Here is a 71761-nt window from a genome sequence, read left to right on the forward strand (position 1 = left end):
TAAAAAAAAATAAAAGCAAATCAACCTAACAGTTTTTGTGTTTTTTTTTTAATTACAAGTGTTGATGTGGCTTTTGAGTATTAAGATTTCTTTTCTTTTTGTATTTTGGAGTTAGTTATAGAAATGTTAGTATTGCAGATAGGGAAATAGTTTAATGAAGCAGGACTTAACAAATAAATTGTTATTGAATTGTTTCAGACGCACAAATGATAACCATACTGCTGATCGGTTCATGTATAGCATTCTCTAATGGTTTTCGTGGTCCCCATCATCCACAAAGCACTGGTTCCGGTTCCCATCATCATTATTCTCCCCAGAAAAACATCAAAATAACGCAAGACACTGGACTACTGCAAGATGCTACGTTAGTTAACTAGCAACTTGTTACTTCACAAACAACATTTTTTTTAGGAATATATTCGATGTGTTGGATAGTTTGGTTTATTATTAAAACCAGTAAGAAAAAAAACGTTCATATTGACAACGTTAAAGATGAATTAAAAGAAATTTGATAGAATTAAAAATTAGTACCCATATTACACATGGATTTTGTGCCCTAAGAAATGAGAAATGTAAACATATAATTTCAGGCATTTGAAAGAAGACATGGGATCTATAGGAGAGCAACTAGACTTTTCTAATATGACTGAAGAGGAAATAGAATTCCACTACTTTAAGTACGTTCATACAGTCAATGAAATACTGTGTTTTTAATGCTACGTAATATTTTTGGTGCTACGGATCCGTGCAATAATTCACGTTTCACGCTGATTCTATGTATGTGAAACTTCAGCAACTTCGTTGTACAGTATTTAAATTTGCTACCCTAAACACTAATATGTTATCTAATGTTATATTATATGACCATGCTATTTAACAGAGATCTGTAATTTACTGTACTAATTATAGAGTTCACGACGTCGATAATAATGACAAATTGGATGGATTAGAAATACTTAATGCTATCCAGCATACGTTTCACAAAAACGAACACCACGACCCGGAACCCATGAGTATAGCTGAAAAAACGAAACACGTGACCTATGAAGATGACCTTCCTTGGATTGTTGGTACGTAAATTCATTATTTATAGTGAAAGCACTGTATGTATTTATGGTGAATAATAAAATTTGCATTGTAGTTTCTCCATAGCTAGTTTATAACAATGATTTACTTTTTAGTCATTTTTATTAATAACGTGTAGAGAGTGTTCCAGCATTAAACGAACAAACTAGACCAGCATATTCTCTGAATTGAAATGGAAAGAGAAACGTTGATCAACTAAGATGCAAAATTGTTTTCTGATAAAGATATAAGAGAAATATTTAACACTTTGTGTGGCGCAAGGTTTTGTACAAAGCGTAGAAAGTGAACTCATTGCCTGGTTTATTTTCAAAGTAAACATTCCGGAAACTCCGAACAATACTTTCATCAACGCTTTCCAGAAAATATTGACGTGGAAACACGTGGAAGCTGTGCATAGTTTGTCGATTTTAAAAATCGTTTTTTTTTTATAAATTTGTAAAATTCGAAAACCGGGTTTTTAAATTTGAAAAACCGGTTCTTTTATACTAGAATTAATATCAAGAAATGAATTAATTATTTAATTAAAAATGTTAACATTTTGACTTCAAGTCGCCTCGGACACGAGCATATTGTAGAAGATAACAGTTTACTGGAAAACTAATCTTCATGAAGTCCTAATTTCTGAAGAAAAATACTACATGGAATAAAGATTTATAATTTATATTTTGTACGGGTTTTAGTTATTTTAGTTTTTTTTCATTTGATTTTATTTTGAGTCGATTTTATTGTTATGTTTTTGTAATTCTATAAATATTAAGGAAACTGAAATTTTTAAAATAAGTACGGATATTTATTTTCTATTTTAATTATATTTTTTGTTAAAATTCGAAAACCGGTCTAACCGGTTTTTTGTGAAAATTCGAAAACTGGTCTAACCGGTTTTTTGTGAAAATTCGAAAACCGGTCTAACCGGTTTTTTGGGAATAGTGGAAGTCGAAAACTGGTCTAACCGGTTTTTTGTGAAAATTCGAGAACCGGTCTAACCGGTTTTTTGGGAATAGTGGAAGTCGAGAACCGGTCTAACCGGTTTTTTGGGAATAGTGGAAGTCGAAAACCGGTCTAACCGGATTTTGGGAATAGTGGAAGTCGAAAACCGGTTTTTTCAAAAGTCGAATTTTGTACAGACCCTGTGCACAATTCCCCTGGCGTGAAAACACGCCGACGCCACACAAAGTGTTAATATAAAGGGACCAACCGGAATTGGAAATACGTTTCAGTTTTAAAAGAGATGTCACAGTATGTTTGAACTGTGTTTATTCTTTATCTTCCATTATGAACAACTTCATAAGGAGAATTATATTACAGCATTGCCAGCATGTCACGAATACGGTTGGGACTATTTGTCGAATGTTTCTCTACTCGAATATTCTAGCAGTCCGAGTATTCAAACATCCCTTGAATAAAATTCGAATATTATATTTGAATTAGGTATGTACTCGGGTATTTGAATACTCGATTCATCGAATATGATCTGTATCTTCAAATATTCAAATATTACATTCTAGTAATTGTGTATTATAAGGAAATACTTTGAAAATGAATTTTCTTATTCCGGCTGCTATAAATTTAAAGAGCGTTAAAAAATATTAGAACCGTATTTCCTGTTTTTGTTAGTAAACAGTTTGAAGGGGTGGAAACTCCCTACGAACACCAGTAGTCGAAATAACCTTCCCCTAATTACCCCCAAATTATTTATTTAATCCAAAAGTGGTTTATACACAAATTACTCAGTTTTAAATGTAGAATTATATCAAAAGATAAAAATCTCAATATTCGGATATCCGAATACATCCTCAATTCGAATCTAGTATTCGAATGCTATAATATTCGAGGAATAATTATTATAATAAATATCCCTCGAATATTATTAAAACATGTCTGTTTTATCTGGATACGCGGGAACATTCCATAGGCAGTTGAAGGTACAAACAACTTTTAGAGATAGACGTTCCGTAGTGCAAATAGTTTTTTGTGGGTGGAGGTGTAGAGATTTCAAGGTGTTATACTTTTTTATTCACAATATGATAGCGTTAGTTTGAGACGCCTTCCAACTTCGTTAGACGGACGATATGCACCTCTATCGCGCATAGAATGTGTTACAAAATGTTTTCATCACCTTCGAGGCTATGCTTAACAAACAATACACTTGTCGTACTAGAGACACATTAGTTTAGAAGAATGTGTTGTAATTACAGACGACGATTGTCTTCCAATTTACTACCTTCTCCTATAACATGATACTTGTTCATAAAATAAATTCTATATAATTATATCGCAATAGTTGACAGGGCATATTAATTCATAAACCCTATTCTAATACGCTGTTACTACATTTTTACAGAATAGAATTTTTCCTATGTTAATATATCCTATCAATAAATCATTAGTTAAAAATTTCAAGTTGCACTGATGCCGATACAAATAAGAATGTGTTAGCCATGAACATTTGAACTTTCTATCGCAAAAGATTAATAAATATATATATAATATTTCTTCAATAAGGATATATGATTGTTTATACATATGAAGGACTAATGCCTACTATTTGTTGTTCTCAAGAATTAATAGACAAAACGTTGAAGGAGGACGATCTTGACAACGACGGATACCTCGTATATGCCGAATACGTACTTGGAAGGCAAAGGGATCACATTGCTCAAGCGAAAAGGAGTCAAGCAAGAGCAAACAAAGAACAGAGTGTCGGAGAATAAAATTCAATGCGAAAGGGCACACAAATGTAACGATTTATCGTATAATAATATACAACTACGTTTGATACTCTGCGAAGGACAGTTCTCAAGGGTATGAGGTTGCTATACTAAACTAATCATCATACATCGTAACCCTGCTGGAGCTGCCAGTTAGAACCGCATTAAAAAATTTTAAATCCGGATTGATGCGGTTTTCTTCCCGTAAATTCCAGATTGAACCCGATGAAATTTTTTCTATCGGTTTCAAACCGGATATGCGTGTAAAAATCTTGACGGTACGCATCCCGTGAATTATTTGCTCTGCCAATCCGGATCGCCACGGACTCGAAAGAGCTTGTGGCATTTCCAGATTGAATCCGTAAGATTTTTGATCCGCAATTTCAGATACGAAACTTCCGGGTTTATGCAAATGGCAATTCCTGATAGAAATTTATAAATTTCGCACATGCAAATCCTGTTTCATCCATCGATCTGGATATCCGCATTGAACCGGATTCGTTTTTGAACTGGCACAAATCACTGCTTGAAAATCCAGGTAGTACCGCATGGAACCAGATAGATCCAGTTCAAAATTCAACGCGGTTCTAACTGGCTGTTCCAGCAGGGAAGAGACGGTAGTATGACGATATAAAACAATATTATACAATTGCGCATTGCATATGCATCGTTGCACTTGTGAAAGAAATGTTGCGTAGGAAGGTAGTCCCCTTTAAACCGTTCAACTTTCCCCTCCAACATTTTTTTCTAATTCAACCGAAAAGGACATATGACTTGGATCATTTACGCGGACTAACCTGTATACATACGTGCTGTATGCAGGATGTCCCAAAATTGCGGGACTTCATGGAACATGCGATATCCTGATACATAAAGACAACGAAAAGTCCTTTACCGTTTTGGGATCCGAGGCTTCGTTCTCGAGATATTAACGGTTGAATATCAGCGGTCCAAGTTCCGGGGCGCCCTGTTTAAAGCCGAAACAGCTGAGCGGCGAGCAGTGACCGCTCGCGCGCACGCGCAGAGGGCTCGCGCAGATACAGATTGGGACACCCTGTGTACGTAGTACCATAGCGACATACTCTTTCTGCTTACAATGCGTTGGCCTATTTTTCGATACTCTTTGACGCCAGATTGTCTCGTGTCTCTGCAAATTGTATAATTCATCGTGCGATAAATCGGTGCGTTTGTGGACTTTAACTTTTTGATATATACAATGTGTTAAGAAAAGCCAAGGCTATAAGCAACTTTATACCTGTAATACGTAAGCAACAAGAATATTTTCTCTTTTGAATGGATTTGTTTGTAACAACGTTCTCTCTTTTACTGAAATATACAGAAAATGTAATTTTTAATGCAAGTGTTAACTAATTTTTGTAATCAAGAAAAGATCAACAGTCTGTAACTGTCTTATAAGAAGTCCTGCGGGGAAATTTCATGAAAATTTGTTCAGTAGATCATCCCATATACAATCTCGCGGAATTTCAACGCATTAACTCGAGTTTATGTAAACGACCCCATAGAAGCCCATAAGTGGTTAAAGTGCGTTCAAACTTCGTGAGCTTATAGAGTACCAAATTCTACACAACTTTCCCTGGTAATATTTCCCCGTACGACGCTTTATAACAAAATTACAGCCTTTTGAAGTTTTCGAAGGACCTGTAGGGTTACTGGATTGCCTACGTACAGGCGCGGGCCGCTAATAATCTTCAAACACTCAAATCTCCATTGTCCAACGTCGTACGAAAAAATGTTATAGGGAATCGTTGTGTAGAATTTGGAGCGCTACAAGCTCACGAATTTTGAGCTTTACAGTTTTATGGGATTTTTTGAAAGATTCAATTATTTTTTTTTTAATTTATTATTGCAGGGAATGTTCCAAATGAAATATGAAAGAGTTTCTCTATGCGGATTTAAATGCCTACTACAATTATGATTTTAATTCCTACCGCTTATTAGCACTATTGTGCTGCACTTTTATTTCAGACTTAATTGATAACGTCGAGCGTAACACGGAAATGATAATAAGGCTTACGAGTTACTAGGTTTACTTCTCGGCTTCGCCTCAAGTTTATATTCTAATTTCATACACAAATTGTTTTTATTTTTTTTTGTAAAAATAGTCACATTCATCTGGATTAGCTACGCATAATGAGCTGGGATACATTTCGTGATCCCGGAGTTTACCGTTCGAAAGTTTTTAGGGCGACAAAGACACAAACCTTTTCTGCTTTCGTTTCTCCCATTGCTTGCAATGAGAGACGCGATGAAATGATTGAAATGGAGGGTGGATGGGACTGGTGTTTTCTTCGGGCGGGCACTTTCGTAGGTACCTCCTCGTTGGTGTGCCCGGATACTTGGTATCGTTTCCCAAGCATTGCGACTTGCAAAACGAAATCATGCCAAAGCCTGCGATCTAGATTAAGGTGTCTAAATCGAATCATAGTTATCTTAAGTAACTTTGGTCTGGTTTAGACGTTTAATATTGGGTTGGTGCACATGAAATCGACGATGGTGGAAATAAATGAAATTGTTAAAAAGCAAGAAGTATTTTCATTGAAACTCCTCTACTCGAATTCCTCATTGGTGAAAGGAATTCGTAGATTCACATATTATAAGAATGAATACACGGTGAAGGTATTTGCGTTGGTTAATTTGGGTACGAGTTGTACCAAGGGAGCACCTTCCAGGGATACAGAACAAAATCTAGAAGAATAACAGAATAACTACTTCATTATCTGTTATTGCTGCTTGAAATGTGCCTGATCTTGAAAATGGTACACCGAGGTAAATAGGTATGTGTTTCCACATCTTCTATTATTATCAATCCTTCAACACTCGATAACTTGGAGACCCAACGTGATCACCAGCCATAAGCACCATAATTCGTCGCCAGGACAGTTTACTTCTCGTAGTGATCTTCTAGGGAGTGATCGGAACAACGTGTATCGTCGCTGATTGGTTGCCGCGATTTGGAGCAAAAGCGGAAGTAGACAGAGAAAGAAACTGTAAAAAAGAAAGAGACAGAAATACTGACAGAAAGAGAGAGAGAAATACTGATAGAAAGAGATAGATATGTTTATTTCCGATTTTGCTCCAAGATGGCTGCGGTTATACCGATCACTCCCTAGAGCAGGCCTGCCCTTTACGGTGCAAATACCTCCTGAAGTTCTGGGACCCGGGCAACAGCCGGGTGCGTAACTGTTCCAATGCTACCCGTTGCGAGAACTGTGAGAGAACTGCATGAGTGTGCGTCCATGTACGAGCCTGCATGGACGGCCGCAAACTCATGCAGTTCTCCCACAGTCCATGCTGTGGTTAGCAACGTAACAGTCCCGCGCTCGGCTGTTGCCCGGGTTCCAGAACTTCAGGAGGTATTTGCACCGTAAAGGGCAGGCCTGCCCTAGAGCAGGGTTGACTAACTGGTGACTCGCGAGCCACCGGGGGCTCCTCCGCCTCGCTGCTACGCTGAACGGCCCCACTCCATACCTACCACACTCTGACGATCGCAGTGGATTCCTGCGTCTTTCCTTCTCGTTTCGACTGCGATCGTCAGAGTCTGATAGGTATGGAGGGGGCCGTTCAGCGTGGCAGCAAGACGGAGGTGCCCCCGGTGGCCCGTGAGCCACCAGTTAGTCAACCCTGCCCTAGAGGATCACTAACTTCTCGCGATTCTGAGCGCCGCGGGTCAGAATCGCCAAGAAGTCCAAGCTGTCCGAGTGGCTCTTTGTGCACCTCTGCTCTATCAGGACCGCACACAAGCTAACTTCCCGCCATAATATCCTTGAAGGCAGGGCAGCGTGGGGCCGTCCACTCCCGACCCGACGCTAACATATAATAGTTACATAGATATGGCAATGTGCTATTAAATGCACGTAAATAATATGAGAAACTATAAGAGACCTCAGGTTACATGATTTATTTTTTCATTGACTTTGCTTACACGTTATGTAAAAATATACAATCACTCCAATGTGCATAATGGATCGTCGGTCACAACAAGGCATTTTTCCCAAAGATCTTTAACTATTTGTATCTGTTAAACAAAAATATTTAATATTATACAGCTACTATAAAATGACTGTTAATGTAATATATTTATTTAGAATACCTTATTATCCTCGCCAACGACTGGTAAATCATCTACACGTATAAACTCGGGATATCGCAGTATCATTTCTCGAATTGCAGGTACAAATTCTTCACTAACATCTAAATATTGTGGTTCATACTCATGATATTCTTTAGAGTTTTCACTTGAATAATGTATTCTATAGGTGTCAGCCTCTTTTATTAATCTGCGGGTGAAAAGTTAAACGAAAATGATAAAATGAAACAATTTTCTTCCAATTTCATATAATAGTTTATAATCTTAATTAATATATCACGCTAAGTTCAGTAAAATATATTTCTGTACGTTCTAAAGGTTTAACCAGGATTGCCAGGTCTTCGGCATTCAGCCGGAGTCTCAGGTTTTGAACCGTTGTCTCCGGCCTCAGGCAGGCACAATACAAATCGACAGAATAGAGAATATTAGCGAATTTTTAGGCACGCACTGGCACTGCATTGGTGTAGCATGCCATACAAAAATAAAAAAAACTATTAAAATCTGTAACAAATTCTAATAAATATTCATATAATACTTTTATAATCTCTCCCCCCCCCCCCCCCACCTTCCCCGCCCGCCCGACTGCAATTGTCAATGATCCTCAACGAAATTCAAATCTCCGGCAAAGGATCAAGCCTGATCTGGCCACCCTGGGTTAAACGGAAGCTTGTAAAAATAAACATTTCTTTAGAATTGCTACCTTACCTTCACCAATAAATAATTCACATAACAATTTTGAAATTTTAAGGTTATAAACGGTACATGAAACTATATTTTTAGAAGATACTCGTTGAATATCATTTAACAAAATACAATTCATTGAATTTGTATTGTCATTTTAAAATTAAACGCGGAAAGTGAATACAATATTCGCAACAATCTAATTTCATTAAATTTATCAATGTAAAAAATTTATAAATACATTTAAAAATAACACAAAAATTATTAAGTCATACCTTATGCAATGAGATCTTAATAATCGTATTTTCGTGTCAGGTTCTATTTCTACCCGATTTTCAACAATTCCATTCGCAGTCATCTGTTCACCATCTTGAGCAACGGAACAGTCTTGTTCATTTACCGAAAGAGCAGGTGGTAAGAAATCATGGATATGATTTTTGGCCATCAAATCCGCTGCTTTGTCTATGTCAATGTAGTCTACTAATTTGTGACACAAATCTTTAACTGTCTTCTTGAATTCCTCTTTAGCGTCACTCTGATTCTCAGAATGTATAAAACCACAGTATCTTAGATAATCGAGGGGCAACCCTTTTCGAAATGCAGTATCATTCTCTATGGCAATTTCTAAAGCGCACGGAAGCAACTTCTCTATGAAATCACCCCAACTATTTTTCTGATACACGCTCAGGGTAATGTGGAGACTATGCGTGTCGTCGAGAGTTTCGCCCTGATGAATTGTACCACGTGGAAAGTATAACAAATCTCCTGCGTTTACAACTGTATCTAATATAGGTTCGCCAATTTCAGAGTCGGAAAAATTCCTCGAAGAATACCTTGGCAAGTATTCGTTCTCATTTTGTGGTTTGTACAATCTCCACCTTTTTTTACCTTCGATTTGTAATATAAAGGCTTCGATATCATCATAGTGAGGAGCAAAACCTTGACTATTAGGAGGTGTCAGGTATGAATTTGCACCGACAAAACAACCAAAAAATTCTTGCAGGGTAGCTAAGAACAATAAATAGTTTTCATAATTTTTAATGATAAAAGGCATATTAAATGCATGTTTCGAAGAAATTAATTTTGTTTATTGTTCTTGTATCAAAAGTGATGTGAACTGTTCCTCTGGGAAACCTTTTTGTGCGGTCGAAACTTATGTTTATGGAAAGTACTTGTTGTATAGAGTTTTAACGATACCAATTTTGAGTTTAAAAGTATTTTCATTGAAAAATTATGAGGCGAAAATGTTTATGTTTTTAAAAATTAATAAAAGTGTTTCGTAAGAAAAACCTTTTCTTATATTTCGGAGAAAATTGGCTTTTTATATGTTATATATTTAAATACTGTGTTACTTTTCCAATGTGTAAACACCGCAATAACGGTGTCTTTAATTTGGGCCCCATCGCCCTTTAAAGGGGTGAAAACTAACCTCAAAGTCAAATTGGGACTTCCTCTCTTTCGCGTATAACTCTCAAAGTACAACAGACAGAAAAAAATGTTTCAAACAAAAGTTTAATGGTGCAATAAGCGCTACAAACTTCCGTTAACAAAATTTTGAAAAGAGTTAAAAAAAAATATATAACTGACGAAAAAAACTCTTTTCAAAATTTTGTTAACGCACGTTTGTAGCGCTTATTGTACCATTAAACTTTTGTTTGAAACATATTTTTCTGTCTGTTGTACTTTGAGAGTTATACGCAAAAAAGTGGAAGTGCCAATTGACTTTGAGGTTAGTTTTGCACCCCCATAAAGAGCGATAGGGCCCAAATGAAACACACCGTTGTTCTTGTTTTGAGTCACTCTAAAAACCCACAAAGTTGCGTTCCAATCGGTGACTCCGAGTTCGCGGTGTTCCCTTGTTAGAAAGAGAGATGAGGTTATGTCTGTGTCAGATATTCCTGCGGCCATCTTGCGTTAATTAAAAATTTCAAAATATCTCTGACATGAGCTCAAATCACATTAAAGATGATACAGTATATACGTATGATAGTTGAAGTTACTATTAAGGGTTCGAAAATACGTAAAAATCTCAGTCTTTTTTACTCAATAACTTTTCAACCTCATTCCGAAACACAAAATTGATATTTCTGCATGTTGTTTGATGCGTGGTTTCGATCAATACAAATTTACGGTGAAAAAAAACTTTCTTTCTTTCCCACTAGAAAAGTTTACCCCAAAACTGATATCCAGCTTTCTCGTATGACTACCCACCATTTAACGAGTGTAATTTTGGAATGTAAGTTTGCGGATTTAACATTCTAACGGAACATCCATTCATATAATAATCCCATACAACGCTTGGAACTGCACGACCGGCAGGATTATGTGTGTCTTTTAAACCATTCTCATATGATGTTATATCAATATTTTTTGAGAACAAAATATGAGATTCTCTTAATATTTTGTCCAACATAGGTGTACTCATAAGTAATTTGTAATAATTGGGACAGTTCCTTTTTATGTACACTGGTGTTTTTTCCCAATTTTTCCTGAAAAAGATTACACGTTGCGCATTAAAATATACAAATACAGTTTATCAAAATACAGCCATCCCGTGCTTACTCGAAAAAGTCTTCCACTTTCATGGGATGTATTAGCCATTCGAACATTGAGCGACTCGTGTTCAAAGGATTTTCATGATGTTCTTCCACCGTTTCGGAATTAGCGCACGCAGACTGTTCATCCGCCATTTTTAATAATACTTTCTTTTTATTTGGCTTCCGTCGGTTTTGTTTAATCTGCTTCATTTTTGCGACACCTGTATTTAATGTTAAAATGGAACTCTTTAATTTGGTCTTTGACTCCAGTCCTTTGGAATCGCAAATTAATGTTACTTTCTTATCTTTTGCTTTATGTATCGGTTTCTGAATTGATTTGTTCTTCTTGGCAGTGGTGGAAGAGTTAGCTTTCTTAGATATTAATTTACTCTTTTGGTTCACACCTTGACCTTTATTTATAGGAATCTTTTTCGTTTCGCTGGCAATTTTCATCGTAGACGACTGCCTCGTTCTACTTTGCGTTTCACCTTTCGTGTCGTTTCTCAAAGCTACTCTCTTTTCTGGAGAGCTATGCTTCTTCTTTAATTTCTTTGAGTTCGAGGATAATTCTGCATTTTTACGTTTCATAGCATACATGGCGAATGCTGATACTGTTTCACGGTATTGGAGCATCTACAAAGAGATTATAGTATAATCATGATTTCAAACAATATAACAAAACTTTGCTTAATGAACATGAAGTACATGTTACTATAATATCAATGCACTGTAACATTAGAAAACTTCGGCATCACGTCGCACGCGTAAATAACAATGCGAATGTAAGAAATGTACATAATCAGCAGTGACTATAAATACTATTTAAATGATACGTTATAATTCGTAGAATGACTTGTAATATGATAATGAGTGACAATTTTAAATAAACAATATGACCGGCGTAATTTAAGGTTATATTTCGCTATTTATTTTCAAGCATATCGTAATAAAATAACATTTTCTCGAATTACCGTGGAGGATGTTTAAATGGGTAAAAGCTTTAATTACAGCCCGATTAAATTTAGTAGTTATTCTAATATTACCGCGTTAAAAATCTTGTAGCTTAAATTTATCACAACACGTGCCACTCCACTGATTGTACGTCATTTGGGCATAGTAAACATTGGCTGAATCATTAATTGATTAATTTAATGCGATATTCAGCTCGTAACCTTTGTTGTAATATAGTAGTTATATTCGCTGAACCCAAAATTAAAATACTGCTGAAATAAAATTGCTGTATATCAGTGGCGCAGCCAGAGGGGGGCCAAGGGGTCCTGGCACCCCCTAAAAAAGAAGGAAAATAGGGATTAATGTAACGACTGAAGTAATTCAGAGGTTTGTAAAAAGAAAAGAATCCTGGGTTTCATTCTGTAAATAAATTCTTATAATCATTTAATGAATTTTATTGAATTTGCATTAAAATATTTTTATCCGTCCAAGTGGGCTCCCCCAAGATTAAATCCTGAGTGCGCCATTGCTCTATATTATTTTCTGGTATTACCCAGAATTGCTTAAGACGCAAATACGGGTCAAAAGTGACCCGGCTTCGGCTAAGCGAGGGAAAATTATAATATTATCTGCGTAATTCTTAAATACGAATTAAAAAAATTAAAAGGGGAATTATGAAAAATGTGAAAACAGCTACGATAGGGAAATATAAAATTGAATATAACTTTCTTTAATCATAATTAAAGAAATGAGAACTCCTAAAAGAAGAATCACTGTAATAATAAATAACAATCATATATGTTGACAGCGATTATTTTCTAAGCTTAAAATATCGAATTTTATGAAATCATTATGCAACATATAAAATGAATATATTATAAATTAGCTTATAATTTTTTAATGTCATTTGCTTCACTGCGCACAGATAAAAAATGAAATATGCTTTAGTAATCTAAAAATTATTACTTGTAAAATGAATATCTACTGAATTTTGATGCATTAGAGGGGGAACCCCTATCGACGAGCGGAAATTCATATGAAAATTAGTGGGTTTTTTTTCGGAAACAAAGCAGAGGATCCATTTCAATTTGTGAGGGTATTTTTTATACTTATGAACAAAGGAAAAAACCATTAGTTAGCAAAAAAATATTAATTGAAAACGCTCTATTTCAAAAATCCTCTGCGGCGTGCAGCACAGCGGCTGTCCTATTTATCTGAAACAGAAAAACCGAAAAGATTATTTGGGGACGGGAGAATTGCACAGGTAATGGAGCTCAATTCAGAGGAAAAACTGCAAAATTCACAAAGTAGAGGCAGATTACAGAAAAGTATTGTTTCCTCTAAGTCGATACTTTTCTCCAAACTGCCGATTTTTTTGTGAATTTTTCAGGTTTTCCTCCGAATCGTGCTTCATTACCTGCGCAATTTCCTAAAGAAAAATAATGTCTTTGCTTTTTTTGTTTGAAATAAATAGAACAACCACTATGCTGCACACCGCACAGCACTTTTGTAACGGAGCGCCTGACAATTATTGTATAAATAATTCTTTAAATTGATATTTATTTTGGCTAACTAATGTTTTTTTTTTTTGTTCATAAGTATACAAAAATACCCTCACAATATAAAAAGGATACTTTGCTCAGTTTTCGAAAAAAAAGCACTTTTCATATAAATTTCCGCTCTTCGATTGGCGTGCCTCTATTGGATCGTTAATTTCTTTGACACTAAATTACTTTAATACCAAATAATCGTTATGGTCGTGCTTTTCACAATCTATTGTGCACAGATTTGCGAGTAATTAGAACAAAAAAAATCGTCGGAATGTATAAAATTTTCGAAGTTACCAATCGTTGAAAATAGCCCTATACGGCGCGCCGCTGCAGGTGGTGTGCATCGCTTCAAATGAGCCAATCATGTGAAAGCAAAATGCTTTGGGGTGAGTACTTTATACACCAAAATCTACAAAGTGGACCTTTGCCGATGAATTTGAACAAAAATTGTGGAAGTTACACACGAATCAATTTTTCCCCTACATTTTTACGAAAAAAAAATTGTTTTTAATCTGTTATAAAATGTTTTACGAACATCCAATGTTGACGCAGGAATTCCACTCTGTAGAGGGAGGAGTCCTACACGCCCAGTAAAAATTTTAAGTGAAAATATTCATTGGTTCAAGAGTTATGATGCACACAGTGTCTGAAAATGGTGTTTCGAGAAAACCGGCTTCAAAGTTAAGTCCCGTATGCCAATACCGCTCTGCGAAGCCGTTACTCGACGGTGCACTCAATTACGTTTGCTGCTATAACTTCTACAATTATTTGAATTTCTTCATGAAATTTTGTTTAAAATGTTCATAAAGAATAAGATTTTCAAAATCAGTACAAAAAAAATAATCGATATTCTGAAGCTGAAATAGTCCATTACCCTCTTAATACTTTAAATTCTTCGTTATCTAAACTTTGTGTAAACTTTTAATTTTGTATAAGAACCGTCATTAGAACTGCAAAAATATATATTTGCTTATACTTATAGTGAAAATTTCATGTTTCTTAGGTTTCTAAATGTAGTTCTAAGAAATCCATATGCATTTATGCCTTCCAATAGCTATGCACATACAGCACGCAAAATTGTAGAAATGTCTCACAGTAGTATTGCGGTGGAAAATTCGAAATATTGTAGAGATGTTGCTGTTCAAAATTGCAGCAGTGATCTTGCAACGTTGCGTGCTGTATGAGTTAATGTACTTTCTAGCAAGAATTTGTTATATTATTTTCTAAAACATGTTTCATATGTCAGTAAAGGATTATATGTTGCATTGATATGTAAAAATAAATTGTTAATACGTTTCGGGCCCTATGGTCCCACAAACTTTCCGTGCAGGAGTTTCTAATTTGAAATTCGAGCAAAAAGTTCGAGCACGAAATACGTTCTTTGCAATGATATTGTGGGACTTAAACCTAATATATTCAAATATCAGGTTTATTCCCAGGAATAGAACCGCACGTTCTACTCAAACGAAAATGAACGCATTTCTTTTCACAAAGAAAAGCGCGTCGAAATGTATAGCTGACATCATATCAGCTAATGTTCTACGTGCAATACTCAGTAATATATATCCATATTCCATTAAATAATTTTTGAAGGTGTGTTGCCATTCTTAACTCCTAACGTGGTATATATACTGTCACGGATTTCATTCCTAAAACGAGAGAAAGACGCCACATAGTGCCAAATCTCAGTATTACGACCAGTTTCTCCACGTTTGTATACCAAACAATCCCCACTCTTATACTTGTTAGAAAAACTCATGGTTCTGTTTGAAATGCTTCTGCGCTTATGAATTATTATGATGTACGTACATTCTCCCGTTTAGAAATCAACAAACACCCGTTATGTCTATTGGGATCTGACATCCGTCACCATGACATCTGGTGTCGGAAAGTAGAAGCGGTCGTTGGGTATACATCAATCCCTGCCTGTTCTCGTGCCGTTGCAAAAATTCCGCTGAGCGGGATTTGAGCCTGCCCAATCACAAATACTTTACATAGAAAGGAATATTTTCGCAAAAAACTACATTATCGCGTATACAACGCATGTAGCTTGTACCAATATCAGCGCCATCTAGGCTAGGCCCCGCCCCCATGTCAGATCCCAATACAAAACGTGATATTTCACCCAGATTACACATTTTCGCCACTTTTATTATTACCTCATTTTGGCCTAAGTTTATACGTAACTTTGAGCACTTGTTACGTACATAATTAATCAACCGTTTAATGCAATTTATTTAGCAGAGAAGTGTACCAAAGTGGGTGGTAGAAAATGGTGAAAATCTGGGAAGCCCCGGCACCTGAAATATTAATAAGACGTCATTCTAAAGGTCCCAAGAATTTGTAAATGTACAATTCTCTGCCGCAAATTTGATGGGAAAGGTATAAAGAAAATTGGTATTTGAGAGTTGTTTGGTATGGAGGGAGCATTATGTTGTGTAAATAGTTGTTTTTTTTATATGAAATTGCAGAGTAGATTTGAAGATCAATTTAATTTTTTTTTAAATGAAATGCTATACATTTTTAGATGTAGAATGATATGTGGAAGTTGTAGTATACACTTACAAGTGCTAGTGTTACAAAATCCTAATGGGGATTATCAAAATGGGCCTGCGTTTCTTCAGAACTTTAAGTTTAAAGCTCTGCACGCTAGAATAGTTCAATTACGTAAGCCATATTATCAATCAGTAGTTGTACATAGTTGCGGCAGTAAAGTGTTCGATTTTTTACCGTAGTGCCATTACAAAACAATTTTCATTTTATTCCAATAATGATATTAATATTATATATTACTGTAATAATAACAATATTATATATTATTACAGTAATATATAACAATATGATTACAAATTACATTTTCGGCACTACTGCATGAAATGTTGCAGCATTATCGCTGCAACATCTCTAAAATATTTAGAATTTTGCATGGAAATGTTACTGACAATGAGATATGCTCATGCATAGAAATATGTCACGATACTTACTTAAAAGTAGAAGCAATGATAAAATTGTACTATTTCATTCATAAAAATGTAGAAACGCTTTTATTTATATTTGTTAGATTCAATGTCTAACAAGACAGTTTTTAAAGACGAAATACGTTTCAGTTTCCAGGTTCTGGGATAAGTGCACAATTCATCAAAGTCCCCTTATCAGAACGCACCTGTGCTTCCGCGTTTCATGGTCAAATTAGTTAGACCTATTAGGGTCAAAGACCCTACCTATTCTTTAGCGATACGAGGTCGGGTTGCTCCCCATTTCCAAATTTGTTCGCACTCTCAACAATATCAGATGATGCTCGATAGCTATGTGACTGAGTCACCGAATATCATCTGATGCCCACCCACAAATGCGGATGGCTTATGTTGGGCCTCATCTTGGTCTTAACCGAGCCTTAAAGTCCCTGAAAGCAAAATAGCATTGGGCTATCTGCCTTCGATACATATTCAATTTATTTTCCTATACATTTGCGTGCTGATTTTTGCATCATGAGAAAAGTTACCTATTAGATTTGAAATTTTCTCGCACTTTGCATAAGATGAAATTCTTGATCGTGTACAATTAAAAAATTAATTATGTTACAGTATAAAATAAAATTCGAAAAAAATTGTAGCAGCCACTTGCTCCTTCTGTTTTAATCTTTCATCTTTTTCTTTTGTACATTTTATTCCTTTAGCGCTAAATGTCTGCTTTTCCTACACTTTGGCTTGTCAGAAATTAAGTTCGTGGCCTACGATCAATGGCACATAATTCCCAAGTATCCCGAAGAGAATGAAATTAATTTACAAATTAAATTGCAAAAAAAGATCCCGGGTGATAAGAAGAAATCAACGCGAAAAATTAATAGCACAGGAATCACGCGTACTCACAAGCACGTCGGTTAATTTAAAACAAAAACCTATGTCCGTAAATCGACAAACATGATTCTAGAAGTTTGAATCGTTTTTTGTCTTTATTGCCTATGTACAATGTGATAATATAAATATAAAGAGAAACACATACGATGAAAATTAGTTCCTTTTATGTGCATCAAACGAATCCGTGAACATAAATCATAAAAAAAAAAAGAAGCTGATTTTATCATGTGTCGCATAAAGTCGAGAGAGATTTCGACGCAGAGAGATTGTGACGGGCAAAACTTCGGTCGATTGCATTAGCACGAGAACTGCATTCGGTTATGAGGAATAAAATCTGCCTGATGTGAACAGAGACAGAGACGCAACTTTCAAATTGTCATTATTGAAAATTGTTTATCAGACATTCACAAACGTGTGTGCGTGTGGAGATATATATGTAGATATATTTGTACCTTACAACTAATAAATATAATATTTCCCGGCATTTTGATGAGACTTTAAAGTATAATTATGTATACATTTCTGGGCATACAGTTGGTGATAAACCAGCGACATGCCCCTTATCTGTTCATCACAAGTATCTATTTACCTAAATATAAACTATTATCGGTCGTGCCTCAACACACTTTCACGATGGGCCCTTAATAACCCTAGCATACTATCCTCAAGGTGACCACCCCCTATCGTAGAGCAGACGTGAGCTTTTAACGAAAATTTTGATTCCACGTAAGGCGCCTTTGCGTGCAGCGTGTTCACGTTAACGAGCCAGCAATTATTAGTAATAGAGACTTAACACATCGGTGTTTCTGTGATTAAATGGAATTTTTTTTACTTTTCTATCTTTTAAAAGCTTTCCACTATAGTGTACACTCGTTTTTCCTTTATACAATTTCAAGATGCTTAGCTATCTCTAGGAATGCAACCTTTAAGTTTTATAAAATTGCCTCGACAGTGAAGCAAATTTGCCTTTGCATTGGAGTGACATAAAAAACGAGAAGGTCGAGTGGAAATAATTAATCTTAAATTATTTATTGACGCTACAATCCGTTTCATTCTACAGCTTACCCCCTTATCATCCCCTGTATCTTTCGCGCACGTTTTAAAACTCAGATGCAGCATGATTCTAAAAAATATCTCGCCCAGCTGTCTCGAGATCAGGAACAAAACAGCGAGATCAATAATGAACGTATAAACACTTCGCCTTCAAATATCACCCTTCTAATTCGAGTTATATATTTAGAAGTGGCACACTGAGAAGCAGAGACCCGTTACTAATCTATACGATATTCGAGACTGCAATAATTATTATGCAATTAAATAATTGTCTAACGTGCTCTAAAAAGATTATTTCTGAACATATCTTCTTTAATTCGCAGCCCTAGGGACGCGAAGCCAAAAAAGGAAACACAACTTTCCTAAAAATCTATGGCAAATCACCCTCAAAGTCTGATCGAATATTTTCGGCAGACGCTGCACATTTAAAAAAAAAAAAATTCTCCGTGAACACGCTAACTAAACAACCACTTGCAAAGGGTCAACGAGTTACAAAATTACAGTACATAAAATATGCAACTAATAACACGTCACATATGTATCATACAGAAATCGAAATTCGTAATAGCCATATTGTGCAAAGTATAAACTTTATTATACGCTAAGGCTGGGTGTGCAACTACGGACCCTAGAAAATGATCACCTCGATTACATTTTCATATGCACTCGGTATTACATACTTCTCCCTCCTCGTTCTCTTCCACACACTCTAATTCCTATACGATGGTCTCTCCCTTTAAAATTTGGAAAATCGCTACTCACATTAATAAATCCAAACTTATTATTTGCCACGTCAAACGCGCGGATAAAGCGTCAGGCACTTGTAGATATAAGAAAGATTTATACAGTTTTTTTTTGTTCCTTTTAATACGATCGGTATGTTGAATGTAATTGAACAGCGCAGTTTGTAGGACGGACGACACTGCACTGACTGTCACATGTAAGTTACTTCCTTACGACTTAATAATGTGGTTTACCTCGCAAATAAAGTCTGATTGAGAATAAATCGACTGTTCGAATGGCGCAACCACTGGAACAAATGTTTTCTTTAAAGCCTCTGTGTTTAAATATTGAACTGTTGATAGAGAAGCATAACTACGAACAGTTCTAATATTGAGAAAACGATACTGAAGAGTGATACTGTCCGAAACAAGGATAAGTTTAGCAGTTAACAAAATACGCGCAAAATGATATAAGCACACAGGGTTGCTGTTTTTAAAGAGCCGACTGTGGAAACGAATCCTGTAAGCGAATGAGACATTGTCGCAATGCTTCTTTAAAATGAACATGTCCTCCAGATTCTATCGGCGATCGTTCAAGCATTCATTATTGAGACGTTTTTCTTGAAATTGTATTTTTCCAAAATTCAACAGGTACAGTAGCATTCTAATACTTCTTTCCTTTTACATTGTTGTATAAAAAGCTCGAAACTGAAGCAGCATACGTGCAACGTGAGACGATAAAAATCTGAACGTAAATTGTAATCCCTTTTTCCACAGGCTTTGATTAATTCGGTTAAAAAATCTTGCAACTTTTTGACAATAGGTAGGCTGGTATCTCGTCTCCTCTATGATCAGCACGCTCGATGGGCGTTGTCAATTGAAATGCGTGCTTCTGAGACAATTATTTTCTTTTGCTTGCACTGCTCGCATCGCTAACAATGCCCTTCGACGAGGCCAATCGTAGCTTAGACGGTGCCTCAACGTTGCTTTCTCAACAGTCTTTCAATTTACCATTTGTAATCTAAAATGTTTCCTTATTGCATAGCTTCTTTGCATTCAAGACATCCTTTACACGTGCACTCGCATTAGCTTATGCTATCACATTTTCATCGAAAGAATTATGCATTAAACGCTAGAAATTACAATGTATTAGCGAGTTGAATTTATACAAAAGTAAATGCAATTTCTATCCTGATCGATCAGCAAACGCATAGTACTTGATCGCATTAAAAAAAAGAAGACAATTAAGTTTCAGCAATCTGGCCGTTAAATTTGAAAGATTGTTCTTCATGATTTTATATTCGTCCATTAATATTTCATCGATACCTTGCTAATTTGTCGATGGGAACGTATGAATTGGTGTCTGCGAAATACTTAAATCTCCAATAAGAATAAAGAAAAATGAATTAAGCTTGGAAATGTAAGACGTAATCGCAATGGAGCTGAGTGAATTTTAATTGACAGGGTGCCTCACAGTATTTCGTAAAATGTACTTTCATGTTCAATTCCTTTTAAAGAAATTCGCATCACTTTTGTATTAACAGGATGTTGATTATAATAGATCTGAAATGTCGACCGCCACTGTGACTACAAACTTCCGAATCAACAATAATCCTTTCGAATGATGCGATGAAAGTCGTCCGATAGACTTCCTACAAACAGCAAACATATTCGATTGCAATTCACATGTTTTTTTTTCCCAAACTACTAATTTGCATAAACCCTTCCTTACAATAATTAAGGTGCTCGAGCCCGCTGGTACGAAGAATTAAGAGAACTCGTGCTTTAAGATACAGTAACGGAATAACAGGTGCGCAAGCATTCTTCATTAAAGTCATTAACGAAGAAACGTGTGTAGACAAGAAATCAAATACACACTTGACAAGAAATTATACATAAGTAGTTGGCTTAGCCTATAAAGCGTTACTTTTACAGTTGGCTAATTATTATCATCATTAATGATCATTGTTAATCAATATCACCTTATCTCAATATGCTTATTCGTGCGATATTCATTGGTAGGTACGACACATTTGCATTTAGAAACAGAAATATCTAGATAGTTGTAGAACTACAGTACTATAACATGAAGCTTGGATTAATAATATAAATTGGGAACGCCATCACTTTGTTCGAGGATCCGACATTCTTAAAGCTGACAATTTTTTGACATCTATTCGCTTAAGCACTTCCGCATACGTTTTAGTACTCAAGTGAAGTTAAACTTATACTACTAATAATATAAGTTCTCGGCGCTCTCGCAAAGGAATTATTCCTTCATGCTTGCGCAAAAAGAAGACGGGCAATGGTAGCAATTTCATAGGAGAAGCAAACAAAGACGTAGAATATCGTGAAACTCTTTCCCTTCATCTACTATACGAAACTATTCGATCTGTCTTCTTCAATTTCTTACTATCTTCACCGTTGTTTAACACACCCAGCAACTTTAGCAATTATTTGCCTTTCCTAGAAATCGACCACTATCCTTTTGGCATTAAAACATCGTGCTAGATTCGTCAACAGATTTTTTTTTTGCTTTCACCGTAAACCTAATAGATTTTTCTCAAAAATCATACTATCACTATTTCAAGGTCTTCTCTCTTTGGTGGCGCCTTACGAATCACTTACAAATACTAACGAAAAAGGATCGCCACTTCCCTACATAATTTTGTGCAGAGATGATATTAAAATGGAATCGATGACGAATTAATACTAATACTGTAAAATGATTTAGTAGACATTCAATCGCTTTAATAATTAATTCTTTATCGGAATCGATTCGCTTAATCCTTATACATTAGTCTATCGACGGACGCCGCTTAAAGACACTGACGATTATGATCTCTTGGGAATAATAGATATTTTTTTTTTTAAATTTAAGACAGCTTATTAATTACAAAAATCGATCACCTGCTGCAAATACAATTAATTACGCCGTAATCTGTAAAGCTCTTCGAAATACAAAGATATTTGTCGTCATCTTGTCCTTGGAATTCATATGTATCGTTAGCACGCAGCTGCATTTATTAACAAATGCATTACAGTGTGTATTTTTTCATATATACACGTACATACATACGCATATAAACGCGTATATATGTATGCGTATATATATACGATATACAAATATAAATTATTTGCCTTACTTTAAAATGTCTGGGACACATGGTAGGAAGTAAACTCTTTTGTTCAGTAAATAGACCGGGTTATTTTATTACACGCTAAGTTAATTTCATAAACCCGTTTCCTCGAAAGTTTAAATTGTCTGATTGCTTCCTCTTTCCAACGTATTAGGTACAAGTTTAGTTTACGGTTTGTTCTGTGTTATCCAACACATAATATTTCATCGTTTTCTTTTAATGCAATTTGTCGCACCAGACTAAAAGGATCGTTAAACAACATAGAACTAATATCTTAATTCATCGGGTCTAAATAAAAGTTGGAGAAACTTCTCCAAGAACTCCGTGTTTCACCTATCCAGCGTTATTCGTCAAATGAGGAATAAATCACTTATAGATAATTTACCGAGATGTATTTACAAAAGGAGGCTAGATTCCTTTATCAGACGCTGAAAAATATCAAGTACCGCGGCAGATATCTCTGAGAGAGAGAGAGAGCCCGCTCCAGCTTTAGATACAGAAAAATGAACGATAGAATGAAATTGAAGTCTCAAGTTTATCTTTGATCTCTCAGTTCTTCGACACCATTCCAATTTTAGTATTTACTTGCGCATCGATTACATGTATACTACAGCTGTTTGTAACACATGGATTGGCTTAAAATCTAAAAGATCTGTATGGCCTCATTACAATTCAAATTGATTCACAATTCACTAACAATTAGACTCTCCCGCGTTCCGACATTTTGGTTCTTTTACGCTCCCCGACAATACAAATAATACAGCCTTCTCTTAATAGTTCTGTTGATCGGAGCTTGTACAAGCCACTATTCTGCTACGCCGTTTCTACTATTCGCAATCGCTCGTTTGCTGCCTTCTGTTATTTGGAACTGATTCAATTGCAAAAGCTGTCGTCACGAACGCTCAAAGGTTGTACTCCGAACTTTACCCACGCTCAAATCATATTTAACAAGTTACCTAATTTTTCGCAAAGAAATTAGGTATTAAACATTACAACTAAGTGATACTCTAGATTACAGGCTTAAATTTACAACTAGAATAAATAGTAATTATTGATAGAGCAAGGTCCTTTTTATACTTTCCGAGCTAATATTAACATTGTATTATTTGTAAAACTAGAAATAGAATCATTAATACACAATGCTCTATAAATTCCATGTGTCACTGCAAGTAGTAGTATGTTGAATATTTCATTCGGTGGAAGTACTGTTGACATTAAAAGAAGGTAGACATACATTTTTCCGTTCCCCCTGTTCCAAAGTTTCTATTAAAAATACAAAATCTTGGGAGCGATATCCCCCCCTTTTAATTTAAATACTTCTAAATCGGCTCGTAATTGAAAAACTCCTCCAACTTATCGAAGAGCACTTTTTCTTTGTCTTTCTGTTTTTCTCTTCTTTTCTTTCAAAAAATAAAGTTTCGTGATTCTTTTCGGTTTCTACTTGAATTATGCACTGATATATACAGCTGTTAATACTGTTTTACGAATAAGATTAAATCGACTCTGTAATCAAAGAAATTGCACGCGTTCTGTTTAAAATGATGAAAATCATTCGAAACCTTACCAGTGTATTAATGATTCTAACAATACATGGTAAACGATTTGTGGCGCACGGCAGTCAATACGTATTTATACATTTAATTACCCTATCTAGTGGCTCTAAGATGTTGTTGCTTATAAGGCTCTTAATACAATTACTTTATTACTCAACGTTATTGTTTCATTTAAATTGATTCCATTTGCACACGAATCACGAATGAAGAAATCGATAGAATAAAAATTTGAGGACCTTAAAATTTGCGTTAAACAACAAATAAAACGTAGCTTATCCTATAATTTCGCATTATATTTTCTCATCTAGCTTGCAATTATTGAATTATCCTTACCCTACTCCAATCCGTTTTTTACATCGACGGGACCTTGTCATTAGCCCAGATCTAATGCCATGTGGATTTAACTTAAAGATACATAGGTTCGTATCGTTTTGCCTGAACAGATAACCCTTCATTGTCTTAAATACCAGATGAAATGTATTCGTTTACTTTTCGTCAAAATGTTTAGATCAATGCGAAGTTGATATGAATAAAGTGCTACCACAGTTCAAGCAGCATCATAACATTGTTGGCATAAGCGTATATGATGACTTCCTGTGCCACATGCGAAGAATGTCGATAAAATTCGAAAGGGATTCGAATAAAAACTATACGCCCCCGGTGCGTTAACTAAATAATATCGTTAATAGTTCGAATGGTAACGTACTATTTTTCTGCGCAACTCTGTCGCCGTGGTCAAATCAATCAAGCTTCAAGTATTTCAAACAATCCGAGAGAATGACATTAGGTTTGGACAAAATTCATACAGAAGATATCATTCGGCAAATGTGGCACACTGTTGTTTATGACACTAAAAATATTACATAACACTTTGTTTAATTAACTTGCCACAACTTTGGATTTTACTATAACAGATTCCTAGCTTATTTTGGCCATTTACTCGGAGACCTTCGACAATTAACATTTACAAATCTTTCACTTATTTGTATCTTCCTATTGACAATTCATTACTTGACGTGGCCAACTTTTTTTTTCTCTCGTGCCCACAATAAATATGATAGTACGTGATAAATATGATATTTATAGAGGGTTCTATGAGCATAATTACGAATATGCTTAAACATGACAATAGTGCATGCCAATTTATCATCGTCGCATGACTTGTAAGTCTAAAATCTTTTTACGCATAAACAATAAGATAACAGTCTCGCAAAAAGCGATTTATATAATTATTCATCATTCTTTCTGCGGTGTGTTCGATTCTTTTTTTTGTATCCTACAAAAATGCTCTAAAAGAAAAAAATAAGCGTAATACGCACGGCAGCTGTATTGTTTGCTGAATTGCTCATTCATGCGGTTTTTATCACGAGACGACCCATCAGACAAGCTGCGTACGCCTTAATCTAATCCGAAACATGATTAACTAAAAGCACCTCTTTTTAAACCTACTTCTTAAAATGTTCAGAAAGTCCGTCCAAAACCCAGTCAACAATATATTAAATAGAACATTAAAAAAAGGGGGGAGAGCGGGGTGGGGAGAGAAGCAAAGTTCAATATAAGATTGCTCGACGTGCTTCAGGTATTGGGCAGACTTATTCGATTACCAAAGTAAGCAAAAAAATTGACCACGTAAGAAGATTGTCACGCATTTAAGCAGTCTAAAAATATCCACATGCAAGATATGATGACTATCATCCTGTGGTATCAGTCGCATGTGTTGAGAAAGGGTTAAAAAAGAAAGAATTACGCGAAGTACATAACCCGCTTTGTGTTTGCATGAACTGTGATAGCTCTTGCCATTGCACCTGGTGTTCTGTCTTCGCTGCAGCCAGATTGATGAGATCCTTCTCCACTGAAATATAGACCACTAATTTATTAAATCATTAATAATCGTCGATCCTCTGCGCACTACTAATATGTATTTTACAACTACAGAATGATGTATTATTTATTCTTTGTCAATAAGAAATTCGACTTACCTATCATGCTCTTTCTCTACTAAATGATATCTGGCTCGGAATGCTACAAGATGAGCATAATATGCCGGTGCAGGTATACTAACGGATCTTGTACACCTAACATACGTGTGGCACAATTGATAAGTAAGAGATTGTAGTTCGTCACTTTCGAAGTGATTATCGTCCCAAAGAACGTGATAATGTGATGGTCGTGACGTGCCCTGTACCAAAAATAAATATAGTAGGTATATCAAATAAGATAAGGTAATATTTATCCGGCTTGGCAATGAACTGCTCTTTTCGACTTATTTTTAGAAGCAACGCCCTCTTTCTCCCGCCGTTTCTTCAACGCTCGTATCTGCCGAGTCGAGTTGGGCAAGCACAGCCGTAGCACTCTTTTCTGTAAGCAACTCGGCGTACTTTTGACCCCCCCCCCCCCCCCCATATCTTTGTGCTGGAGTTACTCAGAAACCTGAAACTTCTATTTCTCTAAAGTACTTTGCAAACGGAACTAAACCTCCAAATTTCACGTTTCTATCTTTTCTAGTTCACAAGATATTTGAACTCAAAGTTTGGTTATTTCGACCAAATCGAAGTCGATTTCTCTGGAACTACTGAACCCATAAACCATGAAATTTGATAGGCACGTTCCTCTTAGCCCCCAGGTGCTCGCTAAGAAATTAAAAAAAAAAACTCCCACCGTTTTTCCAAAAAAAGATTTATAAATGTTTCGTCCCCGCGCGCGCGACGCGAGTCCTGACCCCGTAACGAAGTCACAGCACGGAACCCTCCACTCCGCGAAAACCGCGCGCGTAGATGGCTGGCTACCCGCGAATCACGATTCTGGCGTGCAAAAATTTCCGGTTTCGCTACAAATATCACCGCGCGACAGCGGATAGGCCCAATACAATAACAGGCGAGTTTTATAGTATGAGGCCATCCTTAAATTACGTAAAAGTAATTTTAGCGAATTCTTCCCCCCTCCCTCCCCCAGTATAAGAATTCGTAAGATTTGATACTCCAACCCTCTCTTTACGTAATATTTTTTACACTTAATTTTTTCAGTTATTAAAATTCTTTTAAATACTTTTCCGGAACATTAATGATAGAATTTGTATTTATTGAAAATTAGGTTAAAAAATATTACGTAAGGCACTACCTGACTCCCCCCATGGGACAATGTGGAAACTTATTGATAAGAGAGTCGCCCTAATGCGCCGCGCGCGGTTCATGTAAAAAGGATCCGCCGCAGATCAGATAAGGCTGCCCATAAGTAGCCACGTATAAAAAACTGCTGAACCACGACGGATCCGCTGCCGCCGCGAATATTCGCGTTGGTCTGTGGGAGGGGAGCCTGAAGCTTCTGAAAATCGGCCGAAAAGAGTAGTTAATCCCCAAGCCTGATTCACATGATCATGGATTTGTAAGTTTACCTGGATGCCTTGATGACTACATAGATAAAAATCGAACTCGGTTGGATGCGTTATACAAATATCGACAGTTGTACCCGCCGGGATGTTCCCACTTTTGCCGCTCTGTTCTTTCTTCTCTGCGCAGAACAAGCGGGTGTGGTGTCTTTTCTGCACCACAATAAACGTCACTCCGGGTTTGTAATCAGCTTCAAGTTTAATGCAGGCTTCACGAATGGCGGTCAACTCGTGCTGCAGAACATGCAAGAACTGGCCTTCGGAGACACCATCGCGGTACAGAATTATTCTGTGCGGTTTATACCCCCCAGTGCTTTTGTAAAACCTAACGAGAAGTTCCCTTAAAAAGAAAAAATATATACAGTTTTATCTCGAAAGTTTGAATCGTAACATAATGCTTCCAAGTATAGCAGGCTTTTATAATAAATTCACTTACGTCACCATTGAACTAAGCTCTTGAATAATTTCCTGCCTATGTTGTTGAACTCTAACAGTAGCTGCGTATCGAGACGGGTGAGCATCCATGCTAGCAACAACCGCAGCTATGCTAGGCTTCTTATTATCTCCAGCAGGAGGATGAGTTACATCAGCTCCAAAGAATATAACAGGCTCGTTAAATACTTTTGGTCTCATACTGGGTACTAAAATATTATTAATGCCACCCAACTTCACATTAATTTTTAGACACAAATTGGATAACGTTTGCGGTGACGTTTTATTAACATTTTTCGCCTGCACGCACTGCGTGGCCATGCCCAGTAATGTGTCTCCCACTCTCTTCACTTCGGCTGCGGGTAAACAGAATATGCAATTGTGATATAAAAATGTAATATATAATGTAATATAATAAATGTAAAATATAATATCTATACAATTACCATATACTGGAGTTTTCCCGGGCAGTATAACACAAACAAGTTGCAGCGTTGCAAATGTCATTTTTAGATATTTAAACATGGGCTCCACTTGATCCGGCCCATTAGCGTATTTACAAAAACATGGCTGCCCAATAATCGGCATTCCGGCGTCGTTGCTTATTCTTTGCAATTGTGCTATGAATAGTCGCAGAGCGTCTTCGCGCACGGTCCTTTGCGGCGCGAAGCAGGCGATCGCCCAAACTCTGATTTCCACGCCGGTGAAAAATTGCTTGCCGCGCATGTCCCAAACACCCTGAGAAGGCAAAGCCTGTTGCTTCGTCTTCAGCAGGAAAAAGAAAATACATCCATATATACACCATTGAACATCGTGGATTGTATTTTGAATCGAAATAAATAAACGAGGTAGATGCACCAGTATGACTACGCAATCCATGCAATCACTGCTTCTTTATCTCTTTTTATGTAGAAGCTACATGAATATTATTCATGAGATAATATGAATGAACATTTGTAGAAAGCATCGCAACAATTCGGAATAAAAAAAGTATTCATTTCATTTTGTTACTGCATGGAATGGAACTGGTAGCATCAGGGAGTAACAAGTGATATTGGACTGTGAATATAATGCAAATTATATTAACCCTCGCCCAGCGGATATCAGTTCATTTAACACTCATATTACTGCAGTTAAAGCACTGTATTTCCCAAAACAATTAACTGCGGAGCATAAAATGAAATATGTAAGTCAAGAGTCTGCATTTCTGAAGTTAGTTTTTAGTACACCACTAGCTGATATCGATGTATTTCCAGTAAATCATCAAATTCTATTCTGTTACAGTCAAAACACTGCTGTCACAACTTTTTATTCTCACTTCTATTTTCTTTCTCTTATAAAATTTCCAAAGTTTCGCCTTTTCAAACTCTCTTAGCATTTTCAGCCTATCGTTTACTTACAAGGGAAGATCCCGAACTCGGATATTCAAAAAATTCTGAAACTTTGTGAATATGTAGGGGATTTCCTCCTGATACACCGCAATTTTTGTTTACTGCCCAAATTCACTCGAAGGGGGTGAAATTAACCCCTGAAAAATCGGCTATTTTCCGATTTTGTGTCATAACTCGCGAATTGTAAGAGATAGAAAAAAAGTTTCAAGGCAAAAGTTACTTCTGTTAATTAGATCTATCATTTGGTAAAAAAGTTATTTTACAATTCACGAGTTATAACACAAAATTGGGAAATAACCGGATTTTCATGGGTCAATTACACCCCCTTTGGAGTGAATTTGGGCAGCAAACAAAAATTGCGTTATAATCAGGAGGAAATTCCCTGCATATTCACAAAGTTTCAGAATTTTTTGAATTTCCGGGTTCGGGATGTTCCCTTGTTAGTGCAACTTTCAAAATTTCATTTTGGCCTAGTTTATTCATACCATTAAGAGTTTAGTGATCAGGCCTGCATGGGTTCAAGTACCGACTTCTACCATCTTCATATTTCTTTCGAATTTACAAATTGTTTGGTTGCTCTGTCATCTTTCTTATTCTCTTGCAAAAATCTTTTATCCCAACTAAAGCCAAAAATTCCTTTAGAGCATCTTCGGCAGTCACATGTACTACACACAATCTTTTTATGTAAACAATTAAATAGTTGTACTTGGAACTTCTGTTCGTTATAAACTTGCTAGCGCATAGTTAGATTTCCTTATTGTGCACAATGTTCAAATTAAAGGATAGATCGCGATATCGGAGCTATCAATTGGTAAAGAAAAATACAACAAATTTGTAGAGAGCGAAAGTAATGATTACAACGAAATTAATCAAAGCTACACAGAAAACGGAAACAATATTGTTGCTAGATATGCGCGAAGAATATATTAGTAACACCAAGGAAGATCTTAGGAAAACTTATTGAAGATCCAACAAAGAGAAATTATAAAACTTTTGAAAAACAAAAACTCATAAGCTGTACCGAAATAAATTCGTGTTTCAGATTTTTATTAACCATTGGACGATTATGAAAATCACGAGAAAGCAAATGTTAAATGTTATAAGAAAGGTAATCGATGAAAAAATAATGTAACTTTCGCAAGACAAGTTTATATTTGCGCAATGCATTGTGATAGGTTCGAAGTATTTTGAGATTTTGGGTTTCAAGCACTTATTAATGAGGAAATAAACACTACCAATAAACTAAGTCTTTTTAAAACTGTTTTTGCGGGGCTCTAAATTTCAGTACAATACATACATGAATAAATTGTAACTGTTTAACTAGAAGATATGAAATAAAATTGTGGGAACTATGATGCAAGAACATTCTACTACTGCAACGTTGATGTGTACTTAAGAAAAGCAAGAAATTCAGCAGAAAAATAACAAAAGCATCACGTGGTTAAAATACTTTCAATTTCTAGAACCAGCACATTATTTTCTATTGCAAGGGTTTTGCATTTTAACTGAAAAGTGCTATTAATGTTCTCAATAAATTACTTAAGAAAAAATCTTATGCAGATAAATGGCCATTCACTGAGGGTAAAAGTATTCGCGAAGCAATTTAGATAGAAATTATTGGAAGAAATCGGAGAAACACCGGCATTTGCGTTTAAGAATTATAATAAAAGAGCGAGGAAAGAATTAATGTTCCAAGTACCTGAGACATTAGAACAACCATACAATAAAGAAATCGAATACTGTATTTGTACGATTATTTAAAAGTATATATCTTTTCAACTGCACGTTCCTTTCCTTTCAACCATTTGTATATTAGTACTATTTTTTTAAAAAGGAAATTTAAAGCTGAGTGGAATCGAACTCTAATGTAAAAGCTTATTCTAAGATGTGTAAAAACGAAATTATATTATCGGCCGTGCGGTTGTGTGCTTAATGATCCACCATCCGAGGGTTAACGAAGAATGTAATTTCTTTGGGTATAATTATTTTACCATTACAGCTGTTTAACTTTACAGAAAAGTTAAGTCCTCATTACAATCACAGCCCATATATCAAAATCAACCAGGTCTAGAACCCATGCATTCATTTGGTGACTTTATTTTACTGATTCTGGTTTACCTTTAAACTCATTTCGAATGTAAAATAGTTAAGGCCAAGTGTATTATTGCTTTGGGAAAGATTACAGTACTTTTCGTTCCATCGTATGCTTACTAGAATTCTTATTCTAGTGTAAAAACGTACAAATGTCTAAAATAAATTTAAGTCAGCCTAAAATTTTTATCAGGCAAAAAACTGACTCGTATTTCCATTTTATACATCCCACAAAAATTAATACCGTTTCAGGCGTTCGAATGCAAGTCGTGTTTTCTTGGAAGATTGTTCTAAGGTTACCCCGACGCCAAATCGATCGCCTTTTACGGTCGGTGACTGGGATTTCGATGAAATTAAAAAAATCTTGTAGTCCACGTAAAATTAGGGGCGGGGGATTCAGTTACCATTTTGCTGTTTGCGAATTTAAAAAAAAAAACAGGCTGTCGACATTCATAATTTTTGTCTATCTCGAACTACCAATCGCAGGAAGTTCGTTCCTCTTCTATCTTAATCGAAAAGGATTGACCCTCTCTGAACAGATTTTCTTTTAAACCGAAAAATCGTATTACGAGACGAAAGTTATAAATAAATTCTTGTTTGAAATATCGCTTCACCGTCGCGTTTTTAAAGTCCGAAAAAATATGACCGGGTTCTTTGAAACTTGCTCGTTTCACGAAGCACTATTGTTAGCGCTTTCTAACAGTTTCGACCGTGTCCTTATCTGAAACCCTTAAACCCTTTGCTTAAAATAATCTTATCCACATTGTATTCTGTTTGCCCTGCCCCCTCTTGTTGGAAGAACTCCACCACCTTCTCTTAACTTCAATCGGGCAAAAACATTTTTTCACGTATAATCAAAGAAGCAGCACGCTGACATTTATCAATTTGATTAGCCTGGAAAAAAATATCATTGGCCAACTGTAGGCCAGGATATCTATTCTGGAGGTATAAATGACATCATTGAAACGGCTACGAGACTTGTTGATCTTATTTGTAGACGTTATGTAAATATAGTTTGCAAGCAAGTTGGTCAGCTGCCCGTAGCAGTCGTGCCCACAGATCGGTTACACGAAACTGTGCGCACCGCGGTCTGTGACAACTCGCTGCGAAGACAACTGAAAAGTGACCACTTGAGAGGAAGTCTAATTTTATAGAGGAAATATTTAAATTCGAAGAATTTAATCATAGTCACTTCGGATTTTCTAAAAAGCTGACCTTGGATGAAATTTTTTATAATTTTGGTATTACGAAAACGAAGAGAATTCTTCAGAAACAAAAATCCTTCTCGATTAAAATAAAAGGCAGACGAACCTCGTGCGAGGGGCAGCTCCGAAAATAAAATTCATTTATAAATCCTATTTTCGCGAGAATTGCAAACTTTCACAGCCTACAGCCTGCATCTATTAAAGAACTTAGAAGCCAGCAAAACGATGACTTAAACCCCCCTTAATTTCACGTAGACTACATCATACTTCAGTTACATCTAAATCCCAGACATCGGCCGCAAAAAATGATCGATTTGGTGTGGAATGGCCCTCTAGCTAATGTTTTGCCAGCATTATAACTAGCTTAATTAGAGATCTCAGGACGCACAACTACTAGTATGCATCTTATTGTTATCATCTACTCTACTTAAGGAGGCGCATGCTCATATCACGGATCATTAATCATCAACCACAGTTTTTAATCGATCAACTAATCAGATTAGGCTATGTACAATCAATCGTAGAGAACCAAAAGACTACAGAACACAAGATACCATTCGACTAATAAGGAGGGGATACAGCTGTCGGTTCGTCGGTGTCAAACAACCTTTTCGTAGTAAATCTAAAGCGAAGATAGGCAGACATAATCTCAGCATTTGTGCCAATACGCATTAATTACCGAAACATTTAATGTTAATGTTTCCATATTATCAACCTTGTAACATTTAAACCAAAAGTATCATTACAAAATTCTATTTTACAAGTTTGACATCAAGGTCCGCGAACTTTTAATTACAGAAGATGCTAAAAAAATTGACACATTGGTTCACCATGAATATTGAAATGCTTTTTACCAATAAAAATCGAGTTTGTTTTCCCGACGATGTACAAAAAAAAAGGATGCTCCTACAAAGCAATAACATGTATAAAATGCTCTTAATGTGGGGGATATTTGGGTTTTTTTTTATGTTTCTACCAAACATATCATTCTTCTAATTGTCAACCACATTTCCAAAGTAGTAACAAGTTATAAGTTGTTTTATAACTATCCTTCTGTTGCATTTTATATTTTATGCTGCTTCAAAAATTTTGTCAGAGTAAAGTGCCGACTTTTAGTAAGTGACAAGGAGTACTGTAACGAGTAATCACTATAATTGTAAATAACGATAATCGTTATTTATCAAATAAAAAAGATGGGAAAAAATAGCTCCAGCAGAGACTCGAACTCACGAACCTCGAATTACGAATCTCGTTCGTAACCCATTCTGCCAACACATTGTGGCAGAATCTACCATATGTACACAGTAAGTTGCAAAAAGTTTGAGCGAAATCAGCGACCCCATAACTATGACTTCTCCTTGCGAGCTAAAGCGATAGCCAAGTCAAAAGAATACTTTCCCAAATGGTACATGGAAACAATAGAAAAATCAAACATAACTAATAACATCAGCAGAGACACGAGCTATCATTTAAACACCATTCGAAGTACCGTCTCTCATCTACTAATTAATCACTTGAGAAACTAAAAACTGCGATCAGTCATCAATGATTCGTGACACTCTTAACCCATTTAAATCTGACTTAAGTATCCTATGTCAGTAAGAGGGAATTTCAATTGTTCATTGAAAAAAGTATGTACAAAGAAAGGTATTACTTAAAAATATGCATGGATTTTTGGCTTCGAAGATATGCGACCAGGACTCGCAATGAAATTGTAAGATCTGAAAATCAGGAGCACTGGTCGCCGTCCAATTCGAATGGGTTAAATAAATGATAACTATAAAAGGCGCCCAAGTATCATTGCATCGATCCCTGACGAAACTAACTGCAATGCTGACAAAACATTGGACTATATTTCCAACGAGCACGGTTTCCAAAAATAATACAAGAGCCTCTGCAAATGTGTAATTTGCCTAGACCTGACTGATTGTGCTGGAAGTCTCTCACCTGTCCACTGAGGGAACTTACGCGCCCTCCATACTGTAGCTTGGGCGGAGCTAAAATACGACCCCTAACTTCCACCATAGTGTTCGATATTGTCAGGCCAAATTCTTGAACGTATGAGTCATTATTGAAATCAGCTCTCCTAACTAGATTGTTTATCTCTCGTTCCCGATCCGGGGCAGAGCGGGCTGTAGCTTTTATCATAGTCGATGTCTGCATGTCGGTCAATTTCTTGATACAACGCTGCCCAGCGACAATGTTACATACCTGGCGATATATCACGTATATAAATGTTTAACCATTAACCGTACAGTAAATATCACATCCAACAAACCTCGAGTGGCAAATATGTATGTTTATGTTCCTGTCCAACTTGAAGGCAAGGGAGATGCGGATAACGTAACTTCATCTTGTATTTATCTAAGAAATATTTCGCAACAGTGCACTCAACTGTTTGTCCATTTTCCAATTGCAACGGGAATCTAAAGATTTCGATAAGCTTTATATGTATTTAAACATAACATAATCGCGCTCGCATATACTTACGACTGCATTTGGGCAGGCTTGCGGGTAACGTTACACACTCTATACTTTCGTCTCATAGTTCCGCAGTGTGTAATTTCAATTTTGAGACCTTTGATTTCTTTGGTAAACTTCACTCGCTGGGAATCTGTAAGAGGCTTCCTTTGTTCGTTTATATCTCGAATATCTAATACTTCGCACATGAACTCTATGACAGGTTGTGCTTTGTAAAACGCAGTTGCGGAGACTATAAAATAAGCCATGTGTAACGTGAATAATCAATTAATATAGATATGAAGTACATAGTGGCTACGGAGATATATCTACCGTCAATGTTCAGCATCATTTTCCATTGCGATGGTCTTACAGACTGATGGAAGCCGAACCAAACTTCTCTGCCACCACCTAGCGGGTGATAATATCCATCTGGTGTACTAAAGAATGATCTACCTACTGGAGTATACGTCATAGATGGTAAATGCCTCATTACAACATCCAAAGCAAGTATAGCATCGTATGGGATTTGTCTTGTGCGTCCTTCTAGAGCTTCCTCTAGAGCGAACAGCGAGACTTGAGCCAACCATTTAATTACCACTCTAAAAACTCTGTCTTTACCCTCGCCAGGCAGTGTTACCTGCAAATAAGACAAAGGCAATTAGGAAATAGGTGGCGGGAAAGCGTGTAGAAAATTTAGTAAGTGTGCAGGTACCTCTAATTCTATTTTGTCGGTACCAACGGGCAGAGGATCTCTTGTATACAAGTTATTCCGACCATCAAACACAGGCTTAAGAGTTCCGAATATTTTACTATATGCATGAACCATTGTTTCTATAATTTCTCTATTAACTTTTCGAGGACATTTATCCGGTTGAATATTAATATCATAATGATGCACATAGCCACGCGGCATTGTAATTTGGAAATGGTTGGCCCTTAAATTGATTGTCCTCCCTTCCCGTCCTATATCTGGCCTTCGAGGACATGAAAATGCTGTAACAATGTAATCGTGAATGATTTAAAACAACTGCGATTAATATTTGGCTAATATATTACTTGGATTAAACTTTCAAATTAAATACATATAATACTTTCTTCATTAAAATAATTGAAAATATAGCGATTTCTACTTACTCGATTTGTTCAATTTCACGATTTATTAACATATACAGGATGATTCTTGCAAAATAACTGATCCAAAGCTTGAGGGTATACAGAAAAACTATTCGCACGAAGAATGCTCGGTTCCAAAAATGTGTAACATGTATATAATGGGAGTAATAATTTATTAAGTAAAGATTGTTAGATCTCAGGATCAAGTTGGTTTTCTTCATTTTCAATGAAACTATCTTTTCAATGACGACAAGGAAAGCATTATGAGATAAATTTAACCATGCTATATGACTTTATTGAAAAAGCTGGAAATAGTATATACTTAAATTTTAGCAGTTTTTCCTTCCTCAAATGTTCAACTGGTCAAAAAGATACGAAGCATGTGATTTGCAAATTTGCGCTTCAGCTCATAAATACAATGGTAAGTATATTTTGTCCTCAAATTTTCAAAAAATCTATTGTAAAAGCACATAAATCAGCATGAAACATCCCTAATATTTTCATCGGTAAAATAATTGTTTCTAATAAACAACGCCCTCTTTCTAACGAAACATCTTCCATATTGAAAATGTTACAATACGTTGTTATATCTCAAAGGCTATCCTACCAATTAATTTACCAAAACGCAACGTACATATACTGTAAACACAAAGATCAGATGCATAAAGTAATTAGAAGACTTACTTGGTAGTTCAGGAGGTTGCGGAGGAGTGTGTGTCTGTTGAGTTGGAACAAGGCCTAAGGAACTGGAAGCTGTGCCACTGCTCCCAGTTGCTCCAGCTGTTCCAACCGAAGAACTCGTCGAAGGTCCAGGTGGGGCAGCTGAAAGTATCAAGACATCGTAAACAACCGAACGACCAGAGCTACACAAAGTATCATAATCGATCAATCGTAACGCAAGAAAATGTTAAGAATATTGACCGAATACGACTGCGAATTGAGAACATCTATACGTAGCGCGAGTTTTTGTAAGTTCGTACAAAGTATTCAAAAACTGCTGGCTCCTAGTCAAAAGTAATATTGTTAGTAGAGTACAATGGGTGCGTTCAGCGGATTCAACCGCTACGTAGCTGCTCACTGAGCTCAACGGTGATCGGTCCTGGTTCCGCTGAACGACACTTGGGAGGGAAGTGATATTTGGAGCAACTCAACACGTTCCATAAAAGTAGCAGAGTTTATCTACGCTCTATGGAGTTTATAAACGTGTTGAGCGGTGAGCAACCTAGCAGTAGTGTTCAGCGAAAAATCAGTGAGCGGCGGCTACATAGTGGTTGAGTCCGCTGAACGCACCCAATGTAAGAGTGATAGTACAAACAGCTTGAAAAACTTTAAATAGCAAAAATAAATTCAATCTTCCCATCACTATTTATTTATTAATGGATTACTATCGTTTACGAGAAGAGAGCTCACAACTATAATGAAGATGTGCGCTCTGTCTTTGAACTAATGTATTCAAATTGATAGAGCCTTCCAAAAAGTTTATCTTCGATTTGATCAATTTTCTCACGCATCATTTTCTTAAAACATATGTTATGCAGCTTGGAATTTCAACGAGTAACAACATATCATGACACAAAAATGTGCGAAATATCGAAATACGACGTTTTCGTTGCCTCAGGAAGTAGGTACTTAGAAATTTAATTTACGGCTTAAAATGATCAATTTAAGGGGTTACGCTGTTCTGAGTCGCTCGAAAGTAGAATAAGTTTTTGCAGATACTATGAGGTTGAAAATTATTTCTTTACATCTTATGTGTAGAACGTGTAGTAGTGCATGTATTGTATAAATACTATACAAAAATATTAACAAATGGCCGAGTTATTTGTTGTCCCGCAAAGCTCCTCCACGTAAGCGGTGTATCAAATATCTCCAAAACTATTTGTCCGATTGATTTCAAACTTGGTACACATATTCTCAATAGTATTTTCTACAATCTACCATATCATTTTTTTGATGAGATAACCCATTCGTATATAGTAAATGTTTGAAGTTCGTTTTGTCAGGGGAAAAACGAATAATTTTCTTCACCTTGCTCTCATTTGTAGAATAATTTTTTCTTCTCAAATCCATATGCTACATAGTAGGTATTTTATTAAGGAACACTAAAATCATCCTGTTCTTTGTTTCAGATGAACCTGGGCGTCATAATTTGATACACCGCTCGCGCGGAGGAGCTTCGCTGGACAACAAATAACTCGACCATTTTTTAATATTTTTGTACAATATTTATAAAATATGCACACTAATACATACTCTACACATAAGCAGTAAAGAAATAATTTTCAACCTCCTAGTATCTGTAAAAAAATTTGTCTAGTTTCGAGCCTCCCAGGGTGGCGCAACCCCTTAACTTAACAAGTGTTTGTAGTAAATTTGGCTGTACTACGGTATGACCCAACCACCGTAATGAACCGAAATTTTGAGGGGTTTCCCGGAAGGGGGAGAGAACCTCTAATATAAAATTTTAACTTCGAGTATTTGTTAGTTTCTGAGATATTAATAAAAAATTTCAGCATAATATTTCGGCATTCTTGTCACCGTCTAGTGTTTCACAGCCAACGGTATTAATATTGGTTGGAGCTGGGTTAGCGCGGGAGGCGCGTAAAGCATGGTACAGAACCGATGTGAGTTTGGGAATACTAAAAATGAGACTGCAGTTACAAGCATCACGCGTTGAAACAGTTGACGGTGACGAGGAGATGATTGCATTAGTAACGTCTGTATAGGCAGATTTCAATGCATTATGCCAAAAGTTTTTTATTAATATCTCAGAAACTAACAAATACCTGAAGCTAAAAGTTTGTAATAGGGGTTCTCTTCCCCTCCCTCCTAACTCCTCAAAATTTCAGTTCATTATGATAGTTGGGTCATACCTTAGTATATCCGTGAATTTTCTTATACTTTACGAAGAAATATTTTTAATATTATGGCACGAATGTGTGCTTAACGATTCAGCATCCCTATTAGAATGTAGCTAGTAACATTTAAAAAGTCTTAGTTGAATGGTACTTAACAAGTTCAGCCCAATAAATGATTTAATACGCTGCCTTATCTGACGGCTGTAGTACCAAAGATAAACTTGTATCTGACTTATCCTTACTTAATACGGCTGCAGTTTGATTAATAATAGTAAGATCACCTCAAAGAAGTTTAAATGGAGCGAACTACTCGCGTGCACCATGTGTGCGCGCGATAATATAGCTATATGGAATCAATCCAGGCCGAACGCGTTAAAACGAAGGATATGCAAGAAATAATGGTTGTGGCATAGAGTAGAATATATGAACGATGGTTTTGTGATTTATCCCGCGAGACATTTTGGCAACTAAGAATAAGCTACATCATGTTTCAGTTACTTGTGTATTCATTTTCACTTAAAATTCAGCAAGGAAATTTGGTGGAAATTAGCACCCTCGATAATGTAGCAATTAAACCAATTTAACTTTCGAAAATTATTTAGCATAAGCATATATAATAATCTCGTGAAACAAAGGTTGAAATTGAGGAATAAATCCAACACTAAATCAAATCGAAATTGGTAGGTTCGCTTCGCGATTTATTCTACTGTAAATGCGTGTAAAGAAGTGGAGGAATTCGGAAGGATATCGAAGGAACTTAAAGAGAACTTAATTCTAAAATTTTAACAAGTCTACTTGAGATATCAAGAAGGATCGAATTTATTTCAGCTAGTCGTATTTTCTGAAGCTGCTTGAAATATTTCGTGTGCTCGGCTTGGTTCAAATATTCGAGTACGTTTTTCCGATGTGTTGGGACAGATCTAATTCATACGTTTATCCATACTCTGACGGATCAGAAGTCGCGACACATCGCGCCTGTTGAGCGAGATTTATTCGAAAGAATTTTACAAATTTCCGTCAGCCTTTTGAATTCGAATCTATCAGTAAGGGCGAGTTTCATTAGGGCATGCATCGCTCGGGACAATTTCGATTACTTGGGGGTAATCGAAAGAGGAACAAAGGCCAGAACCACTCGACAACGATATCGTATTCTTGCTTAAACAAACACAAGGAGACCCGTTTTGGATTGTTTTTTAGATATTTTAGAAAAAAAAAAATTGAATACAGGGAAATACTCACACTGCCCTACAGGATACATTTTTGCAGCTGACGATGAAAAAGGTCAGATAACCACTAATAAATAAGTAAAAAGTTTAACACAAAATCCACCGACCACACGACACACTTCTCTACAACGCACACTGTGAGCGAGACTACCTTCTGCAATGGCTGCCACCTAGCTTCGCTCCAATTGGTCTTAACTTAACCAATCAGCGTACAATTAATAAAATAGTAGTTGATAATATTTGGCGCCATCGGTAATGATCATTACAGGATATTCTCGATATCTAAAAACTCTTTAATTTCTGCGTCGATATAAATAATTTGTAATGGAACCTTGAAACATCGACAATAATTTGAATTCATTATAATGCAACGCTATTTAAAGGTTCTTTTTCGTAAGCTTCGAAAGTTGCGAGAAATTATAACACTTCAAGTATATATACCAGTAAATACGAGATTGCTTTTCAAACATTGATAGTGTAACATTTTAACTCTGCTTGTAATAAAATTGCATTCTAATTGCAAATGCATCCTTTGTACATGTTGGAGGCACTGCAACTAGAACCATTTCCCCTAGGGTCGCAACCAGGGTTGCCAGATCAGGCTTGATCTTTTGCCGGAGATTTCAATTTCGTTAAAGATTGAGGTTTGGGGGGGGGGGGGGGTGAGAGAAAAAAGGACCAATAAGAAAACAGGCATCATTATAAAATTCATTATAATGGGCAAATTCCACTTCTGCCCAAATCGCCCGTGCTTTTCATTAAGCTAGATTTCCCTGAAGGCAACGTCAAGAATTTCAAAGTCGATTTTCTCGAAAATGAAGCGCGATATGAAAAAAGTTACTCTTTCTTTTCGACTTATAACAAGTAAATAAGTCGAGAAAAAGGTATGGAATTTTTTGATATTGCGCTTCATTTTCGAGAAAGTCGACTTTGAAATTCTTGACGATGCGTCCAGTCGCGTATAAGGAAATCTACCCTAATGAAACCCTCGGGCGATTTGGGCGTAAGTGGAATTCGCCCAATGATTTCGTATAAAGGAGTAATAATAATAATAAAAGTATTATGAACATTTATTAGAATTTGTTACAGATTTTAATAGTTTTTTATTTTTGTATGGCATGCTACACCAATGCAGTGCCAGTGCGTGCCTAAAAATTCGCTAATATTCTCTATTCTGCCGATTTTTATTGTGCCTGCCTGAGGCCGGAGACAACGGTTCAAAGCCTGAGATTCCGGCTGAATGCTGAAGATCTGGCAACCCTGGTCGCAACTGTTGGTGACACGTATATCACGCAATCGCGTGTGTTCGATTTCCGAAATGTCGCTTCCTCTTAGTGGGACTCGCACACGCTCGCAGGGAATTATAAGTGCAATCGCAAAGCATTTAAGATCCTTGTCCTTAAAGCCGGTAAAATCAATCAGCATAAAATTCGATCCCTTTCACAATGCTATGGAAACGAGGTTAGTTCACCGAGATTTCAGTTGTTACACGCACTCGACTAAAAATCTAATCAATTCTTGCTAACACAGCGAATCGATTTCCTTTTTTGTTCTGAATCTACAATAAACAACATACGACCTATTGTTAGCCATGCATCTATTTTTAACTATAAATTCTCTGAATGTTACTTCAACGATGTACTTTAAGATAATCGTGCTTGACAACAGTTCGATCATCAGTGTAGTCAGATTCCGAGAAGTAAATCAATAATTGCTCCCGAAATCACACATGCTTTTTCATAAATAACGATTAATTTCGTCTACAACGAGGGTTTGGTTAATATCCGATGACGTCAATACTACGCGCATGTGCGATATGAAACTTCTAGTAGCAGACGATGTCCATGTCCGCGTTCTTAAATAAACTTCAACGCTTAATACGGTCGTTACTACGATAAAAGGGCAGTATTAAAAATTAAGCAGGCTGTTCGTTATTTCAACTGAAACCTGTAATAGATGCGTAACGCAGTTTTTTTTTAGTGTAAACACTGGAAAGGTACATTCGATCTTTTGTTCGCGATTATGTAAATTTTACGATAAAAAAAAATATATAATGTTGATTACATGGACAAATGAAACTTCGAAAAGATTGTCTTTTACTTCATACTTCTTTGCACGTTTTATAATGTATAGTTGAATTAGTAATTATAATGTCTCTTAAGGCTGATTCAGAAGCGTCGAGTGATTTAATCTAGTGAGTAATTTAGTAATTTACCATTGTTTTACTGAACTACTTGACTAAATCTTAGTGTTCACAGACGAAAAATTACTAAATTACTCGCTACTCGACTAAATCACTCAGCGTGCCTGAATCAGTCTTTATGAACATTTCAGAGTACAATTATTTTGGGGTTCCATTTCGTTTTTTGCATGTCCTGTTTGTACTGAACTCAGGGTGCTATGAATGTATATGTGTGATTAGTCGGCGCATGCAGTCTGTGTGAACAAATAGTTAATATTATGATCAATACGTTCTATGCCACAACAGCTGTTACTAGTGATGGGACCAAGTATATTGGAAGTAGGTTCAAATCTGACTGTATAGTTTCGAACAGCCCACGAGTACTTCGGAGAAAAAAACACTACTTTCAAGTAGACTTGAACCTTGACGAGAAAGGTTTAAACTCTCTATAAGAACTTTGAGAAACGTCAGCGGTACTAGCAAGTATAATCGAACCCTGACTATTTATAGATTCGAAACCTTTTAACTAAAAACTATACCTAAAACATCAAGCTACAATATTAACTTCAATCTAGTACCAAATACGAAATACAATGAAAAATATCTTAAGTGGTACGATATTGGCAATTCTCAGCTATGTAGATTTTTGTCTTTCAGGGTTCGAATACTACTTTTACGAGATTCGATTTTTTCAAACATCGAAGAACTTAGAAGTACATTCTCGAACCCTTCTGGTACTTTTTCTGAGGTTCGAAACCGGCTTTTATAACCCAAGTACTTTTGAAGTATATAGAATGAAACGCCAGCTCTTATGAGTAGTATTCGAATCCCATGAAGTGAAACTTACATATTGGAATTGACTCGGACTCATGAGTACATATTGAACTTGATCCCATCCCTAGCTGTTACTGGTGCATAATGTTTATCGGATGTGAAACTTTCTGTCAGAGGAGAATTCAGTATCTAAATCAGAGTAGAACAAAAAGCTGACACTATGAATAAGTCTGTAACTGAATATTGCAATTTGCTCAAGGCCGTGTTTACCATGAATTACACTAGGCGCAAGCTGGGGCCATGTTTTAAGACCTTACTCCTCGCAAACAATATAAAAAACAGCCTAGTTGTCGTTGCAAGATAAAATGCTTCTTTTTAAATACTCAATTCGTAAAACAGAAACTAGAGGTGGTTGGGAAATTTATCAGGTCTCGTAATGATGCACCTAGGGCAGGTCTGCCCGTTAGCCACGTTACGCACTTGCAACAAGTTGCTAAGGACCACTAGGTACATGGGGATATATGAGTTCGAATGCACTTGGTCGCGGCGAGCAACAAAGGTTTCCAGTCTCTTGACAACCAAGTTGCCAGCAACTTGTCGCAAGTGCGTAACAGGGCTTAGGGTGCAAATACCTATTCAACTTCTGGGACCCGAGTAACAGCCGAGTGTGGAACTGTTATGTTGCTAATCACAGCTTGGGCTGCGGGAGAACTGCAAGACTGTGCGTGCATCCCTACTAGCTCGTACCACGAGTCTATATAGCTGGGCGTTCACACACTCTTGCAGTTCTCCCAAAATCCATGCAACGATTAGCAAGGTAACAGTTCAGCCATTGGCTGTTGCCCAGGTCCCAGAACTTGAGGAGGTATTTCCATCCTAATGGTCTAGCGCTCGAAAGGGTTAATTAGAAGTTTCTTGGTTTTATGAAAATAGTAAGGTGTTGCAGGTTTTTGAACATCAGACATCCAAGCACCTGGTGATCGATAATCTTTGGCACATGTGCTGATTATAGGAGCACACTGCTCTGATCCCCCCTTTATTTTGGTTTATTATACAACTATTTTGATAAAAGTTAGTTTATGGACAACTATTAGAAATAAGATAAAGAATTCAGATCGCGTATTGTCAGGAGATAATCTCGGCAAATACTTAAAGTTTCGTGCAATACATGTTTAGGAATAGACACAAACATTGATTTCCTCTTGATTACAACGCAATTTTTGTTTGCTGCCCAAATTCACTCTAAGGGGTTGAAATTGAACCCTTTAATTCTAGCTATTTTCCGATTTTGTGTTATAACTCGCGAAATGTAAGAACTGTAAGTTACCAAATGATAGTCCTAATTGAAAAAAGTAACTTTTGTCTTGAAACTTTTTTCTTTTCTCTTACAGATCGCGAGTTACAGAATTCGAAAAATAGCCGAATTTTCAGGGGTTAATTTCACCCCCTTAGAGTGAATTTGGGCAGCAAACAAAAATTGCGTTGTAGTCAGGAGGAAATCCCCTACATATTCACAAAGTCTCAGAATTTTTTGAATTTCCAGGTTCGGGATTTTTCCTTGTGAGAAAGTGTTAGGCTTGGTTTTCATGAACAGAATGGAAGTAGTTGCACCGTAAAGAGAACGATCTTGAAAAGATGTTCAGTAAATGCATTGTGCCATCTAGGAGTACATTTGAAATGTTTAACGCTTGATTTCACTTTATAGAACAAATTTTTAAAACATTATAGCTATACAATCAGAGCAGTATGCCCATATGCGGCAAATGAGGGGCAGATTGTTAGTCAAGAGGTGCTCGGGACCCTAATTTTCAAAGTCCTGTGATTTTATTATACGATATCGTGTACCAAAATGATACTAACAAGGAGAGTTTCCCAAGTGTCCGACTCCGATTACTTTGATTTTTGGATATGTTTTAGAGGACCGAAAAATAAGATATACGTGTTTTTTATAGCAGCTCGTTTTCATATTTAGGGGGTGAAACCACCCCTCAAAGTTATAAGATTTCCAGGTGTTCATCTCTGATTGCCTTGGTTTTTGGATTTGTTTTAAAGGGCCGAAATATACCTACGAAACAGGTGTCTTTTTATATTGGCCTGTTTGCATGTTTAGGGGTTGAAACCACCCCACAAATTTCATAAGAATCAGCCCGCTTCTGATTGCTTTGGTTTTTGGATATGTTTTTCATATGGAGTTTTACTCAACACAATTTCCTACCCCTTATGAACTTTGAGGGGTGGTCTCGCCCCCTAAACACGCAAACAGGCCAAAATATAAAAGATACCTGCTTTTATTTTTCGGTCCTCTAAAACATATCTAAAACTCAAAGCAATCGGTGGCGGACACCTGGAAACCTCTCCTTGTAAAAAGAAATGTTGTCCTCCGTAACACTGTAAACTTATAATACAGAGTTGTGCATCATTCTATATATTTGAAACTTGCATACTAAATAACTATGTGTATTTCTTTATTAAGAAACTGTTTTCTATACTTATGTATAATTTTTATAAATTTGTAGCATATCGTGTTAATAGTTCCTAGAGTTTCTTCCCTAGACTATATTGTTGTTAAGTAACGTTACTCTTTTTATAAATTAATAATTAGCAAAGTGGAATTATCCGAAAAAGTGTAATTTTAATTTCTACACGGTTTCGTATTGGCTCTTTATTTAACCCTTCGTTGACACACCTCCTTTTTCGATCAACTTTGACATACCTGGGTAGCTCACACCCAGAGCAATTTTTGAACGACAGTCATTCTCGTCTAAAAAAATCCAATTTTTGTGAAAAAAATCATGGATCAATTTCGAAGTCTCTAGAATGTAGTCCAATAAATTTTTGATTGAAATTTCATGACCGTTTTTGTAAAAAAAATTCTAGATTACCACATGTCGAGAAAAAACGAAGAAAATCTTTAAAAAACTGTAACTTTTACAAATTTCAATATTAGAAGCTAAAAATCTACAGAGTTGTTGTTCGGATATAATACTTTGAGAGAAAAAATAGTGTGCAAGACTGCTCTGGAAAAAAAACTATTTATTTTGCATATAGAAGGTACAGAGCATCAATATCAGATTAGTCAACGAAGGGTTAATGAATAATGTTAACATAAAATGTAGTAATTGAGTATTACAATCACAATCGCCAGAAATTCACATAATCATGAAAACTTACCATTGCATTGGCCACATCCGTATGCTTTACCAAGCATAGAAACAGCTGTTGTTATACGAAGAGTACTTAAGTCTGGTATTTGAAGGGGTAGTTGCTCTATTTGTGCCATTTTGCCTGCAACATATTACGACATAAAATACAATACATACGTTAAATGGTTTTATATTGTATGAGAAATAATTGATATTAGACTTAATAAATTCATTATAGTAAGTTATGAAAAGACCGTACAGTTGGACCCTCTGGGATTTTGATACAACGATGACAATTTTCCAGAATATTTAGTGCTAATGTGCATTTCTCATAAACAATTCAGATTAGTCCCTGAAACGTCTATAAGTTTAAAGAGTTTACAAGAAACTGTGTCGGGTGGAAGCGAAGAGCAATCGTTTTGTAACAAGGAAGTCATAGTTCCAATCGTGTCATCGCTAAAGATACTTCCTACTGATTTTTGTTTTAACTATTTCACAGAACTTAATTTCACAAATATTGTATGAATTTAATATGGAAGGTTTCTTCGCAATGAATGTATAATATAAATATATACATACATATTTACAAGCAAACATTTATGTAAAAGAAATACAATTTGGTGGCGATAGGATTAAAAATCCTGACCTTGCATTTACGCAACAACTGCTCTTCGCTAGGATCAAACGCACTTCTATGTAAATACTGGCAAGTTATAGCCACGTCGGTGAATATTAATTGTTTGCATAAAATGTGCATTAGCGCGAAATAGTCTACAGAATATTCTTTTAATTTTCATCAAAATCCCAAGGGATCCAGCCATTAGGGCCTTCATAGTTGTACGAGTAGTAGAATATTCTGCAATGAAAATACATATGTGTACTATATTTACAGAGACTTTTTCTTTCACATTACAACTCCAAAAATTATTGCGACAAATCCACGGTGCATTGTGAAACCAAAAATCGTCTCTGATCGTTCTGAACCCGAAGTCACGGTGAAGTTGCGTGAGTATTCTAATATTATTTTATTTAGAAGCGTAACGACATTAACGCATTACATGTCGCTCCTGCCAGAAACAGGATTTCTAGTCGACTATTTGAAAGAGCAGCGTGCAATGTGTTAAATAATAATAATCGCTAAATGTCTTCTCTTTTTAGTACATAAAAGAATTTCAATGTAGCATAGTTAATACGAATGACTTGAACCGACTGACTACAGCGGTATTATTAAAATAAGTAGAAGCAAATAGACAGAAATACAGTATTGTAAAAGAAAGACATTTTTCTAAGACAAGTGTGATGTTATATTCTTGCGTGTCTGTCTTCTAGTATCAGGTGATAATGTGGTATTCAAAAGTGCAAACTTGACGTCTCTGAATATTTTGCAACTTTACAACAAACACATCACGCCTTTGTCTGCATCTGAGCCTGAAACTGGAAGCGAAACAGCACTCGCAGACAAGAAAAAGAAGAAACGAAAGAACAAACATAAAATTAAACCAGGAAGCAAACATAGAGGAGTATACTTATAAATTTACTCGCAGCAGAATAGCTTGCTTATACATCAGTTACTTTTTCAACATTACGGAAGAAATTGGTTGAACAATAAAATATCTTTAGTGGAATCGACCTCGTCGTTTATTCGAAACAGACCAATTTTCTTCTTTCTCTTCACTTGCGGAACACCACGGAAAATTTCAGCCCCGAAACAAAACTGTACTTTGATTTCTTTCAGCATTTAAGTATCAAGGAGGAAAACAAAGGTTCAGAGATATTTTCAATCGTTTCTATCGTTTACTATTTTACAGATATCTTTGCAATTGTGCTTAATAACGCTTCGCAATAAGATTCAACTGTTTAATTACTTGTCTTCGCCAGAGCAAAGATTTATATTAAAGGGAACAATTGAATTTTTTAGTGCAAAAACAAATTCATCCCAAAATGGCTAATCATGTGTCGAATAGTAAAAATTATAGTATCAAACTTATCGACACCCTTTACAATCAGGTTCCAGCTTTTACAGACGTTTTCGATGAAGAAACGTGGTATATTTTCGTTGCCTGCTTTGTAATTGGAACAGTTTTCGTTGCATTTATTCTCTCGAGATTTATTACAATAAAACCTGTCGAATGAACTTAACATGCGTTTAAGAATACTGTACTTCCTAGTTTATACACGTGCAGCATTAAATGGTAATAGCGCAGGATCTAGAAAATCAAGTTACGATCGACAGGTATCTATATAGGCAACATTACACCAAAATGCCTTCAAGCATTTTAAATACATCATTATATTACTTGCATTATTTGCAGTGGCGCTCGATACTAATTTCGTAATTTTATGTGAGATTTTTTCGTACAATAAATACGAAGATGTACAAATTGGCTTTCATGTGAAAAGTTCATTATAATTGAATGTATCGATTCATTGTATTTTTAATGTAATAAAACGTATAACACAATAAAATGTTATTGAAAAATCAGTTACATCTTAATATATAAAGCAGAAAGCTTTTATATGTTGTGTGTTTGTCTGTTGCCTAAAAACTTTTGAACGATAAACTCTAGGATCACGAAATGAGCCTCAGCTCATTATGTCTTACTAATCCAGACAAATGCGACTATTTTCATAAAAAAAATTTTTTTTTTATAAAATCAAAATCTAAATTTCGGGCGATGCTGAGTAGTAAAGCTAATATATTCTCATTGCAGAAATCAAATGCCATATAGCACTTCGCATATAGCACTAATTTTATTTGAAAGTGTATACTAATTGTGACTTTACATAGTTACACTGGAAATGTTGTGCAATTAATTGTGATTTCTCATTGCATAGTTAGTGTAATATATAAATAAAATTTATGCACGCCTATCTTCTATTTCTATGATTAATATTTGCCCGCGCCCACGACCGTAGGGATTTTCCATTTTTGGAATAAAATGAATATCATAAATTATATGTTCCTGTTTTCGAGTCGTAATTTATATTTAAAAACCTGTATTTTCCGATAATGCCTTTTTCACAGATTTCTCTTCCGTATCTCAAGAGATTTTCATAAATTTTGAAACGAGAACCACGGGCGTTGCGGGCGATTTGAGCGTAAGTGGAATTCGCCCTAAATTTATTAATTTTATATCCTTTGTTTAATATGTTAAAAAGTGATACGTGAAAAGTTTTTAATTTCGGAACTGATTTAAAAGTTTGAATATTCGCCGGAAATTGCATTTCAAGATCCGAACTTCTAATTCATTTTGCCTACCCCTTGGCTTATTTCTTTTTTGCGCGTCTCCTGCCCTTCTCCCGCACCTTTTGTGCGTGCATATGTCACCCCCCTTTATTCTCGGTCTTTCTTTACTACCTCTCCATCGACCTTGCCCGATGTCCGTTTCCTTTAAATTTTCAGCAGAGCCGTTTGCACGTGTCCTCGAATCTTAATTTGGCGATCGAAAGTGAACGGTCGACAGTTCAAAATTTTTCGTATTTAAATTCCAATGTACACAATTTGTTCAAATACGCACGAAATCATAAGTTACCTCACATTTTTCCGTAATTATCGATTTTTTAATTCGAATGCACATAATCGATCTTTAATCTCAGGGATTATTTTTTAATGAACGTGCGATCGTGCTCGTCATAAATAATCACGAAAAATAAAGCAATGAATCATGTTTAACCTTTAGAGGGCCGGGATTATTTCATTGAAATTGTAAATTTTATTTACTTAAAATTTATGCATATATAACTACCACCAAAATGGCCGGCAAAGTATCCAAATTCTTAGGTGGCCACTGTAGTGGCCAGCCCGGTCCTCCAAAGGTTAAAAGATTCAAAGAAATGAGCAACATTCTCTTTTAAATAACAAATTTCACGACAACATGTATTTATTAATAAATCAATTTCATTAATCCCAGTTTATAAATTCAGTGTGGTTTATTAAATCGATGAAAACCTTTGTCCGTACAATTTTTACTTGATTCATGATTAAAAGTTAAAAAGTAGAACTACAATTTTATTCACCGGCGAAAAACGTAACTTTTGTTTCCCGAGAACAAAGACAATTCAATTACAAAAATAACTCCGCGATGCACGGTGTTCGAACGAAAATATATAAATTGTTAAAAACACTCACCTATTTCGTAGAGCCGGGATTTAAGTAAGGATACGTGAAATCGATAATCGCACTGTTATTCGTTTCACATGAACATAGTCTCTTTCTTTTATATACAAACTGCGGCGTAGTATCTGCGCGTTAACTATGTAACAGTTACATGTATGTTGCACTGTAAACGGTAATGTACTGCATCTTCTACGATGAAACGATTCACACGCATCCAGTATTTAGTTATCCATGTAAAGTTACACTTGTACTAAAACTCATGCTCTTCTTCCGTTTACTACGAACGCGTTTTTTTTCACGAATACGATACGAGTCAAGAATCCCGCGTACAGAAGAATCGTGTCGAAATGTAAGGTACTCGAAGGTCTACATCTGTGACAAATGTCGATCAATGGGGATGTTTATACACTGATTTAAGGTAAACAAAAAATGATGGAACAACTAATAAACTTTTTGCGCGTATACAGTTCAAATCGTGTTTATCAAGCGAATTGTGCTGCACATAAACGCGATGTTTAGTTCTGAACAATTCTGAATGAATAAGAGTGACGTATTTTACGTACTTCCCTGTCGAAATTTTACGTACTATTTTGTCGAGATAGTAATACGATCTGATTGTTCTAGAGACTTTACAACGAATGATAAAAGAATTAAATACATTAGACACATACACAATGTGATGTATTATTTATTTCTTAAAATACGTGCCATTCATATAAAAAGGGTGTATAAATTCTACTTTGTGCCTCACATAAATAACCGATAAGTAAGCATTGTTATTTACATATATATTTTTGTGGCGTCATCGGCTAAATCCCTACTGGGTTGCAAATGCCTCGCCATTCTTATCTAAAGCGTGCATCGTACTGAAGGGGCCGATACCGTTGTTCTTTAAATGAAACTTCGTATAACTCGAAGGAGTAATCTTTCCTGTATGAAAAGGTTTCACTCATATAAGAAATCTAAGTGAAATAAGAACGTAATCTTACGTACGGAAATGTAAAATTACTGATAGCTCGTTTAAGTGTATGGCGAATATATGCAACTGTTTACGATCGCGTAAATACACAACTTGTTAGCACGTACTTATAATAGTGTACTTTGATTTCATTGATTCTGATCGTGAGAAAAAATTAGGTCGTTGGATCGGTCAAGCACAAAATATTACTAGTAACGAACCCGTAGGAAAATTCGTACAAATGGCATTTCCCTAAGGCCGTACACCATACTTGTGTACGATTTACTCGCAGGTACGACAAACTATCGATACTGTCTTTATTATCTAACCTTAACCGTTTGTTTCCCTTAGATCTCGGGTATGCGCGCAAAATATTTGGCGTGTTAGTCCTTTTGTGAATTATTTCCGTAGAAAAGGGAATCTACACTCGAATTTGCCACAAACGAAAGAAACTGCGGGAACGAATAGGATTGTAACGTATTGTAACTTCGAAACGCGAAACACTTCCAATGTTTCTGTAGAGTTGAGCTCCGGAAATTGAACAGAATGGTCACCGCCGCTTTCACTCGCGACGCGATCTACCCAGCCACGGTTTCAGTAGAAGCGAAACGAAGCCGCCAAAAACGATCACCAAGTGTCAAGGTTGCCATTGTACACGAACATGTCGAATGTATCCGAGTGGTCGTGTATATCGAGTGCGCTCGCACACAGTGAAATCTTTCTCCATCTTTATTTGTAGTAGCGCTATCACACAATAATATTGTCACGGTACTCGCGGTTATTTTACGATGACACTGATTCCCATGCGCAGCAGGCCCCGCTGAAAAATTCTTCAGCACGCTGCTACATTTGCTATGCAGAGAATACGTGTAAGTCTTTCACAAAATTCACCGGGCGAGCTTTAGCAACATTCGCCAAATCAGCGATCAACATCCGTGGAAATACCCCCACTACTTGTTCGATTCACTAGGTATTGCGCATGCCCCGTCTGGTCAGGATTGTAGCTAGTAAACAGAATGAGGTGCCATCGTCGCATGCACTTGTTTACAAACAATGAGATACATATGACGCTTATTGAGTCTCTTCGTTTAATGCATGTAGTTCAATTGTCTGTTGTGTGTACCTACACATTTTATGTATAGTAAATAATCAATATTAAATCTCTTCATCTTTTAGTTTACATGATGGTTTTAAAAGAACGTTTGCTTTCCCATTAAGGAAAATAAGATTAAGTTCGTCTGTTCTAAAGAAATTTACAATGCTTATATAAATGATAAAAATGTATGGTTTGTAAGAAACTGTTTCTAAATTTACGACGCAGATTCTAATGCTCCGTATCCTTGGTGATAGCAGGACAAAGAAAGGCCCCCATGTGGTCTACCGGTTGCGTAAGAACCGACCAAATAATTTGGGAAAATTTTTATTTATGATTAATATTTGTACTTTTCTATAAGTCTAATTATTTTCAGTCCACTGGGTAAATAATAATTAAAATATCAGATTGACTTGAAAGCTATTGTAAGAGAGGATTGATTTGAAGCACCTCCCACCCACGTCCTAATATTAAATTAATGTTTTATATGAATAATATATTGCGTACTGTTTGCTATTCTGCATTTGATGTATGTACTCGTTATTTTTGTTATTTTGGATATTATTATAGATGTTACGAATAACAGTGCGTCTTGATATTGATGTTGGTGATAATTTATTAAGTACATGGCATATAAAATATATGTATATAATAATTGTAAGTGATCGTAAAATTTGTAAAATCGTAAAATATTCTAATATTTTCATTTGAAGGAGTCCAGTAACGGTTGGGGCAGGGCAGAGAGTAGGGACTCTCGTTCCTGAAACTTCCCTCAGCGACCATGTCGATTCTTTTTCCGACTCCATAGTAATTATTTCGAAGATTTAAGTAACTGCCTGACTATTTCTAAAAAATCACAATTCCTGTCTATGCACATAGCTTATTCGATTGTGGCCGCGTGCCTTCAATTAGTGCTCGACTTCCCATGGTTGGCCTTTGTTTTTTCACGAACATTTCTACAATATTTCGTAAACATGGTTTAGGGCAGTGTGTTTAAATTATCTAGGGGGGCATTAAGTATCAAGGAGCGGCATCATGGCGTTAGACATTAGGTTAATAACATGAGGTTGCACATGATTACCCAAATAACACAGTTCGTTAAATGTAACAAAGTATAAACGCATACGCCGATTTTCTTATATCAGTAGATTATTTTTGTCACGTCATTTATACATTAGTGACTTCACTCAATGAAAATGAAAACGATGAATCGCAAATGATGAATTTAAAATATCTAAAATAAATAAATCATTGAAATAGATATGGTGTAGCATCTAGACCGCGCGGTAACCTATGGTGTGGTTATGCCCTAAACCATGTTCACGAAATAATGTAGAAATGTTCGCCGGAAAAAAGGACCAACTCTGTGAAGCGACCATTAATCGATGGCACGCGACCGTAATCGAATTTACGATTCGTTGTTCATTATTTTGTAATAATGTAGTTGAACAATTAATTGTTGTAGAACTCAGGTCCTCGTGTGCCATGGTTGAAAGTGCTGTCGATCACAAACCAATAAAATCAATTTTTCTGTTAACGCAAGTACCGCTTCTATAGTGTGATTGTTGAAAGAATTTAATCTTCAAAATCACGTAGTTATAATTACTGGTCAAGTGTTTACGCCTTTACGGGACTCTTGAACCTTCGATATTAAAATATACCTACTAATATTTTTTGGATGTCCAGTAGGAAATACTCAACTTTAAGGGCCTTTCACATGAGACACATTTATGGCTAGCAACTAATATATCGGGCATGCCCAAATGTTTTCCATTTCCTTTTCATAGTTTTAAATTAAAGTTGTGTTTACCAAATGAATATTTTCGAAATACCAGTCGTGTATCCTATAGGTAAGTGTGTGATGTAAATTGGGCCCTTAGTGTATGTTTTGAAGTTATATTTTGTTAATTATAGTTTGAAAGACGAGAGACGATAGTTCATTGGCCGGAATAAGTGATAACTTGAAGCGCCATCTTGTGACATGTAGCACAGAAAATAATAAACCTAGGGTAAATCCGGGAGACGCGGTTGGGCTGGAGAGTTGGTCGGAACAGTTGATTCCTAGAGATTTAATTTTTCTGAAACTTAACACACTTTTGCATATATGTACACAGATGTAGAGTCTGAATATAGCCACTCGACCAACTCTCCAGCCCGACCGCGTCTCCCGGATTTACCCTAAACCTACTTTGAAAGACACATGATACATGTCCATTGAGCTATATAATTATATAGCTCAATGTAGATGCCACTTTCATGATTATTTTTCAAAGTTTCCCCCTCTAAACATAAGTGTTCAAAATAAATGACGTTCTATATCGATTATTATTATTATCCAATAACATGTTTGTGCGCCATATTCAAAATACTCCTATTGGTTAATTACATTCCCACCATTAAATAGTTAAGAAAAAATAAGGCCGGTATTCATAGTCGCTACTTATTCTTAAGCAAATGCTTAAGCATTCGGCATCCTTTATTAGCTACTAGGTTAGTAGAGGATGCCGCCTGCTTAAGCATTTGCTTAAGAATAAGTAGCGACTATGAATACCGGCCTAAAAGTATACCTACCTGATTTTCAATTTCTTGTCTGGTTAATCGAAGAATGCCATCAAATTTGTTTAGTTATCTATTCAGTTTCATATAACATTGGAAAATATTTTGATATAATGTAATGCATTTAAAAAATGTTTTAAAGTTTAGCAAGTATGTTTTTCCTTAATTTTCGGTATATAAATTTTTACATGTCATTAAAACAGATACATAATTGTATTTTATAATATATAGATTACTAATTACTGTTTTTTAAAAATAAATTTACATAAATGAGATAATTGCAGTATGTATTGAAGTAAATTTCATTAAAACAGTAAGGAATTTACTAGATTACCAATAAATTCTAATTAGTTTGTAACATTGTTTATTAACTCCTTCCTATCATACAAATCCAGAAATATCTCATACTTGGAAACTTTATTGTATTCCATATATTTATATTAGAAAGGATAAATTTCAGTACTTTCGAATTGTAATAAAGTATATTATTTTTTAAGGAAGTATTTATTATACATAAATGATTATAACATAATACATTGAATATCTTCTAAATGAAAATATAGCCGAAATCAGACTCTTTTAAATTCTTTTCTCTTAATCTAAAGCCATTCCTTCGTCGTCATCGTCTTTCTTATCAGGACTAGATGTTGGTGAAGCTTGCTTTGTATTCTTGTCCTCTTGTCCTTGCTGCGTTTGTTCTTGGCCAGTCTTAGCCTCAGACTCAAGAGCAGTGAAGAACTCTTCAACATTTCCATTGGCTGCGGCATTGACAGCATCCGATCCCAAGCCGAATTGACGGATAACAGGTCCCGCTTGACCTGACTGCAAAGCAGACCAGAACATTGATAGCGCCTGGAAGAACTGGGGAGAACATATTGCGCCACTCAGGTGATCTCCTGGTGGTAAGTGTGGGCCCAATGCACGCTCCCAACTTTCCGATGCAGAGAATGTCTCACGGATGGCATGGTTCAGCTCAGTTGCTACGCCCCTCTGCCGGACAATAAGCTGTGCTGTAGGTGGCCGAAAACAACAAATAATCCCAGAGAAACTTCCCCAACTGCTCAGTAGAGCCAGAGCCTCTGACAGCCAGGAAAAGTTCGTGTGGAAAACATTATTAAATAATGAAAAAACCATGCCTCTGTCCTTTGAGCTTATAATATTACTTTTTAGTGTACGCTACGTTTTAGTTACCGGTGATACCACAGACTCTACGACATGAAAAAGATTTACACAACATTACATAGCTAGAGTCTGAAATTCAATATTATTGATATATATGACTGCCTTTTTTTTATTGTTATTATGCACAATGACGTATTCAACCACATTGAAATACATTAAGAAAAAGAAGATGAAGTGAACAAGAAGTCTGTTTGCATGTATTATGTATTTGCACAATTTATTAACGACTGTGCAATATTTATTAGATAATGTTGTCTTCTTTGTAAATAATTGAAGCCCTTACTGATTATAGTTTAACAGAAAATAAAGGATCTGTTAAGGGGGAACCACACCTTGAAGCCCGGAAAAAAGTGCAATTTTTTTTAATTTTATGTTAGATATCCATACCTCGTAGGAAAGTCATTGATATGGGGTTTAAATGTGCATGTAGTGGACAGTATTTTAGAATTTTTGTGTGACAAAATATACAGTTTTAATTAAGTTATAGAGGTCGCCGTAGAGCGCGACGTGTCGAACACGATCGGATGGTTTCCCACTTTGAAACCACAATCTCCATAAACCTGATATCTAACATAAAATTAAAAAAAAATGCGCTTTTTTCGGGACTTCAAGGTGTTGTTCCCCCTTAAATGCTATTTTGTATAGCTCGGAAATAGCATTGTCGTGAAAAGTTAATATTAACTATTGAAAGTTTCACAGTCATATTATGGAATATAATGTGAATACTCACTGTTAAAAAATGAATTAAAAGTTATTAAACGTTTATGTTTATGCTTGTGGACGAAATTCTTTTTAAAACACAAAGAAGACAAAACTGCACAAGGAAAAGCTACTTTTTGCAATGCTTCATAATACAGTTGCAATACTTTTAAGATACTGAACAAAACTGAATGTTGTTCCAAGTGCATTATCAAGAATATCATTCTATCCCTGATAACAACGGCTGTAAGAAAAGCTAGAATTAGTGAAAAAGAAAAAAAGCAGATAACTTGGTTCTACGAACTACTACTTAACCTTGAATGAAGTAGTATTACACGGTAATAATTATAATTCAATGGATTCTCATGAAATATGCATAACTTTAAACTATGTATGAAGTAAACAACATTTAGTGATATTTCTAGATTGAAATAATGATACGATTATGAACATAAAAATCTTTTAAAGAAACTCTACAATGGAAGTTTCTTATCTTATCAAAATGAGCTTTACACAAGATGTTTACGAACTCCATTACACATCATTTTTTAAAGATATGCATGAAGATATGTATGTATATGACTTTTTCAAGCTTTTAACGTTGTAATGATAATAACAAATAAAATTTATAATTCAATACAAGAGAGTTAAGGAAGGAGTTACTACGAAGCTTCTAACAAAGTCGTGGGTACTTTCTCACTTAGCATTACAATTTTTATGTGTATTAGTATGCTTTGATTTGTAATTAGAGGTGTGCGAGAACTCGAAAATTTCGGGATTCCGAAAGTATCGAGATTCCCGAAAACTCCGCGGTCCCGATTGTCGTTTGGTAAGAAAAAGTGCAGAGACGTTGTTGATTTTCTGAAGTACAAACATCAGTCAATCCTAATAATACGAATCCTGACACTTTCGGGAATCCTGGACATTCTAGAGAGTGCCGACTCAATTTTCGGGTTTTCGCATACCTCTATTTGTAATATTTTTAATAATACGCGCGTGGCAGAACATAGTGGTATCTTTCACAACAATTTTATTTTCTATAAAAAAATAATCACTCTAAATATGAATAGCATCATTCTAAATATTTATTACTGTGATAACAACTTACATGCTATACTTCTGTAATTGCTTTAATTGCTGGGTCGGGAAATCGGGAGAATTTTACAAATAGCGAATGAGAATATATAATTGATTTACTTCTTCATTATTGGAAAACGTGACTAAGCAAGTGTGCGTTAAATTTCATCCTCGTTTCCTTGCGATAAATACCGATAATATAATATACAGGGTGTCCCAGAATTGAAGGACAATCCGGAACATGCAGTATCATGATGCAAGAAGACATCGAAAAGTCCTTTACCGTTTTAGGATCCAAGGCTTCGTTCGCGGGATATTAACAGTTAAATATTAGCGGTGCAACTTCGGGGCCTAGGTATACATCTAGTAATCCTTCCCTATCTCCATGGCCGTCTGTAGTACAGGCCAGAACGTAGTGAATTTGGCAACACTGTCATCAGTCCTGTTTGAATTTTGTCTGAAGCCTTTCGCGCGTTATGTCACGGCCGGCTCTGGTACCGGTCGGAACATAGTCATCAGACTGATGGTTGTTCGAAATGCGATGTTGCAACATCGTACTGTCCGGCCTGTACTACAGACGGCCATGCTATCTCTTGTTTTGTTCAATTTAATATCATATTTACTTCATTCAAATGTTATTTCTGATAATTACAGTATCCCAATAGCATCGATATGTTGTTCATGCGTATTTTTAAATGTTAAAGTAACACTAAAAACTGTCCGAACTCTTTATTTGTTAGCATTGTTAATGATATATTTGATACCGCAAATCAGTGTAGAGTAAACGAAGAATGAAGGTTGTTAAAAGGTGTGGATTTCAATGCGAATGTTAAGAATAAAAATTGATCGACGTGAAAAATGATATAGTTGCTGCGCTCCTAAACTATATCATACCTGAAATATTTTATTTCGTCAAGCATCACCTTGTAACTATTCATATTCTAAGTCTCTATTAGGTCACAATAAAATGTTCAATTAAGCAGTTTAATAATAAAGAAACTGATTAACAAGCTACAAATGTACCATACATCGAATATAACTATTTAAAGGGAACAAGATATTACCTGAACAACGGATTCCGCTCCTGCTGGTGTTGGAATTTCTGATAAAAGATTCTGAAGGTCGCTAAGCTGTATTCTGTTGTTGGTTCTCGTCGTTGCCCCAGGTGTCGACGGAGCTGGCGTTCTTGTCGATGGTTTATTGTCACCTAGGCGAATATTCGTGTGAATCAGCAGACACTAATTCTGTTAAAAGACGTACTCACCATTTGGTTTAGAACTATCGTTAGTAGATGCCGGCGAAGACACCATTTGCGTCGTTGATCTTGGAGCATTTATAGCAACTCTAGGGGACGTAGTTGTCGTAGAAGCTTTAGTGCTTTGTACACCCTGAGGTCTATTCATCGTGCCGAGTAAACTACTTAGACCCCCGAGCTGTCCTACGCCGCCGAACAGTTGCATTAGTTGTTGCTGCGACATGTTGCTTAATATATTTTGCAGATCTTCAGGGTTTGTATTGTCGCTTCTTTGCGATCCAGGAGTTGGTGGATTATTAAGAATTTCGTTAATTTTTCTACAATGCTCCTCATCTTTATCCGTTTTCAGATCCTGTATAAAGATGAAATGGAAAATAAGGGATATAAGTATTTCCTATAGAAAGTTTCATCCATGTAATTATCAGGCAACGTTATCTTTTTAAGTCCCTTAAAGCTTGAATGCTTCGCATAATTAACAATGAAAATTACAGTTAAACTCAAAATATTAAGATATTGCATAATAATAATAGAATATTACACGAGGCCACTCGTAGAATTCTGTTGCAAGTTAGAGCCACTGTGCCTTGTATACGAGGCCATCGGGCTATGAACACTGCGAGCATTAAAAATTATCTCACCTGCAGCCAAACGAAGAACTTTTTGTTCGATGACTTGAATCGTAATAAATATACCCTTCCAGTTTTGCACTGAGGCACGTGCTTGAATTCGCAATCATCGGGGAAGATAATTAGGTCCTGCAGAAAAACAAAGGTCATTTATGGAAATCGTTGCACACTCGAAGGAAAGAATTTTAACGAATTATATAATTTCACACGGACTTTACACTTGAATAAAACATGACGGGGATAAGTGTTCTTACATCTTCAATGGACCCTGTTGTACGGTCTTTCCAACAGAAATGCATCAATGAGTCGTCAGATTGGTAAACGTAAAGTTGGCCCTTTCGTGTATCTGGATAAACCATTTTCCCTTTCATGGTCATTTTCCCGGCTTTGAACTCGACCAAATTTTTGGATGTGCCGCGAGACGCATTATTTCCAAAGAGCGCACCTCCTGACATGTTCGATTCTTTAAACAAACGTGCCTTGTTTTGATAAATATATGAAACCCCGACACGCTTAATTTACGTTATACGGCGTGCTGATGACACTGCACTTTAAAATGGCGTGTTAAAAGATTTCCCATCTAGCATCGAATTCCCAAATATTTGCGCCACGTAGTGGCAAGCACCAGAAGCAGTTGTCGTATACGGGCTTGTGACTTTATCGGTAGAGCATACGTATGTGAATTTATCGGTAGAGCATAAGTTGCAGCACAGACGAGGTATAGGATAGACCTATAACCTTATGGATGTCGTATCGCCACCCAAACTGTATTACCGAGCCATAAGTTGGGTCTGAATGTAGTGACATCTGCTCATGAACAGCATCCAACCCAGCAACTACTCTGAAATGGGTGAAATGCTGAAAGGTGTGTGCCTACTTGCATACGTGTGACTTGTTTAGAGAGAGAGTTTGACATCTATGTAGACTTTTGCTACGCTATGCTTTGGCTCGGTTTGTCAACGACTCACGCGGATTTCTCTCCGAAAATCCATTTCGTGGATCAAGACACTATGGCGCTCAGAAATGGTATTTCTTCAAAGCCCGTGCAAGCTATAAATTGCAAGATGACATTGTTTATTAGTACTTTGCGTGTAGTAGAAAAAAATTCACGCTGTTACTGACATTCCCGCAACTTTCTAATGCACTGTTTAATCATTCTAATGAAGTAATAATAATTGGATTCTACTTGCTCCGAGTTTACGGCCAACACTAAAATTTACAGTAAAATCTAATTCTTAAAAGACTCGCAGAAGCTTGCATGATGCACGAGTGTCGTGGTGTGCATGGATGCAACTGCAAGTCGAGTTACTTTTGAAACCCGCATTGGGAAATAAAATTTTGTCTAGCGCTGAGAAATTCATCGGTTCAGTGAAGTGTGTGCACGTCATAGTGCATATTATCTCGTGATTTCTCAATTCGTGCATCGATTTCATCGATTACTGGACCATGTGGAGGCCTTTTAACAGGATTCCATTGAGATATACCCGTTACCTGGAAGACTTTTTCAGAAACTGAAGGACGTTTAAAAACAGGAAGTGCTTTTATAATCGTGTGCAATGCGATTGTAGAGTCCGTGGCTGTGCCTGCCAAAAAGTATTTCATAGAATACCGTGGCTCTATCCTATACTTCGTCGATGTTAGTAACTAAGGGGGAGAAACAAGTATGTCACTCATATTTCTCCAAATATTCCTGCAACTATTCATTTACACCAAGCTCAACTAAAATGTATTTATACATTATAAATAATACTATGTGATATGTATAAGCATTAATTTTAATGTATCGAAAAATTAAACATTGAGAATAAAAGAGAATTCATTCGGCGTGGAAAATCATTTGCAAATCCAAAATCAAATGTTACTAATTGCTTGATATCTCAAGTTCTATCGATCGTAGTTAATAATAATTTCTACTGGGCGGTTAGTGTAAATGTTGTTAATATTATTTATCATAGCAATAGCCACTGGAATGGATATTTTAGCAGAAAATCCATTTTTGCCGAAGAATTCGTTGGATTTCGCAATTGTAATTAACCGTCGACCTTGTTTTGATCGGGGGACATGGTTTCTCGAAGTCTAGATAAGGAGCTCACGGAGCTCCATGTACTCAGTCGTCGTCGGTTCTTCGGGCCTGGGGGACCTCCGGAGACTCTGGAGCTGCCGAGCCACTTGGACCTACTGGACTTCCTGGACTTCCTGGACTTGCTGGGGACCTGGTCAGGGTTTCAACCCGCGTCCATCCCCCGAAGCTGCCGAGCCACCTAGAGAGGCTGATTCAGAAGCCTTTCTTGGAGGGGGTGAATTATGTAAAAGTACATAAGTACATTTTTTAACCATTTTTTACAAGATTTAAAATTTGCTTGTAACTTATATTTTAATATCTCTATCTGATACTATAGCCTAAATAATTAAATTTACAATAATTATTTATACAGAATAATACACAATGTCATAATATTTTTCTATTTTATTACTCTTGGGGGGGGGGGGGCGCCCTTATCGCCTCCCTCTGGATCGGCCCATGGTCATTGGCCTGCAAATCGGGGGCTACTGCTAAAGAGGGATGCCTGTCTGCAGAGATAGCGGTGAAACTGTTTTCAACGAACGGTGAGTGAAATTTTTCAGTTCGTTCAATCTTTCTACATGCTATCGAACAAAACGATTGCTGTAGCGAACACAGTGACCACGAATGCATACTTATTGTTAGTACTCGTGCATAGTAACATTATGCGTGTGCTTCCAAATTATACATATACTTCTCGTTTAATACGCGCAGAAAAATGCAATATATATATATATATATATATATATATATATATATATATATATATATATGTATTAAATTCTAGATAAAAGTTTTAGTATCGCGTTTTAAACATTCTAAACTATTTTTTCTTTAATTTCACAATCATTCGAGATGCTTAATGTTTTGGATACAAGTTACGCTTCTCAAGTTTAACTATTTCGTATGTGTTTTATGAATCTTCTCTTATTAATAATTATTACATTTGAGTCATTAGATTCTCTGAATAAAACATGAATAGGCAGTCTCTCTACGGGCCTCGAAACGCTGCAACCTCCTCCTAGTGAGGCTTGATAATTGGTGAGAACAGAGCCGATGCGATTGCTGCGATTGTCAAATATCCTAAGTAGTTAGATACAAGAATTTCTTTATCTTGTAATACTTTGATACAATGTAAAATTAAATGTAACTCGAAATGTTTGAATAAATCCTTCCTTCCCTTCCTTCCACATATATAAATATATAAAATAAAGTAATGTGGAATTCTCAAGATATGTAAAGTAATGGAGTTCAATAACGACGTTCACCAAAGTCGGAGGATGGATCGGACGGATAAACTATTAAAATGCCATGGGATACCTATGTTAATGTATTATTTCCATCGGTTACTGGAATATGAGGAAGAACGTTCATCAAGAATATACTGCAATACACGAACAATAAGTATCTGGAAGAATTTTTTGAAAACACTCTACTCGAGTCCGATCACATCTCCCCAATATTGAAAGACATATAGGTATACGTAAAAAGAGCAGGATGCATGGCTGCAGCTGCGAAAAGTACAGATTTTGCAATGGACATTGCGATATATAATTATTTCTGGCTTTGAGAAATTTCAACTTCCATGGGAAACAGTTGAGGTCGGACAGCAACCTCTACCAATGTGACGACATTGACGAGAGGTGTGATCCGTCAGTTCGACTTTACTCGCGACGGTGATCGGATCGGTGAACGTGCCTGCATATTATTTCGTGATTTCTCGATTCGCGCATAAATTTCATCGATTACTGGACTATGTGGGAGATCGTTCAACAAGATTCTACTGCAATACACGAACAATAAGTATCTGGAAGAATTTTTTGAAAACACTCTACTCAAATTCGATCACATCTGCCCAATATTGAAAGACATATAGGTATACATAGAAAGAGCAGCGTGCATGGCTACAGCCGCGAAAAGTACATATTTTGCAATGGACATTGCGATATAGAATTGTCTCCGGCCTTCAGAAATTTCAAGTTCCATAGTAAACAGTTGAGGTCGACCGCAACCTCTACCAATGTGACAACAGTGACGAGAGGTGTAAGCCACGCAGTTCAACGTTAACCGCGGCAGCGATCGGTTCAGTGAACGTGCCTACATATTATTTCGTGATTTCTCGATTCGCGCATCAATTTCATCGATTACTGGACTATGTGGGAGATCGTTCAACAAGCTTCTACTGCTTTACACTCAGTGCCTAGAGGACTATTTTGGAAACAGTTTAAAAACACGAAGTGCTTTTGTAATCGTGCGCAATGCGATTGTAGAATCAGTGCTTATTTCGCGATAAAGTATTTCACAGTGCACAGTGGCCCTGCGTGTTAGTAATGTGAACGCGAACGTAAAGTCAGTGTTTTAACGCATCTAGAATTAATTCAGAGCACCAGTGCTTCTATTGCTTTTTCATCGCAAAAGTAATGGGACACATTTGGAAGCGTGACACATTCTATTCGGTACTGACCCTGCAGCTGCTGGACATTCGCCTGCAGATCGAATAGCTACTGCTGAAAGGGTCTGTCTGCATGGATAGCAGTGAGACTATTTTCAACGAACGGTGAATGATACTTTTTCATTCTTTGAATTTTTCTGTATGCTTTTGAACAAAATGATTGATGTATTCGTATTATTGTTAGTATTCGTGAATAGTAACATTTAATGCGTGTGTTTCCAAATGTTTAATACACGTAGAAAAATACAATGAATCAATTTTAAATTCGCGATAGGAGTTTTAATATTGCGTTTCAAACATTCTAAACTTCTTTTCTTTAACTTCACAATCATTCGGGATGCTTAATGTATCGAATACGAGTTACATTTCTGAAGTTGAACTCTTTCGTGTGAGTTCTTTCAAATCTTCTCTCTTAACAGTAATTGCATTCGAGTTATTAGATTCTCTTAATAAACAATGACAGTCATTGTTGGTACTACTTCGTCACTATGCTCGCTACTTTTGCTTGCCCGTTGCATGTGCTAAATATAAAGACGCGCTAGTGACAATATTACGAGAAATAAAAAATGCCACTTTTACCACCTGATATCTAGACCTCGCATGGTCCCTTTATAAAATAATAGTATAATAATAAATGACTGCTGCCAAAGTGGCTGCTATTTGAACTTAAATTTCTCCCCCCCCCCTGCATTAAACTAACTTTAAGCCACTAAACCTAAAATTTTATACATCGCGGAAGAACCTGCACAGGTGCTTAGTTTTAACTAGCCATAGTCCTAGCAATAAGTTTTAGTTTAGGAACTTTAGTCGTAAGACTTTTTCCAAATTTTCAAAAATGCATTGGTCGAATATGGACCAGAAATATTTCGTAGAAATGGGTCACTTTCGTAGGTACCTCCGCGTTGGTGTGCCTGGACTTGGTAACGTTTTCCAATGCATTGCGTCTTGCAGAACGTTATCAAGCTGAAGCCTACGATCTAGTTTAAGGGTCCAGATCAAGCCAAACTTACATTCGGTGAGTTTGGTTCGGTCTGGACATCTATTCAGAAATGCACTTGCGTACTTCGAGCGATAAGCTTTTGTTCCGCCTCGTTCTTTTTAAATATAAGAGTGCCAAACACACCCTTCTAGAAATACAATTCGCCTTCGATCACTGATTTCTATTTCGCGCATGGTGTTCTCGCCCTTCATAGGCCGGCTGTGCTGGGTACAACTTATTACGGCTTTACACAGAGGACCATTGTTAGACGAAGATGTGCGACAGTTCTCGTTCTCGGTCACGCTCGCCATGGCTGTGTAAAGTCGTGATATGGAGCATGCCATGTAGAAACGAAATTTCGGTGGATCGAGGGTGAATGTTCGCGTCGCGCCGCGCCTTTCGGTCCTTTAGTCGTTTAGTCTCTTTTGCAATCTCAATCGGGAGATTCTTAGCTTTCGCATATCCCTCGAAAGTTACGCAAGTGCATATTTGCAATAGATTATGCCACTAGGGCTCATTGTAAAGAGTGCGATAGGCTAGACTTAAGGGTAGAGGTACGCTTGTTTGTTGAGAGTGACGCCTTTTACCTTTGCTTTTGCTTACAATTAGCTTCACCGTGCACCGTGTCGTTTCGCATTTAGTATACTTTTACAGACTTGTCATAGTGTATTTTCTATTTCCTACTTTCAATTCTCTTTTCCTTTTCTTCCGGAAATATAATTCGCTCTCGAGAGAGATCTTGAATTAGCACAAGATGCTCGGGCACGATACACTCGCCTGTGCAAATTGTCGGCTTTGTGATGGGAGCGCGTATTGCAGCTGCATGTGATTTAATTGTGAGGCGGGCTGCTGTGAGTCTGACCCCTCAGGCGCGGCCCCTAGTGGGGTCGTCCGGCCCCGTTAATGGGGGGCTGGATGAATGGTGGTCGCGTATTAGCGTTTTGTCTGTGCAACTGCAATGCGTGAGTGTATCGAGCAGCTCGAGATCTCTCGCGACGGCGAATCCGTGTCCGTTTGTCAATTCTTTTTCTATCTCTGCAATGAGATACTTAGCGTCTATTTGTCACTTGAAACCAGTGCAAGTGTGCCTCTAAAATATGCGAAAGAAATTGTAATGGCATATGTGTAGAAAGATCGACGAGAACCTCTCGTCTATCTCTCTTACGCGCGCATGCTAACCCTTTGGACTTTAAAGTAAAGTCTTTGGAAATAATTTTAGTAGTTTTTTACCTTATACCGCAATCACAGTCCAAAGGGTTAGTATAACGAAGTATAGTGTATATGTGTGCTGCGAAACTTAGAAAATTTAGCCAGGCAAGTCCAGTTTTAAGCGCATCATCGAAACATTCGCCGAGGGATTCGCCGAGGTTTTCTCTGGTGAATTCTTTAATAAAGAATTCACTAAGAGATTCGTTGCTAGTTTCAGGGAAGAATTAGATCTGGGTTAGGGTTTACTAACACTTTAGAGTAGAATTGGAATTTTTCTGGCATTCCATGTCATTAGCGCCTGATGAGGCTGCTTCTATTTCCTTTTACAATTCGGAATTATCATGCGCCTAAACAGGCTGCTGTATTTTTTAATTAACATTAAAAAGGATGAGACCTGATGATGGTACATTAGAATTAAAAAGCATTAGGCGCCCAAAAAGGCTACTCCTTCCATACATTAAGATTGAAAAACCTTAGACGCCCGAAGAGGCCACTCCTTTTTTCTATCAGACAGAATCAGAATTCATTGAGCGCCCAATGTGGCTGCTGGAAATTTTTCTCAAAGTCTGAATTGCGTGACACCTTGCAATTTAAAGGAAATTTTTTCGAACTTGTTTAAATACAAATTGTCTGTTTCAGTTATAGTGTTTGTGATCGCCCGTAATGCGATCGTAGAGTCAGTGTTTTTGCGCAAGTAAAGCTAGTCGAGAGCACCGGTGCTCTAATAACTTTTTCACCGCGAAAGTAGAGTCATGCACGAGTCCAACTGCAGCTGCAACGTTGAGAGCTAAGCTGGGGCTGAGTTGAAGGGTGCTCGTCTGAGAGCTGCTGGTCAGAGGGATGCTGGTCAGATGGGTGATGATCAGAGGGGAGCTGGTCTCAGGGATGCTGGTCAGAGGGTTACGAGTTTGCAGAGATGCAGTACCGATGATGACAGCGAACGGTGAGTCATTTTATAATTCTTTGAATGGGGGTGCATGTAGTACAGCTACTTAGCTCTTTCGATTCTGGCCGTTCCAATACAAATGCACGACATGCAGAGGCCCTTTTCACATGGTCGGTATTCGTTTGGGGAACTCTTATGCAATATTTCGCGAATATGGTCTAGGGCGTCTAGGCAGTAGCCTTATGGCGTGGTCCTTTTCTAAACCATATTCACGAAATATCGTAGAAATGTTCCCGAAACTAATGCCAATTATATAAGATGCGCCACTAAACGTTATGCATGTGTGTTCGAAAGAGCAGCATCGATAGAGCTGACCATACAAGGTACTCGTAGATAGTGACATGCATGTGTCTGTCTCAAAATAAAAAATAAAATAAATCAATACAATTGTTGCTCGCGATTCTTACAATTTTATATCGATTAATAATAATTCGTAAAATAATCGGATCGATCGAGTCAAGTAGAGTCACCGCGAAATTTTTTGAAATGGGTCTCAATGAAACTAGTCTTCCTAGCAATCTTGCATTCTAGCAAGATCTTTTATGGTCGCCGGTAATGCGATCGTAGAGTCCACGCTTTTTTCGCGTCCATATATTTTCAAGAGCGCTGCGGCTCTTGTGTAGAGTTCTATTACCGCGAATTTACAGTCAAATTTTTGCGGATCTATGATTTATACAGAGCACGGGAGCTCGTGTTGATTTTTCGTCGCGAAAGTAAAGTCAACCTTTTGCGTATCGGAAATTTGTCCAGAGCACCGGTGCTCTAATTGCTTTTTCATCGCGAAAGTAAAGTAAAATTTTCGATTAGCTTCAATTTTCAGCTGCTTGGTATTCTAGGTCCTAGAAAGGACCTAGCTTGTGGGCCCTAGAGAGGGCCCAGAACAGGGGCCCTAGAGAGGGCCTTCGGCATAGGCCCTAGAGAGGGTCCTAGTCATGGGCCCTAGAGAGGGCCTAGCTCGTGGGCCCTAGAGAGGGTCCTAATCATGGGCCCTAGAGAGGGTCCTAGTCATGGGCCCTAGAGAGGGCCTTCGGCATAGGCCCTAGAGAGGGTCCTAGTCATGGGCCCTAGAGAGGGCCTAGCTCGTGGGCCCTAGAGAGGGCCTAGAATTATGCTAGCTTGGTAGCTAGCTAAGATGTACTTGCATGCATGCCGTAGAATGTAGAATACGAGTACCTTGTATAAGTGGGTCGTAATCTTTGTGCGTGCATTTTGGAAGGAAAAGCATCATACCTAAGGCACGCAATGCATTTGGTAGGATAAGCTTCCTACATAATGCATGCAAAAAGACCTTACCCAACAAAAACACATTCAGAAACTAAGGAATGTGAAATAGATGAAATGTGAAATAGATGAAATGTGCGCGTTTAATAAACAGGAGCGCTAAAAGTTGCTGTTTAAATATAAATTGTCGGTTTGAGTTATAGTGTTTGTGATCGCCCGTAATGCGATCGTAGAGTCAGTGTTTTTGCGCAAGTAAAGCTAGTCGAGAGCACCGGTGCTCTAATAACTTTTTCACCGCGAAAGTAGAGTCATGCACGAGTCCAACTGCAGCTGCAACGTTGAGAGCTAAGCTGGGGCTGAGTTGAGGGGTGCTCGTCTGGGAGCTGCTGGTCAGACGGATGGTGATCAGAGGGGAGCTGGTCTCAGGGATGCTGGTCAGAGGGTTATGAGTTTGCAGAGATGCAGTACCGATGATGACAGCGAACGGTGAGTCATTTTATAATTCTTTGAATGGGGGTGCATGTAGTACAGCTACTTAGCTCTTTCGATTCTGGCCGTTCCAACACAAATGCACGACATGCAGAGGCCCTTTTCACATGGTCGGTATTCGTTTGGGGAACTCTTATGCAATATTTCGCGAATATGGTCTAGGGCGTCTAGGCAGTAGCCTTATGGCGTGGTCCTTTTCTAAACCATATTCACGAAATATCATAGAAATGTTCCCGAAACTAATGCCAATTATATAAGATGCGCCACTAAACGTTATGCATGTGTGTTCGAAAGAGCAGCATCGATAGAGCTGACCATACAAGGTACTCGTAGATAGTGACATGCATGTGTCTGTCTCAAAATAAAAATAATAAATAAACCAATACAATTGTTGCTCGCGATTCTTACAATTTTATATCGATTAATAATAATTCGTAAAATAATCGGATCGATCGAGTCAAGTAGAGTCACCGCGAAATTTTTTGAAATGGGTCTCAATGAAACTAGTCTTCCTAGCAATCTTGCATTCCAGCAAGATCTTTTATGGTCTCCGGTAATGCGATCGTAGAGTCCACGCTTTTTTCGCGTCCATATATTTTCAAGAGCGCCGCGGCTCTTGTGTAGAGTTTTATTACCGCGAATTTACAGTCAAATTTTTGCGGATCTATGATTTATACAGAGCACGGGAGCTCGTGTTGATTTTTCGTCGCGAAAGTAAAGTCAACCTTTTGCGTATCGGAAATTTGTCCAGAGCACCGGTGCTCTAATTGCTTTTTCATCGCGAAAGTAAAGTAAAATTTTCGATTAGCTTCAATTTTCAGCTGCTTGGTATTCTAGGTCCTAGAAAGGACCTAGCTTGTGGGCCCTAGAGAGGGCCCAGAACAGGGGCCCTAGAGAGGGCCTTCGGCATAGGCCCTAGAGAGGGTCCTAGTCATGGGCCCTAGAGAGGGCCTAGCTCGTGGGCCCTAGAGAGGGTCCTAATCATGGGCCCTAGAGAGGGTCCTAGTCATGGGCCCTAGAGAGGGCCTTCGGCATAGGCCCTAGAGAGGGTCCTAGTCATGGGCCCTAGAGAGGGCCTAGCTCGTGGGCCCTAGAGAGGGCCTAGAATTATGCTAGCTTGGTAGCTAGCTAAGATGTACTTGCATGCATGCCGTAGAATGTAGAATACGAGTACCTTGTATAAGTGGGTCGTAATCTTTGTGCGTGCATTTTGGAAGGAAAAGCATCATACCTAAGGCACGCAATGCATTTGGTAGGATAAGCTTCCTACATAATGCATGCAAAAAGACCTTACCCAACAAAAACACATTCAGAAACTAAGGAATGTGAAATAGATGAAATGTGAAATAGATGAAATGTGCGCGTTTAATAAACAGGAGCGCTAAAAGTTGCTGTTTAAATATAAATTGTCGGTTTGAGTTATAGTGTTTGTGATCGCCCGTAATGCGATCGTAGAGTCAGTGTTTTTGCGCAAGTAAAGCTAGTCGAGAGCACCGGTGCTCTAATAACTTTTTCACCGCGAAAGTAGAGTCATGCACGAGTCCAACTGCAGCTGCAACGTTGAGAGCTAAGCTGGGGCTGAGTTGAGGGGTGCTCGTCTGGGAGCTGCTGGTCAGACGGATGGTGATCAGAGGGGAGCTGGTCTCAGGGATGCTGGTCAGAGGGTTATGAGTTTGCAGAGATGCAGTACCGATGATGACAGCGAACGGTGAGTCATTTTATAATTCTTTGAATGGGGGTGCATGTAGTACAGCTACTTAGCTCTTTCGATTCTGGCCGTTCCAACACAAATGCACGACATGCAGAGGCCCTTTTCACATGGTCGGTATTCGTTTGGGGAACTCTTATGCAATATTTCGCGAATATGGTCTAGGGCGTCTAGGCAGTAGCCTTATGGCGTGGTCCTTTTCTAAACCATATTCACGAAATATCATAGAAATGTTCCCGAAACTAATGCCAATTATATAAGATGCGCCACTAAACGTTATGCATGTGTGTTCGAAAGAGCAGCATCGATAGAGCTGACCATACAAGGTACTCGTAGATAGTGACATGCATGTGTCTGTCTCAAAATAAAAATAATAAATAAACCAATACAATTGTTGCTCGCGATTCTTACAATTTTATATCGATTAATAATAATTCGTAAAATAATCGGATCGATCGAGTCAAGTAGAGTCACCGCGAAATTTTTTGAAATGGGTCTCAATGAAACTAGTCTTCCTAGCAATCTTGCATTCCAGCAAGATCTTTTATGGTCTCCGGTAATGCGATCGTAGAGTCCACGCTTTTTTCGCGTCCATATATTTTCAAGAGCGCCGCGGCTCTTGTGTAGAGTTTTATTACCGCGAATTTACAGTCAAATTTTTGCGGATCTATGATTTATACAGAGCACGGGAGCTCGTGTTGATTTTTCGTCGCGAAAGTAAAGTCAACCTTTTGCGTATCGGAAATTTGTCCAGAGCACCGGTGCTCTAATTGCTTTTTCATCGCGAAAGTAAAGTAAAATTTTCGATTAGCTTCAATTTTCAGCTGCTTGGTATTCTAGGTCCTAGAAAGGACCTAGCTTGTGGGCCCTAGAGAGGGCCCAGAACAGGGGCCCTAGAGAGGGCCTTCGGCATAGGCCCTAGA

General features: G+C 36.9%; 6 protein-coding genes across 17 annotated transcripts in view; 3 read left to right on the forward strand and 3 right to left on the reverse strand.

Annotated features, from left to right (window-relative positions):
- Positions 1–5149, forward strand: part of LOC143374617 (multiple coagulation factor deficiency protein 2 homolog) — a 9828-nt gene extending 4679 nt beyond the window's left edge. For all 4 annotated transcript variants that reach the window (XM_076822856.1, XM_076822857.1, XM_076822859.1 and 1 more), the window contains 4 exons: positions 199–364; positions 591–677; positions 910–1070; positions 3646–5149. In XM_076822856.1, coding sequence (XP_076678971.1) covers positions 207–364; positions 591–677; positions 910–1070; positions 3646–3797 — 558 coding nt within the window. In that variant the 5' untranslated portion in view covers positions 199–206 and the 3' untranslated portion in view covers positions 3798–5149. The remainder of the gene's footprint in view (positions 1–198; positions 365–590; positions 678–909; positions 1071–3645) is intronic.
- Positions 5150–7698: 2549 nt separating this feature from the next.
- No66 (Bifunctional lysine-specific demethylase and histidyl-hydroxylase NO66) lies at positions 7699–12345 on the reverse strand. Its single transcript, XM_076822855.1, has 6 exons — positions 12092–12345; positions 11146–11753; positions 10795–11072; positions 8859–9591; positions 7906–8092; positions 7699–7830 (listed from the first exon to the last, which is right to left on the reverse strand). The coding sequence occupies exons 2-6, from the start codon at positions 11751–11753 to the stop codon at positions 7759–7761; spliced, it is 1878 nt and encodes a 625-aa protein (XP_076678970.1). The 5' UTR covers positions 12092–12345; the 3' UTR covers positions 7699–7758.
- A 7048-nt stretch (positions 12346–19393) lies between these two features.
- Ago1 (protein argonaute-1) lies at positions 19394–52163 on the reverse strand. Of its 8 annotated transcripts, none has more exons than XM_076822751.1 (14): positions 51614–52163; positions 50339–50515; positions 46238–46351; positions 36711–36848; positions 35626–35906; positions 35244–35550; positions 34941–35163; positions 34729–34876; positions 34398–34661; positions 28210–28528; positions 27768–28119; positions 27338–27671; positions 25926–26125; positions 19394–25813 (listed from the first exon to the last, which is right to left on the reverse strand). In XM_076822751.1, the coding sequence occupies exons 3-14, from the start codon at positions 46344–46346 to the stop codon at positions 25690–25692; spliced, it is 2799 nt and encodes a 932-aa protein (XP_076678866.1). In that variant the 5' UTR covers positions 46347–46351; positions 50339–50515; positions 51614–52163; the 3' UTR covers positions 19394–25689. The 8 variants fall into 8 exon arrangements, with proteins under 8 accessions (XP_076678866.1, XP_076678864.1, XP_076678865.1 ...); XM_076822749.1 differs by having other exon boundaries at positions 50339–50698; XM_076822750.1 differs by having other exon boundaries at positions 50339–50734.
- Mrpl53 (mitochondrial ribosomal protein L53) lies at positions 41358–47838 on the forward strand. Its single transcript, XM_076822830.1, has 3 exons — positions 41358–41571; positions 47102–47214; positions 47539–47838. The coding sequence occupies exons 1-3, from the start codon at positions 41429–41431 to the stop codon at positions 47739–47741; spliced, it is 459 nt and encodes a 152-aa protein (XP_076678945.1). The 5' UTR covers positions 41358–41428; the 3' UTR covers positions 47742–47838.
- On the forward strand, positions 47985–49329 carry LOC143374590 (uncharacterized). The gene has a single exon (XM_076822838.1). The coding sequence runs from the start codon at positions 48151–48153 to the stop codon at positions 48340–48342; it is 192 nt and encodes a 63-aa protein (XP_076678953.1). The 5' UTR covers positions 47985–48150; the 3' UTR covers positions 48343–49329.
- Positions 52164–55280: 3117 nt separating the features above from the next.
- Positions 55281–60348, reverse strand: Rpn13 (regulatory particle non-ATPase 13). 2 transcript variants are annotated; one of them, XM_076822807.1, is made up of 5 exons: positions 60027–60348; positions 59785–59901; positions 59156–59498; positions 58956–59098; positions 55281–55923 (listed from the first exon to the last, which is right to left on the reverse strand). In XM_076822807.1, the coding sequence occupies exons 1-5, from the start codon at positions 60225–60227 to the stop codon at positions 55528–55530; spliced, it is 1200 nt and encodes a 399-aa protein (XP_076678922.1). In that variant the 5' UTR covers positions 60228–60348; the 3' UTR covers positions 55281–55527. The 2 variants fall into 2 exon arrangements, with proteins under 2 accessions (XP_076678922.1, XP_076678923.1); XM_076822808.1 differs by having other exon boundaries at positions 55281–55755; positions 60027–60347.
- Between the last annotated feature and the right edge of the window lie 11413 nt (positions 60349–71761).

The sequence above is a fragment of the Andrena cerasifolii genome, chromosome 11, assembly GCF_050908995.1.
Source record: "Andrena cerasifolii isolate SP2316 chromosome 11, iyAndCera1_principal, whole genome shotgun sequence".
In the NCBI taxonomy this organism is placed as follows: domain Eukaryota; kingdom Metazoa; phylum Arthropoda; class Insecta; order Hymenoptera; family Andrenidae; genus Andrena; species Andrena cerasifolii.

Excerpts from the sequence above, each read along its gene's own strand:
- Rpn13 (XM_076822807.1), bottom strand. The coding sequence starts at position 60,227 with ATGTCAGGAGGTGCGCTCTTTGGAAATAATGCGTCTCGCGGCACATCC. Across the intron at positions 59,499-59,784 it reads AGTTCTTCGTTTGGCTGCAG|GATCTGAAAACGGATAAAGA; the intron begins GTGAGATAATTT and ends ATCTTTATACAG. Across the intron at positions 59,099-59,155 it reads CGATAGTTCTAAACCAAATG|GTGACAATAAACCATCGACA; the intron begins GTGAGTACGTCT and ends ATATTCGCCTAG.
- LOC143374590 (XM_076822838.1), top strand. The coding sequence starts at position 48,151 with ATGGCTAATCATGTGTCGAATAGTAAAAATTATAGTATCAAACTTATC.
- Mrpl53 (XM_076822830.1), top strand. The coding sequence starts at position 41,429 with ATGTCGCTTCCTCTTAGTGGGACTCGCACACGCTCGCAGGGAATTATA. Across the intron at positions 41,572-47,101 it reads CACAATGCTATGGAAACGAG|AGACTTTTTCTTTCACATTA; the intron begins GTTAGTTCACCG and ends CTATATTTACAG. Across the intron at positions 47,215-47,538 it reads CGAAGTCACGGTGAAGTTGC|TATCAGGTGATAATGTGGTA; the intron begins GTGAGTATTCTA and ends TCTGTCTTCTAG.
- Ago1 (XM_076822751.1), bottom strand. The coding sequence starts at position 46,346 with ATGGCACAAATAGAGCAACTACCCCTTCAAATACCAGACTTAAGTACT. Across the intron at positions 34,662-34,728 it reads ATACATATTTGCCACTCGAG|GTATGTAACATTGTCGCTGG; the intron begins GTTTGTTGGATG and ends ATATATCGCCAG. Across the intron at positions 27,672-27,767 it reads GAGCTTAGTTCAATGGTGAC|GGAACTTCTCGTTAGGTTTT; the intron begins GTAAGTGAATTT and ends TTTCTTTTTAAG.
- No66 (XM_076822855.1), bottom strand. The coding sequence starts at position 11,753 with ATGCTCCAATACCGTGAAACAGTATCAGCATTCGCCATGTATGCTATG. Across the intron at positions 11,073-11,145 it reads AAAGTGGAAGACTTTTTCGA|GAAAAATTGGGAAAAAACAC; the intron begins GTAAGCACGGGA and ends AATCTTTTTCAG. Across the intron at positions 7,831-7,905 it reads TCGTTGGCGAGGATAATAAG|ATACAAATAGTTAAAGATCT; the intron begins GTATTCTAAATA and ends TTTGTTTAACAG.